The sequence below is a fragment of the Periophthalmus magnuspinnatus genome, chromosome 9 (genome assembly GCF_009829125.3).
Source record: "Periophthalmus magnuspinnatus isolate fPerMag1 chromosome 9, fPerMag1.2.pri, whole genome shotgun sequence".
NCBI lineage: Eukaryota > Metazoa > Chordata > Actinopteri > Gobiiformes > Gobiidae > Periophthalmus > Periophthalmus magnuspinnatus.
The window spans coordinates 2,458,767-2,530,259 of record NC_047134.1 but is presented as its reverse complement, the minus strand read 5'-3'; the positions used below and the strand labels follow the sequence as shown (position 1 = coordinate 2,530,259).

The window sequence follows — 71,493 nt, the reverse complement described above, 5'->3', positions numbered from 1 at the left end:
AATTATTTAGCAACACCTAAACAAACAGTTTTCCTGTCAGTCAAAGAAAAAGAACAAGACAATGGAGTTACACATAAACAAGTTCATTATTAAAGAGCTTCTCTCCTTAGCTACTCATTTAAACATTTCACTCCACCTGCTCTGCTAACATCAGTGATCAGGCTCAGGATCGCTCATATTTCAGACCATGAAGTTGACAAAGTGATTCCAGACTTAAAAAACTCAAAAGCACTTGATACAATTGGTCTAAATACACATTTTCTGAAATCATTTTAGGATCTTGTACAGCCAGTCACCCATCTCCTCAAAATGTCCCTCAAACATTGGGTTGCCCCAGCTGAGTGGAAAGAAGCTGCAGGTGCATTGGTTTTTAAATCAGATGCTAAAACAGACATGGCTAATTATCGGCCAGTGGGGATACTTCCTCTTATATTTAAAGTAGCTGAGAAGTGGGTGGTCAAACTCTTACTTACTGCTCATTTACAAAACACCCAACCTTCATTACACAAACAGTTTGACTTTCAGACCCATCGCTCCACAAACACTGCCCTGTGTGTGTTGACTGAAAACATAAAGAACTTTCTTGAATAGAGTCCCTGTGTTGGGGCTGTCTTCTCAGACTTGAACTAAACTTTTGACTCCATCTGGACCAGAACATCAGATTTTGCTCTGGGTTGACTCAGTTTAACATCTCCAGCTCTCCAATGGTTTACATGTATCTGTCCCACAGGAACAGTGTGTGGTAGATGATGGTGTAAAATCTTCATGTTTAGACTGTGATGGTGTCCCACAGGGGTCAATCCTTGGGCCGGATTTTTTCTCCTTCTTTATCAATACCTTGCAAGTGCAACTGTAGATGATTGTGAATCATGGAATCATCTACACTCGAGCCAAAAGCTTTCAGCTGCTGATGACCTCAGAGCTGACTTATCTTTTGTGCATAGCTGGCTTAAGGACTCGTGCCTCGTGACATGAGTGCTGCTGAAACTTAAACATAACTTAAACATAATTTCAACATGAGTGCTGCAGAAACTTAAACATGAATGCTGCTGAAACTTAAACATGAGTGCTGCAGAAACTTAAACATGAGTGCTGCTAAAACTTAAAAATGAGTGCTGCTAAAACTTAAACATGAGTGCTGCTGAAACTTAAACATGAATGCTGCTAAAACTTAAACATGAGCACTGCAGAAACTTAAACATGAATGCTGCTGAAACTTAAACATGAGTGCTGCCAGAACTTAAACACGAGTGCTGTTAAAACTTAAAAATAAGTGCTGCTGAAACTTAAACATGAGTGCTGCAGAAACTTAAACATGAGTGCTGCTAAAACTTAAAAATGAGTGCTGCTGAAACTTAAACATGAATGCTGTAGAAACTTAAACATGAGTGCTGCTGAAACTTAAACATCAGTGCTGCAGAAACGTAAACATGAATGCTGCTGAAACTTAAACATGAGTGCTGCTAAAACTTAAAAATAAGTGCTGCTGAAACTTAAACATGAGTGCTGCAGAAACTTAAACATGAGTGCTGCTAAAACTTTAACATGAGTGCTGCTGAAACTTAAACATGAGTGCTGCTAAAACTTAAACATGAGTGCTGCTAAAACTTAAACATGAGTGCTGCTGAAATTTAAACATGAGTGCTGCTGAAATTTAAACACGAGTGCTGCAGAAACTTAAAAATAACTGCTGCTGAAACTTAAACATGAGTGCTGTTAAAACTTAAAAATAAGTGCTGCTGAAACTTAAACATGAGTGCTGCAGAAACTTAAAAATAAGTGCTGCTCAAACTTAAACATGAGTGCTGCTAAAACTTAAACATGAGTGCTGCTAAAACTTAAACATGAGTGCTGCTGAAACTTAAACATGAATGCTACTGAAACTTAAATATGAAAGCTGCCAGAACTTAAAAATGAATGCTGCAGAAACTTAAACATGAGTGCTGCCAGAACTTAAACATGAGTGCTGTTAAAACTTAAAAATGAGTGCTGCTGAAACTTAAACATGAGTGCTGCTAAAACTTAAACATGAGTGCTGCAGAAACTTAAATGTGAAAGCTGCTGAAACTTAAACATGAGTGCTGCAGAAACTTAAACATGAGTGCTGTTAAAACTTAAAAATGAGTGCTTCTGAAACTTAAAAATAAGTCTTCAGAAACTTAAACATCAGTGCTGCAGAAACTTAAAAATAAGTGCTGCAGAAAGTTAGATGGGGCAGGGCTAAAATGTACATGCCTTGAATGTGTGACCAAAGTGACTGTTAAAAAAGTGGAGTGTGCAATTTTCTATTTTGCTTGGCCTTTTCTGACCCCAGCCCTTTGGGACAATGGATGGAAATGAGCCTTTGGCTATAATCCGGTGTGAACCAGGTGTAAACCCGGCCTAAAGCCAGGTCTGAACCACGCCAATCCACACATTTGTAACGAGGCATCTGGATTACTGTAACTCTTTGTTTGCTGGACCAGGGCTTCCTGCAGCACTTACAGAATGTCCAGAACACTGCAGTTCGAGACAAAATCTAAGAGATAATAATAATAATAATGGCTTACACTTGTAATGCACTTTTTCAAAGCCTCTCAAAGCGCTACACTATAGTCATTATTCATTCATTTCCACACTTGGGGATGGTAAGCTACTATTGTAGCCACAGCTGCCCTGGGGAGACTGACGGAAGCGAGGCTGCCAATCTGTGCCATCGGCCCCTCCAACCACCACCTATCATTCATGCACACACCACTTTCATACTAGGCAATGTGGGTGAAGTGTCTTGCATAAGGACACAATGACAGAACTTGGTCCAAGCGGGACTCGATCCTCCGACCTCCGAGATGAGACAAATATCAGGTCAACTGAAAATATTATTATTGTGTTTAAATGTGTGCACTCTATGGGTCCAGTCTGCACTCTGTGGGTCCTCTTTATCTTATCTGTGGCCCAGACTATGGAACAGCGCCCTCTACCTGTCAGATCCTCTCAGACTTTAACACAGTTTAAGACTAGACTGAAAACCTCTTCTCCCTGGCATTTATCACTGAACAGGATACAGGTGTTTTATAGTTCTTCTCCTGTGTATCGTGTTATCTGTCTCTTCTCACCTGGATTACTGCAATTCTCTTCTCTTTGGTCTCCCACTAAAAACACTCCATAAACTTCAGCTGGTTCAGAATTCAGCAGCTCACATCATCACACGCACCCCTTCCATCAACCACATCACACCCATCCTACAGCAACTTCACTGGCCCCATCTCACACCGCATCCAATATAAAATCCTGCTCCACACATTCAAAGCCATCCATAACCTTGCACCTCCATACCTCTCAGACCTCCTCCATATTGCCACACCCGCTCGCTCTCTCCACTCCTCTTCCTCTCTCCATCTCTCTGTTCCCTCAGCCCGGCTTGTCACCGTGGGGAGCAGGGCCTTCAGCCGCTCTGCTCCCCAGCTCTGGAACTCTCTCCCCCCTGACCTCCGCAATACTGACACACTCTCACACTTCAAATCCAAACTTAAAACCCACTTGTTCAGACTGACATATTCTTTATAATCCACACCTGCCCTGTCCTTTTTCAATGTTTTTTATCTGAATGTTTTTAACTGTATGTTCATAAATGTTGATTTTAACTGTCTGTATATGTATATATTGTATATATTGTATGTAAGGTGATCTTGAGTGCCCAGAAAGGCGCCCTATAAATAAAACGTATTATTATTATTATTGTTATATTTGTTTTGTTCAACTGAAGCTGTTTTAAATGTGCTATAGAAACTTGAATAGAATTGAATAACCCAATTATGAAGTAAGACCTGAACCAGGACTGAACCAGGCCCAAACCGGGTCTAAACCAGGACAAATGAGGTACCCGCTCACACAGCCTCATGTAGTTGAACAGTATAATCTGATTAACAGCAGCTGTCGCTCAGAGACATTTGAACTGAACTATTCCAAGAAGACGGAGGGCATCTGACTCACAGGGAGGGCATCTGACACACGCAGAATACCCATCAACCTAAAACATATACAAAAACTACAATCCTCCAGCTGAGGTAGTCCTGACCAAGACCAGCTCTCTCCAGAATCATGTGTCACTCTGAAGAGTTCTACAGAATTCTTCTCTGACAACAAGCGATTGGAAAACGTGGAACATCATGGCGAAGGCTTGAATCTGATTGGTCGAAGCGTTACAACAGCAGAACGACACGAGACCTCAAACTTGAACTAAACCCATTTCACAAGTAAACCCTGTGTTTCTGAGGAAATAGACTCAGGTCTGTCTGTGCCGCCATCTTGGTTTTCGGTTCCTCTGGGCACTTTGTCTTTGGCTCCGCCCAAACCTCAATGCTGCTCTATGATTGGTCCGTCTCTCAGGATGGATTCTTGTGAGTTTGTGAACTCACAAATATCAGACAATCCGTCTTGCTATGCAAGCTTAGTCCTGACCAAGACTAGCTCAGATTTACAAGGTTCTGGTTCAGTCCTGGTCTAGTCCTGGTCTAGTCCTGGTTTAGTCCTGGTTTAGTTCTGATTTAGGCCTGGTTCAGTCCTGGTGTAGTCCTGGTTTAGTCCAGGTTCAGTCCTGGTATAGTCCAGGTTCAGTCCTGGTTTAGTCCAGGTTCAATCCTGGTTTAGAGTCTGTACCAGGCTGCAGAACTTCTCAGGTGGGTCTCCACAGGTGACCCCTGGAGGTTCCACTCGGATCTTCATGAGTTCCTTCATGTCGCGGCTCTGAGGCTCACAGGGTCCAAACTGAGTCCAGGGTCCAGACTCGGAAGACCGAACAAAACTGCACCACGAGAAGGGACCTGAAGCAGATCAGAGGGTTAGACTTGGTTTTTAGCATGGTTTAAATCAGTCCTATTGTGCTTGTGTCTCTATGGTTCTCATCTCTGAGCCCGTGGATCATTTTGTTATAATGTACACATTTAAATCACAATATTCATCTAAAATGACTCCATAAAAGAAACAAGTCCACTGATTTCCATGTTAGAAAACTGTGTTGCCCAGTGGGAGCTGACGTCGCCGTTAACGTCATCACAACAAAGCGCCGCATGCTGTCGGCGCCCCCTATTGATATCTGCACATCACACTAGAGCAGCACATTTTTTTCATTTGTACCAAAATAATGACGAAACCCTGCCGAATGCTACGAATATCACCAATGAAGAAAATAAAACTGGTGAAGTAAGTGCATACGTCACAGTGGGCGTGTCACAGTGGGCGTGTCACAGTGGGCGTGTCACAGTGGGCGTGTCACAGTGGACGTGTGACGTACTGGTTCGTGAGAAGAAACAACTAGAACATGGATAAACATCTGAACAGAACAGTTTGAGGACTGATTTAAGGCCTGGTTTAATTTTGGTTTAGTCCTGGTTCAGTCCTGGTACAGGACTCACCTGGGTCTTGGGTGGAGACTGGAGGAAAGGGGAGGATCCAGAGTCGAAGGGGGAGGAGCCAGAGCATTATGACATCATAGGTTGGGGGCCAATAGGAGCGAGGCACAGAGGCACATGACCAGGGTCAGAGGTCAGTCCCGACTCCTTTCTGAAACACACAGAAACGCTCAGAGACACAACGGCTGTGCTTTTGGGCAAGACATCTGCTTCTGCAGCTACAAGGTCCCGGGTTCTACTCCCAGTGTGGTTCTGTGGTGAGTTGTGAAAAGTCTGGAAAATAAGATACTCATCGATACTAATATCAAAAATAGATCCTCATTTTTCACAGGTATCGATACTGAAAAAAGTCCCATTGACAGAAATGGACATTTTCCTGAATCTGTTTATACAGATGTGTCTCTGTATGTTCCACAGGTATAAGACACATAGACTAGTACACACATGGACCACTATGAACCAATGCACACTGAGGATTACACACATATAACACACATGGGGATGGAACACAAAGTACAACATTTAATGTGGAACATCACAGTATATTGTCTAAATAAAGAGTGTTTCTTATCATCATCGTGGTATAAAAGTGCACTCACCTTCAGTGTTCTCCTCGTCTCCTTGTCTCCTCGTCTCCTCTGTCCTTGATCTCTTCTGTCTGTCGTGTCTCGCTGCAGGTTTGTCGCTGTCCATTGGAGTTTAAACTTGTCTCCTCTTCCTCACTTCTCCCTCTCTCCTCTCCTTGTCTCCTCTCCTTATTTCTCCTTATATTGTTTTAAAATAAACAGTATAAAGTCCTCGTGTCCGTGTCTCTGTGACACTTTGGTCCACATTTAATCTTTATCCTCTCTCCTTCTGTCACACCTCCTAACCTCCCCCCTCCCTCCCTCCTTCTGTCACACCTCCTAACCCCTCCTTCCATCTCCTCCCCAAACTCTGAACTAAGTTTATTATTATTATTGAATTATTTGTTTATTATTATTATTATTTATTTATTTATTTATTTATTTATTTATTTATTTATTTATTTATTTATTTATTTATTTATTTATTTATTTATTTATTTATTTATTTATTATTAATTAATGTTAAATGTTTCATTTTGATCAATGTCATCCCTTTTCTAAGTTTATAATAATACAAAGAGTAACAAAGTCTACATTTGTTATGCTGATATCTAGTGCAGGTGATTTTAGACTCTGGGGGGCGCCATAGTCTCATGTATCAAAGGGAAACACTGACATGTAATTCTATTTAAATTGATCTAATCTTTAGGCAAATCTTGACCGTCTTTGGAGAAGCAGTGAAGGCTTTATTTTATTTCATTTTTAATATCCAGAGACAGAGTAATAAAATTTAGCATTTTAAACCTTTTTTTTTCTCCTTTTTTCCCCCCAACAATAATAAAGGCTTACAACATCTGTGGCAAAGTAGAAAAGTTCCACAGTGCACAGTCAGAACAGACAAAGTATTACATCAGAATGCAGATGAGGAAAAGATGAAATTAAATGAATAAGTACATAATAATACAAAAAGAAGTAAATGATAGAGATATTACAAAAGATATAATCGTTAATAAACGTCTAAAATTTTATAGCATCTTTCTTTTCTATAAAACTTACGGATGAGAAAAAAAAGTTCTTTATGAAATGTGAGGGAGGATGCTTTGTTTTTTTAAGAATCTGCACTTATGGATAAAGAATTTACCCATAACAAAGATGACATTTAAAATCATTTCACATTTCTGTCATGCATAGGAGTAACAAAAATTATGTCTTTGCTTGTGAAGTCTTTCAAATTTGGAATCCTGGGGAAGACCAGTACTGGGGCTTTAGAAAACATACATTCAAAAAAAAAAATGTTCTGTCAATTCAATATTTACATCACAGAAAGAACAAGTGTCATCCATCCCAAAGCGCTGTCTGAGTTCTTTAGAGGGTATATGCCTGAAGGACTTTTAAAATGGACTTCTTTAGCTTTAGGGGGAATGGGAAGTTTCAAATAGATTGTACGAATTTTCTTCTTTTCCTGAGATGAAAACAATAGTGAGATAGAATTTGGATTTGAAATATAGGAGAAAAGCGCATCATTAAAGAATTGAGAATTGAGTTTGACAGTTGATAAGTTGAACCCATTTCTTTTTTAACTCTTTTTTTATTTTATTTTTTCGAAAAGTCTTCGAGAAAAATATATGGAACATTTACTTCCGGATCCTGAGCAGAGCGTCACTGCTGTGGAGCTCGCGCATCTTACGTCACTTCCGCCGCGCACCGGAAGAGGAGCTCCAGGATAAGATGGCAGACACAGTGAACGTCGGCGTGAATCTGGACGCGTTTAATCACGCGATCAGCGGTGTGCACGCGCTCCGGTCCAGTGTCACGCGCGTGTTCGAGTGTCTCCGGGACGGACTCAAGCATCGGGACTCGATCGAGACTCGAGAGAAGCAGTTTGTACAGGAGTTTCAAGAGCATCTCCAGGCTGTGAACAGGGATCTAAAGTAAGACTACACTAACCCGTACCCCTAACCCTTCAAAACACAGAGCCTACATCACCCTACATCACCCTACTACCTAATATTAAACTAACAGCATCCTACAACTAACCCCTAACCCTTCAAAACACAGAGCCTACATCACCCTACATCACCCTACTACCTAATATTAAACTAACAGCAGCCTACAACTAACCCCTAACCCTTCAAAACACAGCCTACATCACCCTACTACCTAATATTGGCCTAACAGCAGCCTACAACTAACCCCTAACCCTTCAAAACACAGCCTACATCACCCTACTACCTAATATTAAACTAACAGCAGCCTACAACTAACCCCTAACCCTTCAAAACACAGAGCCTACATCACCCTACTACCTAATATTAAACTAACAGCAGCCTACAACTAACCCCTGACCCCTAACCCTTCAAAACACAGAGCCTACATCACCCTGCTACCTAATATTAAACTAACAGCAGCCTACGACTAAGCCCTGACCCCAAACCCTTCAAAACACGGTTTAAGGGTGAGGGTGATTACATGGTAGTAGGGTGATGTAGGCTCTAACAGCAGTCTAAGACTAACCCCTGACCCCTGAAGCCCCAGTATAACACAGAGCGTCACATTATCCTACAAACTGATATGAAATAGAGAGGAGCAGTTTGTACCGGAGGTTCAAGACATTTAAGGATTTCTTGTCCTTGTCACCAGTAACAATGGAATAACATGAGACATTAAAAGGTCATTTAAGGTCGCTGTAGTTCAATGGTCACAAAGAGACTCAGAATGAAACATACACCATGATATTGTAAAGATTATAAACACATAACTACACAAACTATAGTCAGGCACTCGAGCGTGTGACAAGACCTCGTTCCGAGCCTCTGGTCCGCCCTCGGGTCCGCCCTCGGGTCCGCCCCCGGGTCCGCCCTCGTGTTCGGCCTCGGGTGTATTAGTTGATTCATGATTTCATTTAAATGATATGGATTTCTATGGGAAATGGCAGAAGTGAGTGAGAGAGAGCGCTGAAGATTAGGTATTTTTTGGTATTTATCTGTAACGAGTCAGATTAAACTCAAGATTCAGAAGTTTAAAGGGGGGGTATTATGCAAAATTTAACTTTTTCCACTTTCTCCCATGTTTTAAAGCTGTTCCTTCATCATGAACATGAAGAGGTTTTAGATATCATCCATGCACATTTGAGTAATCTAGCGATCTCTCCCGGGCCCTATTCAAACCCTCCTTATGGTTAGCCGTACAAGGCTCAGCCCGCAAGCCCATGTCACCCACGCTCCTACATAACAATTCTCCATAAATATATAAAAATATGACACAAAACTGTACACAGCAGCTTGACAATCCTGATGAGATGTGCAGTAGTTTATATTATATTTGGAATTTTGGCCTCAAGTCGCATAGCAGCCAAAGAGCCAATCAGGAGCGAGGCTGTTTAAGGTTGAAGCCAGAGTCAGTGGAGCCAGAATTGCACCACCGATCACTTCCTGTTTGGAACACGGTGGCTCACACGTTAGCCATGTCCACTTATATATACAGTCTATGGTCTTATATAAATACATTGTGTCCTAGCACTTTCTTCTGCATGAATAGTTGCTTTGCATGAACTCCCCCTCCAGGTGTGGTCTGGTGGGTGCAGTTTGGATCAGCGTTTTGAGACTCCAGACCTCAGACTCCTCATGCTCTGAATGCTGTGTTCTGATTGGCTGTTTTCTGTCCTAACCCGAGTCCTCTTCTGTGATTGGACAGTGAGTTGGAGCGCCTCAGCGGATTGGTCGGTCGGCCATCAGAGTCCCATCCCCTCCACAACAGCGGTCTCCTAAGTCTAGACCCAGTCCAAGACAAGACCCCCCTGTACTCACAGCTCCTGCAGGCCTACAAGTGGTCCAACAAGGTACTACACCAGGACCGAACCCAGGACCGAACCCAGGACCGAACCCAGGACCGAACCCAGGACCGAACCCAGGACCGAACCCAGGACCGAACCCAGGACCGAACCCAGGACCGAACCCAGGACCGAACCCAGGACTTAAACCAGGACTAAAACCATAACGGAACCCAGGATGGAACCCGACCCAGGACTGAGCCCAGGACTGAGCCCAGGACTGAGCCCAGGACTGAGCCCAGGACTGAGCCCAGGACTGAGCCCAGGACTGAGCCCAGGACCAAAACCAGGACCAAAACCAGGACATAACCAAGACGGAACTCAGGATTGAACCAGGTCTAAATCAGGTCTAACCCGGGTTTCTTTCTCAGCTCCAGTTCCACGCAGGTCTGGCCTCCAGTTTGTTGAACCAGCAGTCACTCAAACGCTCGGCCAATCAGATGGGAGCATCAGCCAAGAGGCGACCCAAAGTCCAGCCCTCCACATTAGTGCTACCCCCACAGTGAGTACTGGGTCTAAACTGGGTCTACACTGTATCTAAACCGGGTGCAAACCAAGTCTAAACGCAGGACTGAACGCAGGACTGAACGCAGGACTGAACGCAGGACTGAACGCAGGACTGAACGCAGGACTGAACGCAGGACTAAACGCAGGACTAAACGCAGGACTAAACGCAGGACTAAACGCAGGACTAAACGCAGGACTAAACGCAGGACTAAACGCAGGACTAAACGCAGGACTAAACGCAGGACTAAACGCAGGACTAAACGCAGGACTAAACGCAGGACTAAACGCAGACTAAACCAAGGACTAAACTGGGTCTACACTGGGTCTACACTGGGTCTAAACCAGATCTTAACAAGGTCTGTTTTTTCAGATATGTGGACGATGTGATCTCCAGAATCGGGCGCATGTTTCCGGATTTGTCCATAGAACTGTTCCGACCCAACGGCACATCTGCAGTTCTGCTGGTAACGCCCCCCATTTCTTGTTATATTTAATCATCTCTCTGTGAATCAGAAAGGCTGAAGTTCTGTGAGGTTCTGTGAGGTTCTGTGTGATTCTGCGTGGTTTTTTGAGGTTCTTATGTCTCTAGTATTGTTTCCTCATCACAAACAGACCTGGAGTTGTGTTTGTTTCATTCACATGTTTAACACACAAACCCTGCATATTTAGGCTGAGTTCCTCTCTCAAACTGAAAACACTCTTCCACCTTGTGACGTCGCCATGTGGTAACACAGGAAGTGCTTCACTGTGTTTTTAAACTCCACACAGATGTGCTCAGGTGTGTTCAGGTGTGTACAGGTGTGCTTAGGTGTGCTCATTTGTGTTCTCGTGTGCTCAGGTGAGTCTGGGGAAGGTGCTGAAAGCCGTGGTGGTGATGAGGTCACTGTTCATTGACAGAACCATCGTCAGGGGCTTCAACGAAAACCACTACAGCGCTGACGGAAAGGTATTCTCCTTGTGTAGCACATAGACTGTATATATCCACGGTCAAAGCTAACCTGCTAGCCGCCACTTCCAAACAGGAAGTGAGCATGGGTGCGACTCCAGCTCCATCGACTCCAATTCACTTCTTTTGAAAAACTGTGGCCCCTCTCTTTCTGTAGCTGCTGCTGTCAGACTCGTTATTTTGGTCTTAAATGTTCATATTAGCCTGCCCTACATGATGCTGGGTTCCACTATTTTGTCCTGAAATCAAGATGTGAACATTAATAACAGACAAACGCCTTCTTTCCCCAAGGTTGCTCCTGCTAGTGTTAGCAACAGGTTTGATTCATTGTTAGGTTCAACCACCTCATTTTGGATTGACTCTTTGATTGCTATGATACTCCACATTAGCCGCTTTAACTGCTAGCCTCAATGAGCTTCATATGAAGCTGAACGTTGTGGGTCACATCACACTCACTTAGTCTTCTTCTGAAGCCAATGGAGGCTAGCAGTTATAGCGGCTAATCTGGCGTTTGATTGATCTGATATTCATGTTTATATCTTGATTTACACACACAATAGTGAAATAAAAACCTCAGGATCACGTACAGTGGGTTAATACGAACATTTTAAGGTCAGAATGATGAGCCTGATGCCAGTCAGTGGAGTCGGCAGTGCGCCCGTGCTCACTTCCTGTTGGGAATGCGCCAGCTAGCGTGTTAGCTCTGTCCAGAGTCTGAGTCTCACATAAACCTTCTGTTGCAGCTCGACCTTTGGACCAAATCCCAGTACCAGGTCTTCCAGAAGGTAAGACCTACCCCACTGCTCTGACTGGCTCCTCTTGGCTCTTTTCTCCTCCTCTCTTCTGATTGGCTCCTCTTCCCTCCCCTCTCATCTAATTAATTAATCCTCCCCCTCTGCTTTCATTGGCTCCTCTCTTCTGATTGGCTCCTCCCCCCTCCTCTCTTCTGATTGGCTCTCTGTGTGATTGACAGGTGACGGACCATGCAACCACAGCTCTGCTCCACTATCAGCTGCCTCAGATGCCCGACGTCGTGGTCCGCTCGTTTATGGTGAGAGTCCCGGTTTATTCCTGCTTTAGTCCTGGTTTATTCCCAGTTTAGACCAGGTTTAAACCCGGTTCAGACCCTGTTCAGACCCTGTTTAGACCCTGTTTAGACCCTGTTTAGACCCTGTTTAGACCCTGTTTAGACCCTGTTTAGACCCGGTTTAGACCCGGTTTAGACTCTGTTTAGACTCTGTTTAGACTCTGTTTAGACTCTGTTTAGACCCGGTATAGACCCGGTTTAGACCCGGTTTAGACCCGGTTTAGACCCGGTTTAGACTCTGTTTAGACTCTGTTTAGACCCGGTATAGACCTGGTTTATGTTATCATTTCAGACGTGGTTGCGCAGTTACATAAAGCTCTTCCAGTCACCGTGCCAACGTTGCGGACGCTTCCTTCAGGACGGTCTGCCCCCGACGTGGAGAGACTTCAGGACCCTCGAGGCCTTCCACGACACCTGCCGCATGTAGCCCCGCCCCCTTCACCTGCCGCATCCCCTTAGAAAGGGGTGTCCATGCTGTGGCCCTCAGATCATACAGTACTTTTTACTACAAATTAAGGATGGGTATCGATGGCGGAGTTCTGAGGCGGCGGAGTTCTGAGGCGGCGGAGTTCTGAGGCGGCGGAGTTCTGAGGCGGCGGAGTTCTGAGGCGGCGGAGTTCTGAGGCGGAGGGCTCAGCGGCGGAGTTCTGAGGTGGAGTTCTGAAGCAGAGGGCTCGGCAGGACAGTTCTCAGGCAGTTCTGCTCTCTGTGATTGAAAAGACTCTTATTTTCTGCTTCATGAGTTTGTAAATTAATGTGAATAAACGTTTTGTACTGCTTCTGTATCTCAGTCTGGCTTTTTTATCCATATAAACGTTACACAGATGTCTCGACTTGCAGCTTTAAAACGGCAGATTTCACTCAGCTCAGGCTCCTCCTGGTGGTGTGGATCAGTGTAATAATATCAGGCTGCAATTACAGGTTGTGCTTTCTAACTGAAAAAGGCCCCGTTAGTTTGGGATGTCTCTAGTGAGGCAGAGAGTCTTTGTTTTTCCTCACTATTCATATTTTTGGGTGCGAGTGTGTGGGGATGAATTAATGTGTAAGGGTGTCAGGATCTACAGAAAGATGGATCTTCCTTATCACATGGTCAAATTTACTGCACTGTAAACTGAATGGTGGGGCATAGTTTAAAATTATTAGCTGGAATATCACTAATCCAACTAATAATAATTTTAAAAAACTAAATGGAAAAAAAATAGGCATTGCTCTGCTTCTAGAAACATATCTGAACAAACTGGAACACTTAAAATTACAAAAAGAATGGGTAGGCCAAGTATATTCCTCATTCAAAAACTATTACAATTATTATTAAGGTATTTGAGCTCTTGCAGGTGAAGCGGGTTTGTGGCAGTGAGCAGGTAAGAAGATGGGCAGGCAGGATATGAGCTGGCATCTGGACGCAGAAAAAAGACCCATTTACAACAGTATTTAAAAAATTCCAAAAAGCTCAGAGCAAGCATTACTTGACAGGAGTAGCAACAACAAACTGGCGACTTCATCCCACTGGAACTTTTTCACATTTTGTACTTTGCATTTTATGTGAATAAGTAACCCAAAATGGTACTTAAGTGTGAACTAGAAAGAAAATTATACATAATTTACAGATAAGTCTCAAGTCTTTTGCAGACTCCAACAGGTTTTCTTCTAAGCTTGCCCTGTATTTAGCCTCATCCATCTTCCAGCTTCCCTGTTCCAGCTGAAGAAAAGTCCCTCCACAGCATGATGCTGCCACCACCGTGTTTGACTGTGGGGCTGGTGTGTTCAGAGTGATGTGCAGGGTTAGTTTTCTTCCAGCGTTTTGCTTTTAGGCCAAAAAGTTTGATTTTGGTCTCATCAGACCAGAGAACCTTCTGCCACATGTTTGCTGTGTCCAAATGACTTCTAGTGAACTGTAAACGAGACTCATGGATGGTTTTCAACAGTGACTTTCTTCTTGCCACTCTTCCATAAAGACCAGATTTGTGTAGTGTAGGACTAATAGTCGTCCTGTGAACAGATTCCTCCACATTAACATAAGGATCAGAGACATTTAGTTTCACAAAAAACGTGGTTCCACAAAAACACAGGTAATGCAATTCTAGTGGAATCAACTCCACCCAACTTCAAATTTGAATCTAAAACACGAGTAAACAAAAAGGTAGAGATGTGTGGGTGTGTTTTTAGAGATAATTTGGTCACTCACATGTGTCATTTGGGGTGTTTTCATCTTTTGAGTATGTTTCTTTTAAAATGCAGCTAAAACAATCCCCCTCCATACTCTACTTAGTCATATACAAACCTCCCCAGCACTGTCTGAGTTTTATTGATGATTTTACTGAGATGCTTTCAGTCGTATGCACAGACTTTGATGGTTTAGTCATTACAGGTGATTTTAATGTACATGTGGATAATGTGTTTGACAGAAACGCTAAAGAGCTCAGTTCTGTCCTTGAAACCTTTGGTCTGACTCAGCATGTCAGCGAGCCCACCCACAACAGAGGACACACTCTGGACCTGCTCATTACAAAAGTAAATGTGGTGGGCTGTGTATTTCACCCTTGGGCCTTTGGTCATGTCCCACTTAAGCAGTGACGTGCACTTGGCATATTCTGTTCTTTTTTCACTCCTGAAAAGTTCTGCAGTTACCATGGCGATAATCTGTCTAAACTTTATAATACCTTCATACCCCCTGCTGCTGGAGCAAAGTATGACACACGTGTCAAGTTAAAATGCAATATTTAAATGTTTTATTTGTGTGTTACAACTCATTTCGTACATTTAGTTTGAAAATCCACAGGTGTGTGTGATACAGACCTTTACTACACGTTTAATAAACATATTGGAGTTATTTTTATTCATGGAGTTATAAGGATAAGATGGACACATGTAATATCTCACACACGTACCAGACCAGTTTAACCAAAGTACCAGAGTAACTCCAGGACACAAGTTTAAACACCCAAAAGTGTCTCTAAAAACATGTGGATTCAAAAAGTTTATCAAACACCAGGAAAAGTACATTATACCATAATAAACACAGACAAAAGCAAGGTTATAGAAAGTAACTAACCATAAAATGCAACTAACCCTAGAGTGTAACTGACCCTACAGTGTAACTGACCCTAGAGGGTAACTGACACTAAAGCATACCTGACACTAGAGTGTAACTGACACTAGAGTGTAACTGACCCTACAGCAGGGGTGCTCAGACTTTTTCAGTATGTGAGCTACTTTTAAAATTATCGTGTCTGAAAGATCTACCACCTAATACAAAAATAATACTACAAATGTATAATAATACAAAAATGTTAAACATATATTTATTTGTAAATGTATTATGAATTCGTACATGTACAGTGCATTTTGATGTACCTTGCACAACGTCGTGAGATAATACTGCACAACACAATTGAACTTCCTACATGTTCATAATTACTTGAATGATGATTACTGCTCTGACACTGAATAGAATCAGTGAGGGATGCAGAGTTTGGGCAGAAGCTTCTGACAGCCAGGAGTAAAATTGCATTTTTCGTTTGAAATTGATAACAGAGCTAATCATGTTGATTACGGTTTTGTCATAAAAATCATGTTAAACGAAGTATCAGAATTTACTGCATTTTTTCACACAACTATTTCTATTTTACACATCCATCCATATTTTTTTCTTTTACGCATCGAATAAATGAGTGTGAAAATCCCCGCAGCCCCGCGCTCTCATTCGTCGCCTTCGAGGGACAACAGAGGCAGATTACTGTAATGATGGTAAAATATTTAGATAGCCCCATGTCTCCGCTTTGAGACGCCGTTTGAATTTACATGAGATCACGACTGGGCGGAGTTACGCTGCTGGAAAGTCCGCAACCCGCTCTATCAGCGACGATAGGATCCGACGCTATAGGGTTAAGCTAACTAGCACTTGTTTCTGCGTGTGCAGCGCCCATGATGTGACCTAGGGTCAGGTGTAATCTGACTGTTATCCTGTATATTAGTCATGTGACTGGATGGATGACGGGACGTGATCTACACAAAATGCCTTCACGATCGACTGGTAGATCGCGATCGACGTAATGAACACCCCTGCCCTACAGTGTAACTGACCCTAGAGTGTAACTGACCCTAGAGCAGGGGTCACCAACCTTTTTTAACCTGAGAGCTTCCTTATTTGCACTGAGTCATACGTAGGGCTACCAGTTTGAGACGCTCTTCTGAAATAACACATTTTCTCAGTTTGCCTTTAGTTATACATTATTAATAATGATAAATGATGATCATCTATGTGAACACACAGATCACGTTACAAGACACTGATCACAGTAATGATTTCTCAAAATAATTATCAACAATGAGCAAGGAGGGAAACAGATATCAGTATTTAGCACTTTAACTTTACTAATCTTAGTAATTGTTAAATTTCCAGATGACACTTACATCACTACATCTCACAGGAAAAGTGTCCCATTTTCACTATCCATTGACAAACCTTTTTAACAAAACATAAATAATATACATTGCACCATGTTTCATAAAGTTATCAATTATGTAATGTTAAAGAAAAATAAACTTACATATTTTTAAATAAATCTCGGTTGCGTTGTGTGACTTTTTCACCGGTGTCGTGAAAAAAGCCTGTTGTTTACCCAAAGCTGCGTTTAGCTCTGGGCTTGTTCTTCCCATAGTGCGTGTCCCCGTGGGGAGTTAGTGTGGAGCTTTGTGAGACGTAGTGACGTGTCCCTCCACATTGTGCCGCTTTAATAATAATAATAATAATAATAATAATAATAATAATAATAATACATTTTATTTGTTAGGCGCCTTTCAAGGCTCTCAAGGTCGCCTTTGCCGTCACCACAGTGGCTCCGCTCTGAGATACGTGCAGGTTTCTTTTACAGTCTTAAATTGTTGTGAAAGTGATCTCTTTATTTTCTTCCATGTTTTGGAGTAAGAAACTGCATTCAGCGCATCCTCACAGCGCTCGCGAGCGGAGCACTGATTTTGTCACGCGCACAATACTGACCTTTGAAGTGAGTAGGTCAAAGTTCACCTTAACTTATCTAAACTTCACGTATAATGAACATATGTTTAAGATATTGTCATTTTTAAATCTATATAAACGCAAGGGTGATAAAAAAAAAAAAAATAGCAAGAGAATAAAATTAAATTTTAGATGCAGCTCATTAGTGAGTTGTGCTATTTTTAGAACCGGTCTGCGGGCGACTCATCTGGGGCTTGGGGGCGACATGGCGCCCGCGGGCATAGGGTTGGTGACCCCTGCCCTAGAGTGTAACTGACCCTACAGTGTAACTGACCCTAGAGGGTAACTGACACTACAGTGTAACTGATCTTAGAGCGTTACTGACCCTACAGTGTAACTGACACTAGAGTGTAACTGACCCTAGAGCATTTTTTAAATTTAGTTACTCGAGAGTAGGCGAGTTAGCATACTAACAATAATAATAATGATAATAATAATAATAATACATTTTATTTGTTAGGCGCCTTTCAAGGCTCTCAAGGTCGCCGTACATACATACGTAAACAATACAAATTGAAACAATGTAAAATGATTAAAAATACATTTAAAAACAAATATAGATCAAAAGACAGTGCAGTTATGGTCAGAGTGGTCAGGGTGAGAAGGCCTTTCTAAACACATGAGTTTTGAGTTTAGATTTGAAGTGTGGGAGTGAGTGTGTGTTGCGGAGGTCATGGGGGAGGGAGTTCCAGCTCATTAGTGAGTTGTGCTATTTTTAGAACTGGTCTGCGGGCGACTCATCTGGGGCTTGACAAGACAGGCAGGAGGGACAGTGAGGTACAGGGAAGAGGAGGAGCGGAGGGAGCGGGCGGGTGTGGAGATGTGAATGAGGTCAGACAGGAGGGGCCAGGTTGTGGAGAGCTTTGTATGTGAGGAGTATGATTTTGTAGTGTATGCGGTGTGTGATGGGGAGCCAGTGGAGCTGGTGCAGGTGTGATGTGGTGATGGGAGGGTGTGTGTGTGATAATGCGGGCGGCTGAGTTTTGGACCAGTTGGAGTTTATTGAGTGATTTCTGTGGGAGTCCGAACAGAAGAGAATTGCAGTAGTCAATACGAGAAGTGACCAGGCTATGGATGAGGATGGCGGTGGTGTGTGGGGTGAGTGAGGGACGGAGGCTGTGGATGTTTCTGATGTGGAAATAGGTGGACTGGGTGATGTTGTTGATATGGGAGGTGAAGGAAAGTGTGCTGTCGAGGATGACACCCAGACTCTTTACCTGAGGGGAGGGGGAGATAGAGGAGCCGTCAATAGATATGGAAAAAGGATTTATTTTGCTTAGGGTGGATTTGGTGCCGATGATGAAAATTACTTCCTGATGAAAATGAGCTATAGACAGTACTCAAGAGTGGCTTATAAGTCATATTTTATTAAAATATGTTGAACAGATGCAGGACATTTAAAAAGTACAAGTAAATAAAGTGAATCTTAATAACACTATATTTTATACACATATTTGTTAAGTTTTAATTAAAATGCCAGACTCATTTAAAGATGAAAGCAGAGCTGTGATTGGCTCAGAAGCTGTGCTCGGTGGTGACCTCAGCGTCGATGTCATCATACTCCTCCTCCTGCTGGCCCGTCTCCATGGAAACGAGGTGTGGACTTCCTGTGGACGGAGTCAAGACAAACAATTAGCCCAAACTGGGGTTGTGTTCAGATGCCCTCCCACAGCCCCTCTCTGCTCCACACTGCCCCCCAGTGACCTGAAACCTGTGTCTGTGTAATACCTCTTTTATCCAGCAGGGGGAAAACATTTGAGCTTTTATTGTGTTAGACAGTGTATTAGCCTGTGTGATAGCCTGTGTGTTAGTGTAATGGAAATTTAAATATTGTGTCATTATTTTACCTTTTAGAAATCACATGGTCTCGTAACTAAAACTAATTTGGTTTGGTCGTCAAAGACAGTGTTAGAAAAACCTTTCATGTCAACCCTTTTGTTCCCTTTTGGTGGCTAGACTTGTTAAGATGTGTTGTAATGCAAGTGAAAGTAGATGCAACCAGGGTGCTGGGTGCTTTCCAGCATTCGGGGTCTGACATAAGGGGGAGATGCTGTCGGACCTATTTCTTGCAAGAAATAAACTCTTGTCTATGCTTCAACATTCATCAGAGCCTGCAAAAGGAGTCTTATTTCCACGACATTAGCAACGATTTCTACGTAGGAAGTGAATTGGAGCCAGAGTCAGTGGAGTCGAGGCTCATGCTCACGTCCTGTTCATTTGCTTAAACAGATCATAGGTGCTGGTTTCTGACGGCTGCTCTAGTGTAAAATGGAGGTTAGAGCATCATAACAGTAACGATGAGTGAAATGTAAAATAAAGATGTAAATATGTTGTAGTGTCATGTGTCTTTAAGATGAGGCGCTGGGCCCAGTGTGTCTGTCTAACAAAGTTTAACATCCAGGGAGGAGAATTACATATATAAGGCAAACGCCATGACTGTCAAACAATAATACACCTGTGATTTTCACCATGAACCAATCAGAGCGCAGCACCACACGGCTGTTCACAAACACAAACACACAGAGGCTGGAGATGATCTTCATGCAGAAAACAAAGCTATAAACTTTAGGCCAACGTAACAGCACCGTGTTTATAGATGATTTAAGATTTCCTAAACCGAAGCTTTTGGTTGGTTTCCTTCTTTCATGGTTATCGTGTTTTCCGTGGTAGAGATGCAAAATGAGTCCCAAAAGACGAAGTAATCGTGAAATGTGTAGATGCTACTGCTCACTTTTAGACCACGCCCCACAGAGCTCACCTTCGCTTTGGTTTGGAGCGCAGCAAAAGCTGAAGAACAGGTGGGCGGGGCTTGAGTCAGCATGAGCTATTGGCTGATAGTAGAGGATACATCACACATTGGGGGAGCTGTTTGTACCACAAAAGTTTCAGAAAAAGTTGCCAAAAACATGCAAGAATCCCAGTGGTGACAAATGTGTTTATATTCCCTGATAAATGTAGATAATGTGAGCAGAACACAGGCTCCTCCCCTCAGTGGAGATTCATTCTTTAGTTTAGGTCAGAACATCTCAGACTGTGGGGTTACCTGTGCGACGCTGCTCCCTGTGGATCAGCACCAGCAGCACAGTGCACACGGCGTACGGACTGGACACCAGCAGAGGGCGCACTAGCCACAGCATCCACAGAGAGGGAGGAGGAGGAGAGGGAAGAGGAGGAGCGGAGGAGGGAGGAGGGGAGAAGAAAGGAGGAGAGGAGGGAGGAGGAGGAGAGGAGTGAGGACCTGGAGTGAGAGAAAATGTACAGTGAGATTTCAGTATTTTTTATAAAACTGGCCCTAAGTTCCTCGTCTTCTCTTTCAGTTTAAATAAACAAAAATCAAATGATTTTTTCACAATATCTTCATAAAGTGGAGCCATTATTCAAGCTCAAAGACGTGAGTGTGGTCAGTTGAAACGACTTTAAACCATAAGATTAATGTGACAATCTGTGGAGTCGATCTCAAACTAATAATGAGAAGATTCAATATTTGTGGAGCAGAAGTTTGGACATTTATGAAACATCATGACATTTAAAAAATGCCTCATGTCACTTATAGTAACACTGTAAATCTAATTGTCATGAATATACACTTTTTTGTTCAAATGAACAGGAAACTTAAACAAAGAATTTAATTTATGTTCTAATGTAAGATACTGATGGGATTTAATAAGTTTTCTTCTTTTCTCCTTTTTGAGCTTAAATAACAAACAAATCTGTGAAATGTGCATTAAGTGAACTGGATAAATGTGTTCACTAATCTGCTCTAAATAAAAAGATGCAAATGTGAACATGACCCATTTGAATTTAAACTGTAGTAGGTCTAAAATCTGACATCATGAACCACTCAATGCTTTGGTTATAATAAGAAGGACCTGTCCAGCAGAGGGCGCAATGACACCTCTGACTCCACCCCTCTCCTCTGACTCCGTGTGTGTGTATGTGTTTGTGTGTGTATGTGTGTGTGTGTATGTGTCTGTACAGTGAGGCGAATAAGTATTTGAACACCCTGTGAATTTGTAAGTTCTCCCACAAATGTTCATCTTAGGTGCATGTCCACTGTGAGAGACATAATCTAAAAAATATCTGGAAATCACATTGTATGATTTTAAAAATAATTTATTTGTATGTTACTGCTGCAAATAAGTATTTGAACACATGTCTATCAGCTAGAATTCTGACCCTCAAAGACCTGTTAGTCCATCTTCTAAAAATCATCTAAAAAGTCCAACTCCACTCCACTTATTATCCTAAATTAGAAGCTCGTGTTTGAGATCGTTAGCTGCATAAAGACGCCTGTCCACCCCAGACAATCAGTAAGACTCCAACTACTAATATGTCCAAGACCAAAGAACTGTCAAAATGCACAAGAGACAAAACTATAGACCTCTACAAGGCTGGAAAGGACTACAGGGCAATGGCCAAGCAGCTTGGTGAAAAAGATCCACTGTTGGAGCAATTATTAGAAAATGGAAGAAGCTAAACATGACTGTCAATCTCCCTCGGACTGGGGCTCCATGCAAGATCTCACCTCGTGGGGTCTCAATGATCCTAAGAAAGGTGAGGATCAACCCAGAACTGCACGGGAGGAGCTGGTCAATGACCTGAAAAGAGCTGGGGCCGCCGTTTCCAAGGTTACTGTTAGTAATACACTAAGACGTCATGGTTTAAAATCATGCACGGCAGGGAAGGTTCCTCTGCTTAAACCAGCACATGTCCAGGCCCGACTTCAGTTTGACAATGACCATTTGGATGATCCAGAGGATCATGGAAGAAAGTCATGTGAAAGTCAGATGAGACCAAAATAGAACTTTTTGGTCTATTTAGAGAAAGAATAATAATGAGTAATGTGAGACAACTGTTGTTGTGATTTTGGGCGTTACAAAAATAAATGAATTGAATTGAAACATGGGGGTGGAAACATCATGCTTTGGGGGTGTTTTTCTGCACATGGGACAGGACGACTGCACTGTATTAAGGAGAGGATGACCGGGGCCATGTATTGCGAAATATTGTGGAACAACCTCCTTCCCTCAGTTTGGGCATTGAAGATGGGTCATGGCTGGGTCTTCCAACATGACAATGACCCGAAGCACACAGCCAGTCTCCAGACCTAAACCCAATAGAAAATCTTTGGAGGGAGCTCAAACTCCGTGTTTCTCAGCAACAGCCCAGGAACCTGTCTGATCTGTGAGAGAGAGAAGATCTCTGTGGAGGAGTGGGCCAAAATCCCTCCTGAAGTGTGTGCAAACCTGGTGAAAAACTACAGGAAACGTTTGACCTCTGTAATTGCAAACAAAGGCGACTGTACCAAATATTAACATTGATTTTCTCAGGTGTTCAATAGTCCATGATTTCTAAGTGGGAGAACTTGCACTGTTCAAATACTTATTTGCCTTACTGTATGTACATGTGTATGTGTGTGTGAGAGAAACATAAAAATGTGAGATCAGACTTTTACCTGAACACTTCACCTCCAGACCCCAGGGAGAGGAGAATGAATCATAGACACATTCTCTCACTGCAGACGTCTTCACACAGTCAGAATCGACCCTCCACACTGGACTCTGTGGAAAATCATGTCTCTGTTCTCTATAAACAGCAGAGCCACAGTCCAGGTCTCTGCACACAGCAGATGTGTCCTCCAGGAACCAGAGTCCAAAGGGCTCCACCCGTCTCCACTCTCCTCTGTGTCTCACCTCCACAGTCCCAGCACAGCGACTGGCCCCTCCCACCAGCCTGAGTGGCTCTGAACAGACAAGAGACAGAGTGAGCCCCGCCCCCTTTACCTGAGCAGGTGATGTTGACAGCGGCTCCAGAAGGGCAGGTCTCTGAGCCAGAGCGGGGACAGTCCATCAGAGCAGACTCTGCACTGATCCTGAGCACAGACTGGGCCCCGAGACCAGACGCACCGAGTCTGTGGACACACATGTGTGACATCATCACTCTGAGCCAATAGGACACACACAGGACTGTGACATCATCACTCTGAGCCAATAGGACACACACATGTGTGACATCATCACTCTGAGCCAATAGGACACACACATGTGTGACATCATCACTCTGAGCCAATAGGACACACACATGTGTGACATCATCACTCTGAGCCAATAGGACACACACAGGGCTGTGACATCACCGCTCTGACCTGGTGTCGTCCTCCTGTTTAGTCCTGGTTCAGTCCTGGTTTAGTCCTGTTTAGTCCTGTTTAGTCCTGTTTAGTCCTGGTTTAGTCCTGGTTTAGTCCTGGTTTAGTCCTGGTTCACTTGTTCTTAAACACGTGAGAATCTCTCTGTAGTTTTTCAGAGTAAACATGACAGACTTGAGTCTGGCTCTTTGTTGCTGACAGAGCTGATCCTCCTCAACAGATTGAATCATGTTTTTAGCGTCTCTCTGGGTTTAAGACAAAACTCACACACTTGGACTCGTCTGTGTCCAACAGGACTGTCCTCATGTCCAGAGACACACACAGAGGACACGCCCCCTCTGTGTGTATGTGTATGTTTGTCTTTATCACCTTGAGAGGACCACCACCCGACAGTTCACTCGTCTGGTGGGAACCAAAATGCTGTTCCCTACAAAAATAACCATATATTCAATGAGAAAAGGCTCTAAACAGTCTCCTTGCAAATTTTCAGTGTAATCCCCAAACGTGACAAAAACTGGACCGGAGTATGTAAAGTGTGTAGTAGAGTTTACTCAGTATCGGCCTCTAGTGGTACTGCTACTGGAGTGTAGTACTGCATTTATACACACTTTTTACACACTTGTCAAAGTGCGCATGTGCTTGGGCACTTGTCCCCACAAGGTAATAAAGACAATCTCTAGAACTCGTGAGTGTAAACTGCACTTCAGACATAAATCAGTTGAGAAAATATAAAAGGACAAAGTTATAAGGACAAGGACAACGGGAAATGATGACTCCACATGAAGAGGATGGACATCTCACAACATTTGGTATAGAGACCAGAATGTCTTAGACGTTTTAATGTCGTCAAGTTTAATGTGGTGCTATGCTAATCAACCAAATTTAACCTAGCCAGTTAGCTTTGCAGTTTTTCTAACTAGCTAGCTAGCTAGCAGCTGTAAGCACATGGTCAGGGTGAAGAGGAGAGCAGCAGTCAGTGATCATTGTATGGTAAATACATTTTTAGTTCTTCAAAGTATTTTCAAATAATTGTTTATCCACTTGTGGATGTTGTGGGACTGTCTTGGCTGACACGTCTCTGCAACATCGCGTGGCAGTTGGGGACAGTACCTGTGGAATGTCAGACCGGAGTGGTGGTCCCTCTGTATAAGAAGGGGGACCGGAGGGTGTGTTCCAATTACAGGGGAATCACACTCCTCAGCCTTCCCGGTAAGGTCCAGGGTACTGGAGAGGAGAATCCGACCGATAGTCGAACCTCAGATTCAGGAGGAGCAGTGTGGTTTTCGTCCTGGTCGTGGAACACTGGACCAGCTCTATACTCTCCATCGGGTCCTTGAGGGCTCATGGGAGTTTGCCCAACCAGTCCACATATGTTTTGTGGATCTGGAGAAGGCATTCGACCATGTCCCTTGTGGTGTCCTTTGGGGGCTGCTCTGGGCGTATGGGGTCCAGGACTCTTTGCTATGGGCTGTCCGGTCCCTGTATGACCAGAGCAGGAGCTGTGTTCGCATTGCTGGCAGTAAGTCAGACCTGTTCCCGGTGCATGTTGGACTCTGCCACGTCTGCCCTTTGTCACCGGTTCTGTTTTATATTTATGGACAGAATTTCTTGGCGCAGCCAGGGGCTGGAGGGGGTCTAGTTTGGGAACCACAGGATCTCATCTCTGCTGTTTGCAGATGATGTTATCCTGATGCTTCATCGAACCAGGACATGCAGTAGGCACTGGGGTGGGTTGCAGCCGAGTGTGAAGCGGCTGGGATGAGAATCAGCTCCTCCAAATCTGAGGCCATGGTTCTCGACCAGAAAAAGGTGACTTGTCCTCTCCGGGTGGGTGGAGAGTCTCTGCCTCAAGTTGAAGAGTTCAAGTATCTCGGTGTCTTGTTCATGAGTGAGGGAAGGATGGAGCGGGAGATTGGCATTTGGATCGGTGCAGCTTCTGCAGTGATGCGGTTGCTGTATCAGTCCATTGTGGTGAAGAAGGAGCTGAGTCTAAAGGCAAAGGTCTCGATTTACCGTCAATCAATGTTCCTACCCTCACCTATGGTCATGAGCTCTGGGTAATGACTGAAAGGAGGAGATCGTGGATACAAGCGGCCGAAGTGGGTTTCCTCCGCAGGGTGGCCGGGCGCACCCTTAGAGATAGGGTGAGGAGCTCGGTCATACGGGAGGAGCTCAGAGTAGAGTTGCTGCTCTTCCGTGTCGAGAGGAGCAGCTGAGGTCACTCTGGCATCTGTTCCGGACGCCTCTTGGATACCTCCTTGGGGAGGTGTTCTGGGCATGTCCCACTGGGAGGAGGAGGAAGATCCAGGACACATTGGAGGGACTATGTCTCTCAGCTGGCCTGGGAACGCCTTGGGGTCCCACTGGAGGAGCTGGAGGACGAGTGTGTGGAGAGGGAAGTCTAGGCCTCTCTGCTGAAACTGCTGCCTCCGCGACCCGGCCCTGGATAAAGCAAAAGAAAATTGATGGACCATTTTAATAAAACATGTCAAATGTTTTCCTTTATATGGTTGGTTTTGACAAATGTTTGTATTGTACTTTTTGAAGCATTGATGCATCTTGAGAAGACGGAAACTTAGGACGACTGGTCAGTGATGACCACCTCAATGCAAACTGCAAAATGAAAAAGATCATTTCTGAGGGGAGGCCACATCTCTGTTTTTTGCCACAAGGGACATAAATGGTGGAGAGGAAATAACATGGACAATGGAGGGAGCGACTGGCCCTGGAGGAAACAGGTACATGAATGTCAAGTCCATGTTTGTACAGAAGCTGTCTACTGTGGGGCATATAGAAGTCCATACTGATGTTAACTTGTGTCCGCAGGCTGGAGGAGAATCGCTGTCTGTGTCTGTGTTTGCTGAGGCTGATCTGCCAACAACAGAAGACCAAGGGACCACTATAGCTGAAGGTTTAACTGTATTCAAGTATTTGTGGTTTATTCAAGTATAAACCACATTCTGGTTTAGGTCAGTTTAGTGGGGTCCTGTAACACACTGTTGTGGGGACCACAGGAGGCAGAGTGACAGAGTATTACTCCATCTGAAGTCTTGTTTTTATATATTATTTTAAACTGGCCTATAGTTTGATATGTGCCATTGACTTTAGGCTGTGCAAAAGTTTCCTTCATGAGCATTTTTGTTTCTCAATATTTTTGAAGGATATGTTTTAATTAAAATGAATAACACAAAGGTGTTTCTGTGTCTATGCATTTTATCAGGCCATTTAAATTATTGACACATTTTAATTGTGAACATGCTGTGGCCGACAACTACCTAAAAACATTTGAGAAACATAAAAATGTGAGATCAGACTTTTACCTGAACACTTCACCTCCAGACCCGAGGAAGAGGAGGAGGAACCATCGACACATTCTCTCACTGCAGACTTCTTCACACAGTCAGAAAAGACCCACCACAATGGACTATCTGGAAAATCATGTCTTTTTTCTCGATAAACAGCAGAGCCACAGTCCAGGTCTCTGCACACAGCAGCTGTGGACTCCAGGTCCCAGAGTCCATAGAGTTCAAAGGGCCTCACCCGTCTCCACTCTCCTCTGTGTCTCACCTCCACAGTCCCAGCACAGCGACTGGCCCCTCCCACCAGCCTGAGCTCTGAACAGACAAGAGACAGAGTGAGCCCCGCCCCTTTACCTGAGCAGTGAAGCCCCGCCCCTTTACCTGAGCAGTGAAGCCCTGCCCCTTTACCTGAGCAGTCAGGCCACGCCCCTTTAACTGAGCAGTGAAGCCCAGCCCAGAGTAAAACAAAAGTTCTTTTTTGTCAACTGGACAAAGGTTTTAGAACAGGGGTGCCTAAACTGGGCCTAATTTTGCATCCCAGCAGGTTTAATTTAGCCCACAAGGGGGCTCTGAGATTTTAGGAATACAGTGGTCCCTCACTATATCGTGGTTCACCTTTCGCGGTCTTGCTGCTACGGGGATGTATTTTTTTGTGTGCAATTTGCATGCTTTTTTTTTATTTTTACAGTGTATGAACGTGTTTTGTGTTGTGGGTCCTGTCTGTTTGTAAGAATCTTCTCAGCAAAAAACCCCAAACAAAAACAGTACCAACAACTACCCAAAACTGTTCTTCACTCAGAAAAAGACACCTGCACCAAGGCCTTCAGTGGAAAAATACTCTAAAGCAAAGCGACGCCAGGACGAAGAGGCGCGGTCAGAGGAGGAGGTGTGGTCAGAGGAACTGTGAAATACGCCTGAGTCACTATTAGTAATTTCTTATGTGTCCAACCTCGTAGGTTGATCATTAAAATTTTATTTGTTACAGTATTTTTAAAAGCTGTCATTTTTATTTACAGTACAGTACAGTATTTGGTTTCATTCTATAAGACTGTGCTTATTTTTCAAATCTACAAAGGTTTGAACTTTCAGAGAGTTTAAACAAGAGAGAAATGTGAGAAAATGTTAACGCCTGTGTGAGAAAAGTGTATAAAGTGTGTGGTGAGGGTTTTTACAGACAAAAACATAAAGAATAATTGTAAAAAATAAAGATACTTCACAGATTTTGCCTATTGTGGGTTATTTTTTAGAATATAACCACCGCGACAAACAAAGGACCACTGTAATCTGTTTTGAGTCAGTTTGTAGTGAAAAGACTGCCAGGAGATGGAAGGAGGACAGTCCTGTCTATTTCCTCATTTTTAAAGTCAGAAAAAAACATAACTGAAGAAGTAATCTGACCAAAATGAAGAAGACGCTGGGATGAGACGCCAAATGTCACTCTAACACTGTGGCAGAGTGGTTATCCTGTGTCCTCCCGCTCACCAGGAGGTTGTGGGTTAGACTCCTGATCTGAGTGGAGTGTGCATGTTCTCCCTGTGTTACTGTGGCAGAGTGGTTATCCTGGTGTGTGAGTGTCTTTACCTGAGCTGTTGTCTTCTGCCATGAGCCCTGCACACACAAAAGTCATGTCACAAAATGGTGTTTGTTGGTCACATGACACAGAGCTTCACACAAAATGCTGTTAGGCTCATTAAAGCCTGCTTTAGTCCCGCTTTAGTCCTGTTTTAGTCCTGCTTTAGTCCCGCTTTAGTCCTGTTTTAGTCCTGCTTTAGTCCCGCTTTAGTCCTGTTTTAGTCCTGCTTTAGTCCTGTTTTAGTCTTGTTTTAGTCCTGCTTTAGTCCTGTTTTAGTCCCGTTTTAGTCCTGCTTTAGTCCTGTTTTAGTCCCGCTTTAGTCCTGTTTTAGTCCTGCTTTAGTCCCGCTTTAGTCCTGTTTTAGTCCTGCTTTAGTCCCGCTTTAAACCTGTTTTAGTCCTGCTTTAGTCCTGTTTTAGTCTTGTTTTAGTCCTGCTTTAGTCCTGTTTTAGTCCCGTTTTAGTCCTGCTTTAGTCCTGCTTTAGTCCTTTTTTAGTCCCGCTTTAGTCCTGTTTTAGTCCTGCTTTAGTCCCGCTTTAGTCCCGTTTTAGTCCTGCTTTAGTCCTGTTTTAGTCTTGTTTTAGTCCTGCTTTAGTCCTGTTTTAGTCCCGTTTTAGTCCTGCTTTAGTCCCGCTTTAGTCCTGTTTTAGTCCTGTTTTAGTCCTGTTTTAGTCTTGTTTTAGTCCTGCTTTAGTCCTGTTTTAGTCCCGTTTTAGTCCTGTTTTAGTCTTGTTTTATTCCTGTTTTAGTCCTGCTTTAGTCCCGCATTAGTCCAGCTTTAGTCCCGTTTTAGTCCTGCTTTAGTCCCGTTTTAGTCCCGCTTTAGTCCCGTTTTAGTCCCGCTTTAGTCCCGTTTTAGTCCCGCTTTAGTCCCGTTTTAGTCCCGCTTTAGTCCCGTTTTAGTCCCGCTTTAGTCCTGTTTTAGTCCTGTTTTAGTCATGCTTTAGTCCTGCTTTTTTCCTGTTTTAGTCCTGCTTTAGTCCCACTTTAGTCCTGTTTTAGTCCTGCTTTAGTCCCGCTTTAGTCCCGTTTTAGTCCTGTTTTAGTCCTGCTTTAGTCCTGCTTTAGTCCCGCTTTAGTCCTGTTTTAGTCCCGCTTTAGTCCCGTTTTAGTCCCGCTTTAGTCCTGTTTTAGTCCTGTTTTAGTTCTGTTTTAGTCCTGCTTTAGTCCTGTTTTAGTCCTGCTTTAGTCCTGCTTTTAGTCCTGCTTTAGTCCTGTTTTAGTCCTGCTTTAGTCCTGTTTTAGTCCTGTTTTAGTCCTGCTTTAGTCCTGCTTTAGTCCTGTTTTAGTCCTGCTTTAGTCCTGTTTTAGTCCTGTTTTAGTCCTGCTTTAGTCCTGCTTTTAGTCCTGCTTTAGTCCTGTTTTAGTCCTGCTTTTAGTCCTGATTTAGTCCTGCTTTAGTGCTGCTTTAGTCCTGCTTTAGTCCTGTTTTAGTCCTGCTTTTAGTCCTGCTTTAGTCCTGCTTTAGTCCTGTTTTAGTACTGTTTTAGTCCTGTTTTAGTCCTGTTTTAGTGCTGCTTTAGTCCTGCTTTAGTCCTGTTTTAGTCCTGTTTTAGTGCTGCTTTAGTCCTGTTTTAGTCCTGCTTTAGTCCTGTTTTAGTCCTGTTTTAGACCTGTTTTAGTCCTGCTTTAGTCCTGCTTTAGTCCTGTTTTAGTACTGTTTTAGTCCTGTTTTTGTCCTGTTTTAGTGCTGCTTTAGTCCTGCTTTAGTCCTGTTTTAGTCCTGTTTTAGTGCTGCTTTAGTCCTGCTTTAGTCCTGCTTTACTCCTGTTTTAGTCCTGCTTTTAGTCCTGTTTTAGTCCTGCTTTAGTCCTGTTTTAGTCCTGTTTTAGTCCTGCTTTAGTCCTGTTTTAGTCCTGCTTTAGTCCTGCTTTAGTCCTGTTTTAGTCCTGCTTTTAGTCCTGCTTTAGTCCTGTTTTAGTCCTGCTTTTAGTACTGCTTTAGTCCTGCTTTAGTCCTGTTTTAGTCCTGCTTTTAGTCCTGTTTTAGTCCTGTTTTAGTCCTGTTTTAGTCCTGCTTTAGTCCTGGTTTAGTCCTGCTTTTAGATCAGTGGTTCTTAACCTTGTTGTATTGATCCCCACCAGTTTCATATGCACATTCACCAAACCCTTCTTTATTGTCAAATATTTTTTTTGTTTTGTTTTTTTAATTCAAGATATAATTTTGTTTTGTTTTACTGTTGTACAAAATGAATCGTGCATTAACATCACTGTGTTCAAAGAATAAACCCAATACAATGCATGAACTCAACACATTACATATATACCTTTTCATAAAGACATGACTTTTTTTAATTCTACCACACTGAAATTATTAATTTTTTTTACCTTATGTATTTCAATAATGAACTTATTGTATTTATGCTATTTATTATTTTTAACATTTTAACACACACCGTAACTCCACAACCAACTGTGCTGCATGTAAATTCAAACGGCATGTCAAAGCAGAGGAATGATTCTCTTTAAATATGTCACTGTCATTACGGTAATGCCCTTCCGTGGTCCCTTGAAGACGTCCAATCAGAGCGCAGTTGTCGCCGGGATCCTCCCAGTCAGCACTGGGGCATCACTCTGGCCGTGTCTCAATTCACCAAAGAACGGCTCATTTAAGTCGCGCGGGTACTTCAATAGGCACATCAAAGGGTTCATTTGTCAAACTGGGACACGGCCAGAATCTGGACACGCTCGCAGTCCACGAATCATATGAGTCGGGTGTGTGTCTTGACCTCTGCCGAACCCCAGAGACTGACCCACCGAACCCCTAGGGTTCGATCGAACCGAGGTTAAGAGCCACTGATTTAGATGAAGATAATCGTTCTTATGTTCAAGGGGACATTTGTCTTGTGCCGCAGCTTAAACACAGTTTCACTCACACATCACAGTCGGGGACAGTCAGAGCTCTTCAAAAAGAAGAAGACAAATACGTGTCCATTTTGTGTCTGCACAGCCATAAAGTGTCACTGCACCAGCCCCATTTCACAAATATCATGAACAAAACCACACAGTCGACACATTCAACTCACAGATCCTGAAGCTCACTGGAGATTAAAGGGACTTAAGCCTCTGTTGAGCACATTTGTTCAAGAGGGAAACAGAAGTGACAAATGAGAGTTTATTTGTGTTACTCTTAAAGTGATGTGCTCCAAACACCTGAAGGAACAGTTTCATATTCACCACACAACAGGTGAGAGGGGTTCTGACAGTTCATCTGAGCTCAAAGTTTAGACAAATGTCCTGAACAGAAGGAAACTCTTTCCTGTCAGTCACCTTCATGGTTTTATTTACGTTTTTAAGTTTGGTTTTACATTAGACAAAGACCTGAGGCTGTGCCACACTGTGTGTATAAGACTCTCCAAAACAGCTTTAGAAAAACAGATCAGGATTTTGGGCTCAAACAGCCTCAGTCTCCTTAAAAAGTGGAGCCTCTGGGACAGTTTTGAACAAAGAAAATCAGCATGTACATTCCATCTGAACAACTGCAAACCCTTGACCTTCTCTCACTGAGCTTCATGATGAAGTCTCTGCTCCTCAGCGTCAGGGAAAGCCACAGCAGAGGTCAAAGGGTAAAGGCCATTTCAACATTTAAAACTAAAAGAAGTTTGGGACTTATCTTTTGTTGTTCACACGCTCGTCCTTCAAAGACCCAATTTTAAAAAATAACACAACAGCACCTGAAGCAGCATCTCACAGAAAACAGTGTTAGTTACTTAAAAAGTACAAAGACCAGACCAGGACCAGTGCTCCAAGGGCCATCATCAGGACTGAACCAGGACTAAACCAGGACTGAACCAGGACTGAACCAGGACTGAACCAGGACTAAACCAGGACTGAACCAGGACTGAACTAGGACTGAACCAGGACTAAACCAGGACTGAACCAGGACTGAACCAGGACTGAACCAGGACTGAAAATGGCAATAAAATGTGTAGTTTCCTCTTTTTTGTCTTCATACCCACACTTCCTGCCCTTTGAATGTGTGAAGTTTATTACATCATGTCATTCGGTCATCTAGTCTTTTTTCGTCCATTCACTTCCGTTAATGTGGTTAGAGGTTTTTCTGCTGCTGATGCTGCTGAGGCTAAAAGTCGTGCCAACATCAGTATCAGTCTATATCTCTCATACAAACACACTAAAGTGGATTGATCCTGAATTGTTCCTTGTTTTACATGTGACATTATTTCATGATAATTTTGCATCACATTTTAACATGAAACTATTGGTATCAGGTCATTACATGATAGTATCATGTTAAAATGTGATGCTGCAGATTTTTACTATGAACTGTCAGTTATACACTGGAGCGAGGCTGATGAAGGTAATGCCCCCAGAGACGTCTAGTTGTTAATAATAATAATAATAATAATAATAATAATAATAATAATAATAACCCCTCCCCGAACCGCCACCTTAACGTGGTGGAGGGGTTTGAGTGCCCGAATGATCCTGGGAGCTATGTTGTCAGGGGCTTCATGCCCCTGGTAGGGTCACCCATGGCAAACAGGTCCTGGGAGACGGGTCTGACTAAGAGCGGTTCAGAAGCCCAACATGAGGAGAGAGACAGCAAGGTCAGTTACATCGCCCGGACTGGCGTTACCGGGGCCCCACCCTGGAGCCAGGCCTGGGGTGGGTGCTCGACAGCGAGCGCCTGGTGGCCGGGCCTTTCCCCACGGGGCCTGGCCGGGCTCAGCCCGAAGGAACGACGTGGGGCCGTCCTCCCCGTGGACCCACCACCTGTGAGAGGAGCCATGAGGGGCGGGTGCAGAGAGTCGAAGGCGGGGACCTTGACGACCGGATCTCCGGACATGGTGACTGGCTCTGGGGACATGGAATGTCACCTCGCTGGGGGGGAAGGAGCCTGAGCTTGTGCGGGAGGTTGAGCGTTACCGACTAGATATAGTCGGCCTCACCTTCACGCACAGCCTGGGCTCTGGAACCCAACCTCTTGAGAGGGGTTGGACTCTCCATTTCTCTGGCGTTGCCCGCGGGGAGCGGCGGCGAGCTGGTGTGGGCTTGCTCATTGCCCCACAGCTCAGCCGCTTCGTGTTGGAGTTCACCGCGGTGAACGAGAGGGTCGCGTCCCTGCACCTTTGGGTCGGAGACAGGTCTCTCACTGTTGTGTCGGCCCACCTCTCCGGGTGGGTGGTGAGTCTCTGCCTCAAGTGGAGGAGTTCACGTATCTCAGGGTCTTGTTCACGAGTGAGGAAAGGATGGACCTTGAGATTGACAGGCGGAACGGTGCAGAGTCTGCAGTGATGCGGTCGCTGTATCGGTCCGTTGTGGTGAAGAAGGAGCTGAGTCCAAAGGCAAAGCTCTCGATTTACCGGTCAATCTACGTTCCTACCCTCACCTATGGTCATGAGCTCTGGGTAATGACCGAAAGGACAAGGTCGCGGATACAAGCGGCTGAAATGGGTTTCCTCCACAGAGTGGCCGGGCGCACCCTTAGGGATAGGGTGTGGCACTCAGTCACAGGGGAGGAGCTCGGAGTAGAGCCACTGCTCCTACACGTCGAGAGGAGCCAGCTGAGGTGGCTCGGGCATCTGCTCAGGATGCCTCCTGGACGCCTCCCTAGGGAGGTGTTCTGGGCATGTCCCACTGGGAGGAGGCCCCGGGGAAGACCCAGGACATGCTGGAGGGACTATGTCTCTCGGCTGGCCTGGGAACGCCTTGGGGTCCCACCGGAGGAGCTGGAGGAAGTGTCTGGGGTGAGGGAAGTCTGGGAGTCCCTGCTTAGACTGCTGCCCCCGCGACCCGGCCCCGGATAAGCGGAAGAAAAAGGATGGATGGATAATAATAATAATAATAATTAAAACTGCAAGCAGTGATAAAGGCCCTCGCCACCCCTTGCGACCGCGGGGTACACGCCACCGCGGAGATCCTGCCTTTCGTTCCTGCTTACATCGCCCCTCCCCCCAAAATCAGCGACTGAGTAATACTACTCCATTCATTCCAATGAGACCATTTATGACATTGTCACGCCTGAACGGTTGGAAATAGAGGTATGTCTTCATTGGCTTTTTTATTCAGTATTATGAGAGGAATATGTGTACCAAAATTTAATGGTCTATGACACAGTAAATATTTTTCATCCCAGTTAACCAAAACCAATGTATTTCAATGAGAAATGTCAGACATTGCCATGGCAACACCTTTGAAATTAGAGGTATGTTCTTATTGACTTTTTTGTTCAGGTTGCCAAGCCAAATGTCCATGCCCAATTTCAAATGTTTACGTCAAAGTAATTTTTTTGGTCCAATTCAAAAGTTCAAGGGGGCGCTGTGGAGTAAAAAAAATTCTGACATATGTAAATTGTATATTATTTCGTGTAGATCAAGATTTTAAACAAAATGTATATGCCGGGAAATAGGACACTGCATGTGTGAGTTATGCACACTTTAACACTTCAAAATATTGCTTTTTTTTTGCAGGCTGGCCACACCCACATTTTATGATGTAGAAAAATCCAAGAGAGTTCCCTATAATCCCACATGGATCTAGTTCATTTTGACCAATTTGCAAATTCTTTGAATGAAAATCTGAGGCGCAAAAAATCCAAATGTGAGAGGTAAAATTTTGAAAAAATGGGGTTCCGCCCACAATGGCCGACTTCCTGTAGGGTTTAGGGTGGGGTCATAATATAATTTTTTACTTGTCTTCACATCTTCTATGTTTGTAACAAATTTCATTTGTCTACGATGAAAAAGGTCTCTCATTGACGTAATGCATTTCAAATTGAAATTTGGGTCCAATAAAATTGACTTTTCGTTAATGTTCAGGGGGTCAAAAGTGGATTCAAAGTCGCGACCAAAATAAGAAGAAAAATAATGGAAACGCATTTTCCACCTATTATTTTTCTCCTAAACCATAACAGCTACAGTCATGTGACTTTCTCACATTGTGCCCCATCACAAATAAGGCCCCTGTGAATTTTTTCACACGTCCACGACAAATCGATTGTCTTCTACGAATTTTTGAAAATGAAATTTGAAGAGGGCGCTAGAGAGCCATTTTGTGAGAGAGTGCCTTGATTTGCATATCATTGCATTAAGCTCACAAATGTGCATAAACGCTGTATTAGCGTTTTCCCAACAAAAAATGTGTGAAAGAGAAATATTTTATTGAAATATTGCAAAAATTGCAATTTTGTTGAAAATTCACCCTGACCACACCCGAAGTCATAATCAAAATGTAATTGTTAATCTTTAATCACACATGGGTTTAGAGGGATTTGGCCAAATTTGACGTGTTTGTGATGAAAACTGGGCGAGAAAATGTCCTGAATGTGAGGGTGTGCACTTTTGTCGTTCTCGGGTTTGATCCAATATGGCCGACGTCCTGTACATTTTAGGGCGGGGCCATAATATCATTTTTGTCATGTCCCGACATGTACTATTTTTTGATGTGAGTTTCGGATTTTTACGTCGACTTTTTTCCGAGTCGGGCTCCCATTGGCCCCATAAAATGAAAGTTTGAGGTGGCGCTGTGGAGCAATATAAAATCTGACCTGTGTAAATTGTATATCTATGTGTTCAGATCAACATTTTGAATAAAAAAGTATATTCATGCCGGGACGTAGGACACTAACTGTGTGAGTTACATGCAATTAAAAACTTTAAAAAATGGCTTTTTTCTTTGCAGGCTGGCCACACCCACATTTTATTACTTAGAAAATTCCAAAAGAGTTGCTGATAATCCCACATGGGTCTAGTTCATTTTGACAAATTTGCAAGTTTGTTTAATGAAAATCCATGGCGCAAAAAATCCAAATGTGAGAGGTAAAATTTTGAAAAACTGGGGTTCCGCCCACAATGGCCGACTTCCTGTAGGGTTTAGGGTGGGGTCATAATGTAATTTTTTACTTGTCTTGACATGTTCTATGTTTGTACCAAATTTCATTTGTCTACGATGAAAAAGGTCTCTCATTGCCGCAATGTATTTCAAATTTTGAGGTGGCGCTATTGAGTCATTTTGATACATTAATTTTTTTGAACATCAAAATAATTAATTTTTCACCAATCTTGAATTTTGGGTCCAATAAAATTGACTTTTCGTTAACGTTCAGGGGGTCAAAAGTGGATTCAAAGTCGCGACCAAAATAATAAGAAGAAGAAGAGTAATGGAAACGCATTTTCCACCCATTATTTTTCTCCTAAACCATAACAGCTACAGTCATGTGACTTTTTCACATTGTGCCCCATCACAAATAAGGCCCCTGTGAATTTTTTCACACGTCCACGACAAATCGCTTGTCTTCTACGAATTTTTGAAAATTAAATTTGAAGAGGGCGCTAGAGAGCCATTTTGTGAGAGAGTGCCTTGATTTGCATATCATTGCGTTCAGCTCACAAATGTGCATAAACGCTGTATTAGCGTTTTCCCAACAAAAAATGTGTAAAAGAGAAATATTTTATTGAAATATTGCAAAAATTGCGATTTTGTTGAAAATTCACCCTGACCACACCCAAAGTCATAATCAAAATGTAATTGATAATCTTTAATCACACATTGGTTTAGTGGGATTTGGCCAAATTTGAAGTGTTTGTGATGAAAACTGGGCGAGAAAATGTCCTGAATGTGAGGGTGTGCACTTTTGTCGTTCCCGGGTTTGATCCAATATGGCCGACTTCCTGTACATTTTAGGGCGGGGCCATAATATCATTTTTGTCATGTCCCGACATGTTCTATTTTTTGATGTGAGTTTCGGATTTTTACGTTGACTTTTTTCCGAGTCGGGCTCCCATTGGCCCCATGAAAATCAAAGTTTGAGGTGGCGCTACCGAGTCATCTTTCGTTATTTTTTCTCGTGGTCTTTTGTGACAATTAGAGCTCGTCGAGTTCTAATTTTTGACACCACTCACTGCCATGTCGGGGCGTGTTTACTACTTGATTTTTGCCATTTTCCGGGTTTCGGACGCGGTTTTAATGAGTCCCTCGCCGGGACGGAGTCCCAGGCTCGGGCCTAATAATAAAAACTGCAAGCAGTGATAAAGGCCCTCGCCACCCCTTGCGACCGCGGAGTACACGCCACAGTGAAGATCCTGCCTTTCATTCCCGCTTACATCGCCCCTCCTCCCAAAATCAGCGACTGAGTAATACTACTCAATTCATTCCAATTACACCATTTATCACATTGTCACGCCTGCACGGTTGGAAATAGAGGTATGTCTTCATTGGCTTTTTTGTTCAGTATGATGAGAGGAATATGTGTACCAACTTTCAATGGTCTATGACAAAGTAATTATTTTTCATCCCAGTTAAACAAAACCCATGTATTTCAATGAGAAATGTCAGACGTTGCCATGGCAACACCTTTGAAAATAGAGGTATGTTCTCATTGGCTTTTTTGTTCAGTATGGCAATTGGGATGTCTATGCCAAATTTCAAATGTTTGTGACAAAGTAATTTTTTGCATACAATTAAAAGGTTCAAGGGGGCGCTGTGGAGCAATATAATGTCTGACCTGTGTAAATTGTATATCTATGCGTTCAGATCAACATTTTGAAAAAAAAAGTATATTCATGCCGGGACGTAGGACACTAACTGTGTGAGTTAAGCGCAATTAAAAACTTAAAAAAATTGCTTTTTTCTTTGCAGGCTGGCCCCACCCACATTTTATAACTTAGAAAATTCCAAAAGAGTTCGCTATAATCCCACATGGGTCTAGTTCATTTTGACCAATTTGCAAGTTTCTTGAAAGAAGAAGAGAGAAGAGAGAAGAAGAAAGAAAAATTCGAGGGGTAAAAAATTCAAATGTGAGATCTAAAATTTTGAAAAAATGGTTCCGCCCACAATGGCCGACTTCCTGTAGGGTTTAGGGTGGGGTCATAATATAATTTTTTACTTGTTTTGACATGTTCTATGTTTGTACCAAAGTTCATTTGTCTACGATGAAAAAGGTCTCTCATTGCCGTAATGTATTTCAAATTTTGAGGTGGCGCTATTGAGTCATTTTGAAACATTAATTTTTTTGAACATCAAAATAATACATTTTTCACCAACCTTGAATTTTGGGTCCAGTAAAATTGACTTTTCGTTAACGTTCAGGGGGTCAAAAATGGCTTCAAAGTGCCTACCAAAATAATAATAATGGAAATTTTTTTTCCACCCATTATTTTTCTCCTAAACCATAACAGCTACAGTCATGTGACTTTCTCACATTGTGCCCCATCACAAATAAGGCCCATGTGAATTTTTTCTGAAGTCGATGACAAATCGATTGTCTTCTACAAATTTTTGAAAATGAAATTTGAAGAGGGCGCTAGAGAGCCATTTTGTGAGAGAGTGCCTTGATTTGCATATCATTGCGTTCAGCTCACAAATGTGCATAAACGCTGTATTAGCGTTTTCCCAACAAAAAATGTGTGAAAGAGAAATATTTTATTGAAATATTGCAAAAATTGCGATTTTGTTGAAAATTCACCCTGACCACACCCGAAGTCATAATCAAAATGTAATTGTTAATCTTTAATCACACATGGGTTTAGTGGGATTTGGCCAAATTTGACGTGTTTGTGATAAAAACTGTGTGAGGAAATGTCCTGAATGCGAGGGTGTGCACTTTTGTCATTCCTGTGTTTGATCCAATATGGCCGACTTCCTGTACATTTTAGGGCGGGGCCATAATATCATTTTTGTCATGTCCCGACATGTACTATTTTTTTATGTGAGTTTTAGATTTTTCCGTTGACTTTTTTCCGAGTCGGGCTCCCATTGGCCCCATGAAAATCAAAGTTTGAGGTGGCACTACTGAGTCGTCTTTCGTTATTTTTTCTCGGGGTCTTTTGTGACAATTAGAGCTCGTCGAGTTCTAATTTTTGACACCACTCACTGCCATGTCGGGGCGTGTTTACTACTACTTTACTACTTGCCATTTTCCACGCTCCAGACGCGGTTTTAATGAGTCCCTCGCTGGGATGTTGTCCCAGGCTCAGGCCTAATGCATTTTACTCATGAGTGCCTTTCAAAACACCCAAGGACACTGCACAGAACAAGTAAAAACACAAAAACAGGAGAAAAACACACAGTACAAACCTGGATGAGGATGTGACTGGTCATGTGGTGTAGGATTGTCTGAGGATCATCCCCCAAAACCTCCTGTAAATGTGCAATAATGTTCAAAAACACAAACTGTGACAAAGATGCAACACTTTAGTAATTAGTTTGTATCTATAACGAGTTGTAGAAGTTCTTAATTCAAATCTGATCAAACTGCAGAATAACTACAAAAGTCCCACTGGTGCAAAGAGATGGAGCTCAGTGTGTCCTGTTTTAGTCCAAGTTTAGTCTTGGTGTAGTCCAGGTTTCATCCTAGTTTACTTCCCCTTTAGTCCTGGTTCAGTCCTGGTTCAGTCCCAGACTCATCTGCTGTGTTCACAGCAGACTCAGGGCTGTGAAGTCACTGAAATGTTTTTAATGGAACAAACATTTAATTATGTAACTATGTAAACATGTAAAAATGTAAACATTACCATTTACACACAGAAATGTGACAGCTCCATCTCAAACTAAACCTCAAACACTTGGACCAGCTGCTCTTTATTCTTGGATAAAGACTTTAAGGACGTGTCAAATACAGAAGTGTCTAGTGTGAGAACATATATCAACTTCCTTTTTCTGAGAAGTCCAACCTGTCCACGTCCTTCCTGCCGCAGACTCATGGCCGTCCGACACGAGCCCGATGAGAGCGGTGTCTTCTCAAACTTGATGAGCTTTACACAGTGGTGTGTGGAGGTGCAGCAGGTGGTGCACAGGTAGAAGAGCAGGGGGGACAGTACACAGCCCTGTGGTGCTCCTGACCTCATAGTCCCAGACTGTGTCCGAATGTCCACACTCTTCCTACAGGGGGCACTATTTAGGGGTCATGCCATTTTCAGTGGTGTCCGAATGTCCTGTCCACTCAAAATTTCCCACAATGCACCTTGAAAAAAAATGAGTAGGAGTAGTCAATATAGACCACAATGCATTGTGAGAGTCAGAAAAACAACATTGTAGCGACAGATCTGGACACAACACGACTGAAGCAGATAGAAGTGCTGGTTTATGGCACTGTTGATCCTGAGTATGAATAAAACACTTTTAAATAAACGATGCTGTGTAAAGGGAGGAGGGGTCGAGAAGGAGGTGATGGACTTGAGGTGGGACAGAGACAAAAGTTCCACTGTCGTCATGACAACAGACATCAGGGCTATGGGTCTGTCGTCATTAAAGTGTGTGTGACAGGTTTGGATGATTCTCTCATTTCCACTTCATCTGGAGGATAAACTGATGACATCACACTGATGACATCACACTGATGACATCACACTGATGTCCCTTAAAACAGAGGACGTCCTCACTCAAACTAAAGGTCAGAGCATAGGAGGGGTCATGGTGTCAATCCCGCACTGAGCAATCTCTAAAGACATGGAAAATCTGCCTATGGACTTATAAGAAGGCTCTGTGGACGGCCCAAATCAGATATTATTCAAATTTAATAGAAGTAAACAAAAAACAGCAGGTTTCCGTTCAGTGCTGGAGACAAACTGCTGTAAAACTAGTTTCCCACATAAGTCCAGTGATACTAAACAGGTTCACTGCTGTTGACCAGAGAAAACTTCAGCCTTTATGTCCTCAAAAACATCAACTTGTATGTTAGACCCTATACCAACCAGACTCCTCAAAGAAATCCTCCCTCTAATTATAGATCCTGTCCTTAGTATAAAAAGTACCTCATTAGAAAATGGCTATGTCTCCCAATCCTTCAAAGATGCAGTGATTAAACCACTTCTGAAAAAAACTCATCTTGAACCTGATCTTTTAGCCAAGTATGGACCCACCTCTAATCTTCCCTTTGTCTCAAAAATACATGAAAAATCTGAAGTTAAGCAGTTTTGTCACCACCTACAGGTTAATAATTGATTTGAAGTTTTTCAATCAGGATTCAGAGTCACAAATGACTTTTTATTAACTGCTGACAATGGACCGCTCTCAGTCCAGGTTCTGTTGGACCTCAGAGCAGCGTTTGACACCATCAATCACAACATTCTACTACAGAGGTTAGACTGTGACGCAGGTCAGAGGTTAGACTGTGACACAGGGGTCAGAGGTTAGACTGTGACACAGGGGTCAGAGGTTAGACTGTGACACAGGGGTCAGAGGTTAGACTGTGACACAGGGGTCAGAGGGGCAGCCCTCAGCTTTTTAAAATCCTACTTATCTGATAGGTACTAGTTTGTTCCTGTAAATCAGAGCTCCTCTCCGCTATGAGGTAATATAATCAGAAAATACAGCAGTAACTTGCACTGCTGATGACACACAGCTGCACTTATCAATGAAACCAGATCAGACTGATCAGAGCTCTTATTCACATATAAACCAAATCTGTAGAACAGTCTTCTTCCACCTGCATAATATCGCCAAAATCAGAAATCTTGTCTAAAAGTGACACTGAAAAACGTATCCATGTATTTGTCATATCGAGGCTACATTACTGTAACTCGTTACTACCCACATGACCTAAAATGTCTATCAAAAACTTTCAACTAGTTCAAAATGCAGCAGCCAGGCTCTTACCAGGAACCAGGAGTGATCACCTCAGTGCTGGAGTCTCTTCACTGGTTTCTGTTAAGTTTAGAGTTAAATTCAAAGTTCTCCTCCTGATACATAAAGCCATAAAGGGCATGGCCCCAGGTATCTGCAGATTCTATAGTACCATATCATCCAAACAGAGCACTCCGCTCTCAAAATGCTGGACTGGTGGTTCTAGAGAGTCTAAAAGTACAGTAGGAGGAAGAACTTTCACTGACCAACCTCCTGTGTCATGGAATCAGCTCCTGCCCATGTTAAAGAGGCTCCACTGTCTCTACATTTAAGACCAGGCTTAAACCGTTCCTCTTTTGTGTTTATGCCGAGGCCCGTTAGGAGCAGAAGTAAAACCTGCAGTTTTATTTATTAACCTGCCTAGGAGTAGCTGCGCTGGGGGAGGTATGGTAACCTGAGCAGAACCAAGTGGTACCTGCACAAAGATAAACATGTGTTTCTGCTCGGGATGAGTTGATGAGATGTAAAAAAAACCAAAAACTGACACATAAATGATGAATATTGTTGTGTCTGGTCTGCTGCAAACCAGAGCGGGACAAATAAAGGTTGTGTGTGATGCTAAAACAAGTTTAATCTGGGATAAATGCTTTAAAAAAAAAAAAAAAATTTATATTATTAATAAAATCACCAAGCTCATAACAACAAAAGCAAAAATTCCCACTCAAACTCTGATTTATAAATTACCATTGTAATAAAAATGTGGATATCGCCAGATCAAAAATGCAGGAAAATCAGGCGGCATAAGTTTTTTTTTTTATTGTTGAACGGCAAAGTTTTAAGCACAGGTGGTAGAGTAGCCAAAGATTGTACTCAAGTAAGACTAACGTCACTTTAAAATAATATTAGGCTACTCGAGAAGAAGTACAAAGTAGTGGTCCAAGAAACGATGGCATTTTCAAAGAACAGACCCGAAAAATCAGCCAAACTAAATCTCACATAAAGCTCATGCCACTTTAGACTTACTCACAGAGGGAAGAGGAGCCTTTTACTCGAGTAGGAGTAGTAATATGCTGCTAGAAAAGTACCTACAGTTACTCAAGTAAATGTGAGTCCTCCCCACCTCTGGTTTCAAGTCAAAAACTCTACTTTACTGAATCAATACATAAAAAAGAATAAAGTCATGTAATAAAGCTAATGTAGGTGAAGGGCAGAAGAAGAGCTACCACCTGGAGGCGCTCTGTACGAAACGCCACATTTTCAGCAGAGGTTAAACTTTCACCCTCACCAGAAGAAAACTCTATGGTTTGGAGATCAACTTAGTTCTACAAAAACATTCATACTGTGGGTCAAACATGTGTAGGGCTAAGAAATGGAAAAGCAGCACAGCCATTTTTCCAAATAAATGAAATGTCGCAGATGAAAAGAGGAGTCAGCAGCAGATGTATCGATTCTTTGGAGTTTTCTGCCATGTTAAAAAGTTTCCTCATCATAAACATGCCTGAAGAGCTTATAGATGTCATCCATGCATGTTTGACTAATCTAGAGATCTCTCAAACCCTATTCAAACCCTCCTTAAGGTTAGCAGTAAGATTCTGTACGAGGCTCCGCCCACAAGCCTACGTCACCCACACGACAACTCTCCATAAATATATAAAGATTTAAACCAGGAATAACTGCGCATTGTGTTTTCTGATTGGATAATCGTCTCGAACCAAAACATCAAATTATGACAAACAACTGTGTCCAATGTTTTTGTAATTAAATAAATCAGCATTATAATTGTTATGACAGACTGTATGTGACCATGTGACTATGGTGACCACCTTAAACTGTGGGAAAAGTGGGACAAGGTCTGTGATGTGGCGAGCAGAGATGGGTAAAGTAGCCAAAAATGTAAGAGTAACGTTACTTCAAAATATCACTCACATAGAAGTACAGAGGAGTGGTCCAAGAAATTACTCAAGAGTAAAAAAGTACCGTAAATTTCGGACTATAAGCCTCGACTTTTCCCACGCTTTGAACCCTGCGGCCTATACAACAGTGCGGCTTATTTATAGAATTTTACTGGAGCCACCGGGGGGGCGCTCTCTAGATGTAAACGTAAAAGTGAGACAAACACGGGGAAAGATTATGCTCTGAAGAATTCACTAGTTTTGATTTTGAATGGGCAGTTTGCGCATCATAGAAAACACACGAAGAAATGGACACAATGCAGTTTTTAAGATAAAGAAGGAAATAGAGCCACTGCACGTAAGTTTGACCATAAAAGAAGGAAATAGAGCCACTGCATGGGAGCTCGAGATCAATGAATCCAACTCGGTCGATGTAAAAAGACGACAAAAGGAAATAAAAGCAGACGGCCCGTGTTGGTACAGCTTTATTTTCTAAACCTGCAGGTGTGTTCATCCTGTGTTGATGTCGCGTTGGTGCCAGTTTTCAGGCAGGTGTCCGTGTACCGTCTTTCTGTGTAAATATCTCATGTTACAATATGAAAACCTGCGGCTTATATTCAGGTGCGCTCTATAGTCCCAAATTTACGGTATTTGGGAAAAGTATGACTCAAGTAAAAGTAACTTAAAGAGTAACTGTCAGGACAAAACATTTGATTTGTTATGTGAAGTTAATGGAACTGGATGGACAAAACATGAAAAAAATGCACAAAATCTGGTGTTTTCAAAGGAAAGATATAAAAATGAGACAAACTAAATCATATCTGAAGGAGCAAGAAGCACAAAGGTTCAAATCATTTCATATTGTTACATAAAGCTCGTGTCACTCACAGCGAGAAGAGGAAGCACAACTTTTACTCGAGTAAGAGTACTGTTACACTGAAGAAAATATTACTTTATTAAGAGTACTGTTACTTCAATAACGATATGAATCAAGCAGCAGTACAAGTATGGTGCTAGAAAGTGACTCTGAAAAGTACAATTTCTTTAAAGTGACTTAAATGTGAGTGCCATCCCGATGGTGTGAGACTGGATGTTCCACCTTGTGATGTCATGAAGTGGTAGTTTAAGTTAAGAGCTCCTTTTACCTTTAGCTCAGTAGAGATTGGCAGTTCCAGAGCTGAAATTATCCAGATGATTCTAGTGAAGGTGTATGGAGTTTAAAAACACAGTGGAGCACTTCCTGTATCACCACACGATGACATCACAAGGTGGAACAGAGTGTGTTCAGTTTGAGGGAAGAACTCAGCCTAAATCTGCAGGTTTGTGTGTTAAACATGTGAATGAAACAAAACACAACTCCAGGTCTGTGTGTGACGAGGAAACATTAAAACATAGATCAGGAAACAGATTTGCCTAGAATGTTCCACAGTGGTGTAATTTATTCAACTACAGATGGTTTTATTGCAAATTACTTGGTTTCCTGCTTGTCTCCATGAAGATCAGTTTCTAACCTTCCATCTAAAAACTAACATAGTGCCCCTTTAAATATTTGCACCAAACTCCAAAAAATAAAAATACAAAAAGAAATCTTTAAATTAAATATATGAATCTGATTCCTCTTGAGCCACATGAGACCTACTACTGACAAAGGGCTGTGCTGCCCTCTAGTGGTCCAAAGAAAAACAGCAACGTATTATTTACAATCAACAATTTTTATTATACATTTCTAAGACAAAACAAATACACTTTAAAGAGGTGGTATTTTACTTCTATGGGGTATTAACTGCTAACACATAACATTTAAATCACATGTTTCCTTTAGTTTTGAAAATGCTATATTCGCCAAAAAACAAACAAACAAAAAACGCTCTACAGGCAGGTGGCTTTGGCTCTAAAGTTCTTCAAAGTGTCTCGTAGCTGGAGAACAGCAGCGTCGTCTTCCTCCACGGCCTTCGCACAGACGCGCTTCACTCTGCTGTGCACGTCCTCCAGACATTTCTGTGCAACATACAATGAAGAGTTGAGAGTAAATATGCCTTTGACACACAATCTGTACAGCCAAAAACACTTTAACAATACTTTAAAGGAAAATCAAATACTAATCCATACTAAAACTATTTTGAGCAGGTATCAATACTAAGGAACACATTCACAGGACAGAAATGAACCTGAATCTGTTTGTACTGATGTGTCTGTTTCACAAGTATAAGACACAGAGCAGTACACACCATGGACCACTTTGAACCTACTGCACACTGAGGGATTACACAGATATAAGACACATGGAACTAGAACTCTAAGTACAACATTTATTGTGGAAAATCACAGTCTATCGTCTAAATAACTAAGTCCATTCCTTAGTATCAAAATTGAGTTTGAAATTTTAGTATCGTGACTCTATTTTACAAAGATGCACGGGTCTTCTGCTGTTTTGTGTTTGATTGTTAAAAGAGTGATCTACTGCAAAATGTCAGGTGTGTTAAATGATATAAACAGAAACCTGAGGCAGAGGTTTGTGAGTGACTGACCTCTGTGATGCTCAGGTGATTCGCTGCAGTGGCCAACACAGAGGCCAAGTTATTATTTACAGTTCTCCTCTCCTCATTTGTCTCCTGCAGAACCAAGTGGTACCTGCACAAAGATAAACACGTGTATTTCATCAAACATTAGTACAGACCTGCCTCTGTTTGCTGTTGTTTTTCAACTCTCACAATGCACTGAAAATGTGAGACCCCTAGTGGCCAATGAAGGGATCAGAGTGAACACAGCCCACTTCTGCTGAAAGAGTTTTGTCCTCCATCTGTGTTCACACATGTTAAAGTGGCTCGTCTCTTACTGTTGCTGCGCGGCTTTGAGCTGCTGCACTGCGTCGTCGTAGCCGTGGTTCACCTTCTTCTCCAGCAGAGAGCGATGTTTGTCCATGGACTCTATCTCCGCAGCCCACTCCTGCTCCTCACGCTCCAGGTCCTACAGTTTACACACATTTTAGTCGAGTCTTCAGTGGTGAATGATAATTTAGTCACATGGATCTAAAACAGTTTGTGTCGTCTAAGTCTAAGTACAGACATTTTAAAAACTCTAACCATGGAACTTATTCATAACATGAAAATCATGAAACTATGATATAAATGGACTTTAATAGAAGTGATAATATTAATAATAATAATAAAGGTGATGATCACTATTATACAGTCTAACACTTTATATTGAGATATTGGTTCGCACACACTCGCACACTCTCACACACACTCGCACACACCCCCACACACCCTCACACACACTCACACACACCCCCACACACACTCACACACACCCCCACACACTCACACACCCTCACGTACCCGTTTCTGTGAGTCCAGGCGATCGTCCAGTTTTCTGATCTGTTCTCTCAGCTGCTTCAGGTCGTTCACTTTGTCTGAGATGTTTGAGTTCACCTCGAGCACACACACATTTTTAAATTATATTGTTTTAGTTGCATACACAGGGACTTCAGGAAGATTTCAGACACTTTTTAACTGTTTACATGAAATCAAGTGTACAAAATTTTTTTCACACTACAAATTGTATTTTTAAACACCCAAAGACACTTTACAGTGTGTAATTCATTCAGTCCAAACACCATCAGCCCCTCTGACCACCACCTTCATTCATAGGCAATGTGGGCTAAGTGTCTTGCCTAAGGACACGACAGAATGCAGTCGACTACCTCCAGTCCACTATAACTTTATTTCTGACACTGTACACAGCAGGTGTGAGCTGAGACCCACCTGCTCCACAGACTCCTCCAGGCTCAGCTTCACGTTGGCCAAACGACTGTTCTCCTCCTCCACGTCACTGATCAGCTTCCTCAGTGGCATCTGAATAACACACAACATTACACACCAAAACATTTAAAGGCTTTAAAAGAGGGTTCAAAGAGCTTTAGACATGACCTGTGTCCCCAGATACAAGCTCCAAGTGTTCAAAGCAAATCCAGCTTTGACCCATAACTGGATATACTCATTTATTCTGAATTACAACATAGGACAGGATGGACAAGTTTATGTTTTAAGCTTTGAGTCTCTCATTTGGGCTGCCAGTTTCAGTGTTTAAATCCAGTTGTTTTAAACCTGAAATGCCTCTCTCTGATCTGAACGGCCACTACCTAAACCCCAGCACCTGCAGACAATCACGACTCAGTGCTAGTGCAGCCTCTGCAGCTCAGACAGTGAATTCTGGAGGTTGTGAACATGAGGCCTGGTCTGTGAATACAGAGAAAAACGACTGCATTTTCCAGACTACAACTGACACTTTTTTCATAGTTTGTCCAGGGATGTGACTTATATGTGAAATGATTCAAATATATAATTTCACATCTTGGTTATTGTCGCGCTGACACTCTAGGCTTGTACCAGTATGACAGCCACGTGGGAGCGGCACTTTATCTACGTCCAGAGGTGATTAACTGTTAATATCTTACATTAACAAACCAGACACGTGTTCAGTTCTGTCTGTGCTTCATGGAGCTGAATAAATATAAATGTGTTACATTAGCGTGATGTACTGATATTCAGCCTGTTGGTCCACGTTTTATTATTATTATAACTTGCCTTTAAAAGGTAAAATGTCTGTTCTTTCCAAAAAAAAATGTGACTTATAGTCCAGAGCGACTTATGTTTTTGTCTTTTCACAGGTGCGACTTATAGTCTGTAAAATACAGTATCTGCAGGTTGAGACAGTTGTGATTGTAACAGCAGCTTTGTTAAACTACTAAGATGCTACATACAGTTCCTTTAAAATTCTTTGACTCATAATCATCATTCCCAGAGATTATTGGAGATGCATTTAAGCTTTTCAGGAGTTTCAAAGTCAGTAGTGTTTGCACCTGTATCTGCGTCTTGTGCTGGACCATGTTGGAGTCTCCAGGTCTGATCTCAAAGTCGTGTCCACAGGCGTTCTCCGCAGACACAGGGATGAGCTTCAGTTTACGGGCCAGTTTGTGGTACTCTGCCAGCTTCAGCTCCATCTAAGACAAAAACACATTTAAGTAAATGCAGTGGATTAAGTCTGCGCCACATCTTTGAGTCAGGTTTAAAATTCAAAGTATGTTTATGGAAAAAGGTCAAGAGGTGCTGCTTTAACTGCTACACGCTGCTGATACTTTGACGCATGTCATTAACATTCTGAGGGTGTGATGCTACCTGGAGGCACTGCTCTGTCTGAGGCCTTGTTAGACTTTAACTTTGAATTTAGGCTTTATTTTATTTAACACAGTATGTGCACAAAGAGCTGACAGTTGAACTACAACACGTGAGCTGATTTGTGCTTTTAAAACAAGTCCCTCTCCAGTCACATTATAGTCAGAAGCTAGCTAGCATTAGCAATCACTTTTTCAGTTTGTCACTTTCACCGTTTTAGCTAAAAAAAAAAAAAAATCAAACTTCTAAACAGAATGATGAACACTTGATCACAGGCTCCTGAAAATGTGCTGTTTAAATCCATTTTGGATTTTTTCTTGAGTTTTCAGACAATCTTCAAACTTTTTTTAACAGTGTTTGATAAAGTGTACATTGTGTCTCCACGGTAACTGCTGAACATTCCACCATACACGTACAAGCAGAACACCCCCGGTGCGATGTCACTGCAAAGTATCAGTTCTACAGACAGATATGTATTCTGGGAGATCAGTTTTATCTCCCCTCGATGGACGAGATTGACAGATGGATTAACCAAAGAAACATAAGATTCAACTGTATCAAAACAAAGCAGATTTCTGTCAAATCAATGGGCAAAGTACAGATTTGTTCTGAATTAACAGTGAAATTATTTGCTGTGAGCCTATTTCCAGACTAAAGGGAAAGTAACAGGGCTAAACTCCAGTGTGGTTGGCAGGTTTGATACATATTAGACCTGAGGAAACGTTCACACAGAAAAATGCTGTTTCACTTCACAGGTCTGTCGCAGCTGTTTGATTGTCTAAAGTTGATTGAGTTTCCATGTCCATTTGGTAAAAATATGTAATTGTGATTTTTCTGAGAAACAGTGATTGAACAGAATCCCATTAAAACATGAATCTCAAATCTAATCACAAAGTTCACATTTTAAACACGTTCAGAAGAATTTATTCAAGACTGAACCATGAAGTGACAAACTAATACGATAATAAGAGTCACACTTCAAAACATGTTTGTACAGAACTAAGACCGGAGGTTTTGTTGTTTGTGTAGAAAATGATGGTATTTTTGCGATTTGCCAATTGTGATTTCGTTTTGAATATGATTAATGTTACAGTCCTATTTCAAAAATGCTGTTAGATTCTCCTGTGTTAAACCCTGCCCCCTGGCCCCTGCCCCCTCGCTCCTGCCCCCTCGCTCCTGCCCCCTCGCTCCTGCCCCCTGCCCCCTGCCCCCTGCCCCCTGCACCTTCTCCTTGACTTTGGCCAGAGCCATCTCCTCGTTCCACTTGTGCTGCTCGGCCTCCTCCAGAGATCGGCTCAGGCTGGAGATGGTCTGCTGCAGCTCGTTCTTCTCGCGGTTGATCCTCTCCACGTCGGCTGGAGTGAACTTCTGATTCTGCAGAAGCACCTGGAGTTGGTCACGCTCACGCTTCAGGGAGTCCAGGTGACTCACTACAAACAGGTACAGTGCCATAAGGATGTGAGACGATGCTAACTGAGCAATCCTCCAGGGAACCACAGACGCAGTTAGATTAATACAATTTTATCACCAGCACAAATAACAGAAATCTGTCAGGGCTGCACTTTAAAAAGACACATTTTTTGTAACATTTGTATTGTTAATGGGCTTTGAACACCTCTGCATTGGCATCTCATGTTTTAGAACTAAATCTCACTGTATTACAACAAAATTAAGCATTTTTAACAATACAGATTTTAGCCGCCCCACGGGCTGGGACATTTTGCCTGAAAACAAAATGGTCATTTTCCCTCCCCATTGGGAAGATCTTTTTTTTTTTTTTTTCATAAAATCTTTTATGAATGAGGTCAAACAATCTATTGAATTAAACATGAAGGTACATTTCATTTGACGTCACTGGCGTCAAAGCAGTCAGTGCTGTGTGGTCTTGAGCTAAACTTTGCTTTGTGGCCAAAAATTCTTCCAAACAAATCAGTTTGAACATCAACTATTTTTATACTGTACTTATTGCCCCCATCCAGCGTAGAGAAAACACTTCTTTCCATCAGTCCCTGATCTGGAGTTGGTGTTAGCCTGACATCTAGTGGCAGCAGTGGGAACTGACCATGGAAAATACAAAACTGAAGCTCACCATTTCGACATGGCCAGCATGCTAATATTAGTCCACAGTTGTAATAAATGCAATGATGATTTATGAACTTTAAGACAGAACGACGACCTCTGGATTTCTACCTGTGATGCAACAATCCTGGAAAACTGAAACAGTGATTTATGAGGCTCAAAGCAAGGTGACCTCATAGACGGGATTAATGAAACAAGCTTGAATGAGAAAAAAACATACAACAACAGGTTTGTGTTTGTGAGGGGTTATAACATGGTTAAAGTGTAAATCTGCCTCACACCTGTGTTGTCGAGCTCTTCTGTCAGCTCGGTGTCTTTGCTCTCCAGGTTGGATTTAAACGTGTCCAAACTGCTCCTGTAGCTCTGCAGCTTCTTCAGGTCCGACTGCAGTTTCACTTTCTCCATCCTTTTGGGCATCAGACGGTCCTGTTCAATGAAACATCAACAGTGAGCGCTGAAATGTGACTGAGGTGAGGTCTTTTTCGTGCAGTTGATGGAGCTCCACTGATGAAGGACCCTGTTTTCTGCAGATATGATCTACATTTATCAGGGAATCTAAATACATTTGTTGCCACTCGTATTTCTCACAGGTTTTTTGGTAATCACCAACTTTTCTGAGGCAGAAACAGCTGATAGCAGAGGACACATCACACACTGCCGACTCAAACTTTTGCCGTGCTCCAACCATGATGTGCTCCGTGGGGTCTGGAATAAACCCGGGGAGTTGTCACGAGTTTTACACTTTTTTTGAGACTCATATTGTGCATCTATAGATCTTTCAAGAGAACAGCTGGTGTGTGGATCACATGGAGCGGATGTTTTATTAAGACCATTTGCACAATAGCATAATTTCAGGAAATCTTAAACTATAAACATAGGTTAACCCAAAAGATTATGGCTTTGTTGTCTGCAAATGTTCAGCATCTTCTAACACTGGCGTTATTCTCATATGAGGCCGATCTCCAACCAAGATCAGCCCTATACATCACCAGAGCTCATCAGCCACCGCTCTGTATTCAAAACAACTGGTATGAAAAACACATGGGTCGATCTCTAGAACTTGTACAAGTGCAACAACAATAAGGTTGAATCTGAGCAGAACGTGTCTTGCTCCTGCACAAATACGTGAGGAAAAAACATTGTACAGGACCTTTCAAACCTTTAAAATGTTAATCACTAATAAACTGACCGTGTGGCTCTCCTTCTCCAGCCGCTCCACCTCTTCGCTCAGGAACTGGTGTTTTTCCTCCATCGAGGCCAGATACGCCTCGTCCACGTTATACAGTTTTTCTGCAGACACAAAACGTCTCAAAACACACGAGGAAGAACAGTGACATTTTGAACAGACTTTGGCTGAAATATGGCGACTGGTGCTTCAAGATAAATATATTTCACAGATAATTTGCATTATTGATGTTAATGCTAAATCACTCATTTTTGGACCAAGAATTGAAAAAAAATGCAAACAAGCCACACCCCCAGGTCAGAGGTCAAGGATGGATGTTAAAACTGTTATTTAGGAAATGTGAGACACTTAATGCCATATTGAGGAAAGTTTTGGAATAGTAATAGCATCTCCATGGAGACAAGCAGGTAGCAAACCCTCAACAAGAAAAAAAACAAAACAGTTCACCTTTAATATTGTATAAATATTGAGGAGAAAACTAAGACTTACGTAATTTCTGAATAAAAACCTCGTCTTCGTCCTCAAACGTGTCCTGTCCCTGGATGAACTTGGAGTAGGTCTCTGCAGTGTAGTCAAAGAACAGCTGAAACAAAAGAAGAACACGTTTAAAGCTGCACTATGTCACTTTTCCGGTGGCGGGTCAGTCACCAGCTCGTCTCCATGGAGTGCTTCCTTTTCCAGGAATTTTCCACAGTATGGCATTAAACCCATCTCCATGAAAACAAGTCAAGTTCCACATACTGTGGAACATCTCGCTGTGGGTGTTCTACATGTATCTCTGTGGTGGAATGTTCAGTAGGTACCATGGAGACACAATGCACACATTAGCAAATACTGTCCAAAAGTTTTAAAATAATCTGAAAACAAGAAAACATCCAAAATGCATTTAAGCAAGACGTTTTCAGAAGCTTGTGATCAAGACGAGTTTGATGTTCAAAAAGGTGAGAGTGACACAGACGTTCGGCTAAAGCTTCATGTGAGAGACGTGTTTAACAGCACGGGTCAGCTCGCCTGTCGTACTTCAGCTAAATCACTTCTTTATGGTCAGACTGTGCTGCTCTGACTGAAGCTGTTAGACTTTAATCTGAGCTTTATTTGACCAGTTAGAATCACATGGGGAATATTTATGACATCAGCTGCAAAGTATCTATAACATCTCCAAGGAGACGAGGCGGCGCCCCCTACACCAGAATAGTGACAGTGCAGTATTTTAGTATCAAACACATTTACCTTGTTGTACTCCACTCCCTCCTCGATGTTTCGCTCGTCTTCACAGAAGTCACTGAAAAGAAGCTCCTGTTTACTCAGACTCTGGGTGATCTAAAAACACATTCACAATGTTTATGTGCACGCCAGGACTGTGTCGCCACGACGACACTCAATTTCAATACAGCAAATACAAAAAACATATATTTTAGACAATAGATTATAATTTTCAACTCAAATAGTTTCTTTCATCTTTCCATGTCGTGTCTTGTACTAGTTCCATTTGGATTAAGACATTTCACAATCTATTCAGGCTTGGTCCAGTTTTGTGATTTGCTGCAGTATCGTAACAAACTCTGAAGCAGAAACATAACGATAAACAATAATATTGAAACTAGTTAATGCCTCTGACACAATAAAGCAGTTTAAGACCAGTCAACCGTTTTAAAAATAAACTGTCATTAAAAGGCCTGAGTTGCAACAAGTTTATTTCTGGGTTTCAGATGATCACAACATATTTAACACAGATGGAGCCAAAATAAATACTGTTAAAATGCCAATTTGTGTTGTAAAGAGGTTTATGGGTCCAGTCACTCGGGTAAAACATTTGTGCATTTACCGTTTAGGTATTTCATGACAAAGTTCAATGTTATCTATCGGGAAATGTGGCTCTTGCGCCCCCATCTGGACAAATGGCATCATCACATTAGACTCTGAAATCCACCAATAGCAGAATTCAGCAATATTTAGCCACAGAAGTGAGTTAAAGCTTTTACAGCTCAGACCTTATATCACAACAAAAATAACTAAAATCTCCATTATTGCAAAGAAAATGTGCACACGATAAATACTGAGCCCAGGAATATACTGTCCCAGCTTTCATAAACTGAGCGATAAGTCGATGTAGTGATGGACGTGACAAGCCGGGCTGCTTGTTCAAATGAGTCTCTAGTTTCGATTCTAGTTTCAGTATCAATTAGTATCTGGAGATCAGTGATTTTGACAAATAGAGAATTTCTCAATCACGATGATGAGCTCCCAGTTGTTTTTAATTGTCACATCTCCAAGCCCCATCTTCTGGTACTTAAAAGGACAAAGATTTGTTGGGTGGTACTGGGTGTGAAGTTTGAGAAGCACATGATCTATGGTCCACTTCTTTCTATTCGCCCTTAAAGTCCAGTCAAGTTAAAATGAAGTGTTTTTATCTTCTGACCTTGACAGTATCAATGAGCCACATGAGGGCCCCGAGCACCTGGGGCCACGTGTGAGGGGCGCCCACAGAATACATGGAGCTCTTGGACAGCACAAACGGATACCTGCAACAACAAGACAAACTCTGGTGTTTTTATTGTTCATTATTTTACATTCAGTCCACACTTTGTAAACCGCAATATTGAGATTTTGCAGTGACATTGTGCTGGGGGTGTTCTGCCTGTATGTCCATGACAGATTGTTCAGCAGTCAGTATGGTGAGACAATGCACACATCAGCAATATGTGTCTGAAAACTCAAGAAAAACAAACACAACATGGATTTAAACCGCCTTTTTAGGTGTTTGCTTTTCAACAAAAGGTGAGAGTCTCTCCACAGAGGCATTTCACCGCATTGTTGAAAAATGATTCATTTTTTAACCCTAAATGTATAAACTGAAAGTGTTTTTGAAAACTCAAGCCTCAAACGCAAGACACTACAGGAGAACTGAAACATGCAGGAACTGAAATAAAGTTTGAGTAAAGAAATGATGGGTTTATAGCTCGTAAAATAACTCTGTGACCCTGGCTTGTTGATTACCGCAGGGCTTTGAGCAGTGCAGGGACCTCCTCCTCCACCTTCTGGTTGGGCATCTCAAAGGTGGGGTCGAGCTGGCGGTAGATGAACTCAAACATCTTCACAAACTCTTTGGTGGAAGGAGACTGAAGCATTTTGGGTGATAAGGGGCCTGGGAAGCCTTGGTCAGTCAGGAACTACACACAAAAACAGATATTTATATAGATTTATTTATATTTACAATTTATTTTGAAGTCTTTTATCTGATTAAAAATGTATTTTAATGTACAATAAAATAATTCTGTTCATCTTTTAAATGCAGGGTTCTATTTCATCCACACTGACCACAGAACATTCAGTCATTTCAGCATCGCCCTCTAGTGGTCATCTAGGATTCAAAGAACATTTTACCCTAGAAATAACACACTCAACACCGAACTGTGTTTCATTGGTGAACAATTGGTGTAAATGTTTTATTTGCATGTAATGTAACAGAATGTGAACCTGTGTTTTGTGATGATCTTCTCATTAATTATAAAAAGCATTAAAGTTATACATTTCTGTCTTTCAAACCGTGTAGATGAGTATTTATGAGTATTGACCTCATGTAGCTGTTTGATGCACTGTTGAACGTAGGACTTGTCGTGCAGAGGGCGGACATCTTTGATTTTCTCTGTTCCTCCGAAACCCGACATGGCCCCGACTCCACTCGTCCTGAGCAATGACAAGTGAATATGAAACAGATCTGACAAGACGTGGGAGATGCAACTAAAATCTGAAAATACCGCCTTGTTGTTTTGGAGATAATGAAATATACCAAGTTATAAATTTAAAACTATCCAAAATAGCAGAAAAATAACACAATAAAAATAAAAAGTAATAAAAACATACAGTGTAATCTCCAAAAACCAAGGTGTAACATGCATTTTTATGGTTCATTTTATGGTCCATTCACATTTTGTGTGATACTTCAGCCTCAAACAAGACATTTACTGATGAATTGAGAAAAATATGCTCTAAATACCGTTATTGAAAAAGAAAAAAAGACAACAAGGTATTCATTTTTGTCAACATCACCCATGTTTTGATCTGATCTGATTAAATGCAAGATAAAAGTTTAATGCCATACTGTGAAACATTTACAAATGAGTGGTATCATACCTGGCCCCAAAGAAACTGGTCCTTCTCTCCGACGTTACAGACTGAGGCTTTGACATACTCAGCTTCCCAAATGAGGGTTTGCTGCAAAAAACAACAACAAAAAACATTGTTAATTTTTGTACATTATTCAAGTTTTTACATTGAACTGAAATATAGAAAGAGTAGTTCCACGACACCATTTGCTTCTACTTCATTCAATATTTGAGCATTGTGCACATTACCTTCACATATAATTATATCGCCTGTCTGAATAATGACTTTATTGACTTATTGTTCAATAGAAGACAGATGGAACAATATGCAAACATGGTGCAAACATAAAGGCACAAAATGGCTCTTACACCAAATGTCACTATGGTCCCATGCCTAATCATCAGTCACGTGTCAGTTTTCAGATGTTTTTGAGCTCACAGCTGGTGCAGTCTCACCTCTGGGGGGTGGTGTAGATCATACTCATGCGGTTGCTGTCCTGGACCCTCATTGGCAGCTCGGACATTCTGCCTCCTGCTCGGCTCATTCTGCCGCTGAAGTAAAAACACAAGATAGAGTCAGAGATGGACTGAGGGATTAAACAGATGAGACAGAGCCAGGTTTGAAAAAATAAGAAACATGAATGTGACAAAACTCTACTCTCATATTTTCTGTATTTGTTTCCCACAGGTGTCTACAGTCATGTTTCTACAGGCACACTAAAAATATAATCATAATCTGATTTTGGGATTTGTGAGAAAACGGAAAAGTCATGTTAATAACAATCTGGACGAACATTAGAAGGAAAATGTTTCATTTTTTTTTCTAAAATAATGAAACCATCAACCAATGTCACGATAATATGTGATATATATTAGTATATTATTTGCTGTTACAAGCCTGTTCCACATGTTGTTTTTGTTAGTTACAAACATAGACTGTATCCAGCTACTAAATAAAATAAAGAATACAAAAATACTTATACACACAGTCTGTGGTTACCAGTAGTTATTTAGTTAATGATAATAAAGCTTAAAATGTTTAATTTGTTACAAGATCAGATATATCTAAAAATCTCTGTAACTACAAAACTATTATCATCATATCATATATATTTATTCAATAGCAGGGTTTACACTTTTAAGCTAACCATAAAAACAGAGCTGTACCGGCGACTGAACAACAAAACACCGGATTTTCTTTCAATTCCCAGATTTTAAAGCTGACAGACGACAAACCCAAGCGCCGCGCAGGATAATGATGTGATTAAAAGTATTAGATCACGTACCGATCCATAGTTTAATCCGTAAAAACTGCAGGAAATAAATAAACAAAATTCAACCGCGACAAAAAGACGAACTTCCCGCTTAAAACAAACCAGACCGGAAACTACGGCAAGCAGCGAGCCCGGGGGAAACGGCAGCTTCGCGTTTTTTAGTTCCGCTTGTCAAATTTTGTAAACAGACGACGCAAGTGGAAGCTGTAATTACAGTTTTAATGATGATTAATGATTAAGAAATGCGTTTGCCATAAGCACAAGTAAAACAAAGAGGCTCAGTGTCAAAATAATTATTAAACGACCCATTTTATGTTATTTTTTGTAATCATGTTGTTCCCTCATCACAAACAGACCAGGAGTTGTGTTTTGTTTCATTCACACATGTTTAACACACGAACAAACCTGTATATTTAGGCTGAGTTTTTCTCTCAGACTGAAAACACTCTGTTCCACCTTGTGATGTCATCATGTGGTAATACAGGAAGTGCTCCTCTGTGTTTTTAAACTCAACACACCTTCGCTAGAATCATTTGGGTCATTTCAGCCCTGGAATTGCCTATTTCTACTGAACTAAAGGTAAAAGTAGATGTTAACTTGAAAACTACCAGTTGATGACATCACAAGGTGGAACAGAGCATTTTGAGCTTTGGAGATGTTACAGACTAATAATAAAATGTTACTCAAACTGTGAATGTGTGAATGAAACAAAACACAACTCCAGGTCTGTTTTTGAGATTTGGCAGCATTATAACACACATTAAAGCTCACAGTAGTCAATTGCATTATATAGGATAACATAAAAAATGTACTTTCTAGTAACTGTACCCTTTAAAATGTACTTTCTATAGAGTGATATTTCACACAGATTCTATACATGGGGATTTTTATATGAATTTACTTAAGTTTCAAGATAATTTGTATTGATATATATTTTGTTTTGTCGACGCCACGGCCTGAACTCAAAACCTTTAGTAGGATGTGACTGAACCTCAGTCAATTCAAACTATGCAAAAAAAAATTAAATAAATAAATACATTAAAAATAAATAAATTAATAAAATAATAATAAAATAAAATAATAATAATAATAATAATAATAATAATAATAATAATAATAATAATAATAATAATAATAATATAAAATAGATACTTCTACTTCTCAAAAATATAGTGGAGCAGGGAGCAGCCAGCAGTGAGAAAAGGGGCAAAGTAATAACTAAAGTAAAAGTATCACATAATGTAGTGATTTTGATAAAGAATCGTGCTGATTTCATCATGTTTTAATTTTCCTGATCATTTTTATTTATATACTTTTGTTTGCTCAAATAAAACAGACAAAATGCAAACATGAACGTGTTAGAAAAAAATCACCTCAGTCACTTCAAACTATGAGACGACTCAAAAATGTAGTGGAGTAGAAAGTACAGACAGTGAAGTAAAAAGTACCCACTGTAAAATGGAGTAGATTTATTATTATAGTACAAATACCTCAAAACTATGCCTAAGCGCTTTAAATTTTCTACTTCTGTCCAACATTGGCATTTTTCAGAAAAATACTACATGCTACATCATTTGCATTTTTAAAATGTAGTTAGTCAAAATATAATTATTATTTACATAATCAACACAGCACAAAACCTCTTTATAATATTAAATAAAATACAAAATGGATTTAAAGAGCACATTTTCCGAAGCCTGTGATCAACGAGAGTGTCGTCCTGTTCAACTAAAGGTGAGAGTGACTCACTGAAAAACTGTAACTGTGGCAAGGCAAAGTTTATTTGTGTAGCACAATTCATACACAAAGTAATTCAAAGTGCTTTACAGAATAAGAAAGACATTAAAATCACACAAATCAAAACATAAATAATCACAAATAATCATCATAAAATCAACATTTAAACAGAAGAGGCAGAATAAAAACCTTTCAGTCATATTCACAGATAAACAGAACTGTTTTGAGCCTGGATTTAAACATTGTCAAAGTAGAGGCCTGTCTCACATCTTCAGGAAGAATGTTCAAAGTTTTAGCTGCATAAAACTGAAACACTGATTCTCCATGTTTAGTCCTGACTCTGGACCAGCAGGAGGCCGGTCCCTGAAGTCCTCAGAGTGTGAGATGGTTCATGTGGCACTAACATGTGGGAGATGTTCTTTGGTGCTGGTCCATGTAGAGACTTGTTCACAATCTGAGCTGCTTTAAAGTCTCTGAGCCACAGGAGCCAGAGACCTGAGCACAGGACAGATGTGCTCGTACTTCCTGGTTCTAGTCAGGACCCGAGCAGCAGTGTTCTGGATGTTCTGTTCTGTCTTAAGGCTCGTTTGGAGAGGCCAGTGAGCAGGACGTTACAGTCGTCTAACCTACTGGAGACAAATGCATGGATAAGTCTCTCTAAGTCTGGCTTTGACAGTATTCCTTTGATTTTTGCAATGTTTTTTAGGTGGTAAAAAGCTGCAGATGTTATTGATTTGATGTGGCTGTTAAAGTTCAAGTCTGAGTCCATGATTACCCCTAGATTTCTAGCCTGATTTGAAGGTTTTAGAGAGAGAGACTGGAGGTGACACTTTCTCTATGTTTCTGTGGCCAAAGACGATGACTTCAGTCTTGTCTGAGTTTAGCAGAAGAAAGTTGTTTTTCCTCCACACACTGATCTGTTGATGCAGTGAATCCACTGGTCCATATTCACCTGCTGCAGTGAGACATAGATCTGAGTGTCATCTGCAGAGTTGTGACACATTATTGCTGCGTATTAACTGGCCTAACGGCAGCATGTAGAGATTGAACAGCAGGGGTCCCAGGATTGACCCCTGGGGTACCCCACAGGTCAGGGACATTTTATCTGAGACACATTTTCCATTTTCAAAGTACTCTCTGTTTTCTAGATAGGACTAGATTGAACCAGTTTAGTGCTGTACCACAGATGCCCTCCCAGTCCCCTAGTCTCTGTAAGAGGATCCCATGATCCACAGTGTCAAAGACAGAACTCAGATCTAACAGGATCAAGACTGAGACTTTGCATCAGTGTTCAGGCGGATGCCATTTGTCACCTTGATAAGAGCAGTCTCAGTGCTGTGGTGGGTCTAAAACCTGATTGGAAAACATCAAAGGAGATGTTCATGTAGATGAACTTAGACTGGTGACGATCTCTTGGACAGTTTTGTCAGTTACAGGTGCAAAGTGAGTCAGCTTTAAGTGTCTAAGTGGCTGCTGAGTTGTTATTTGCATTTTTAATGCCCTGAACCTTGTCATTAAAGAACACTGCAAACTCATTGCACTTAGATGTAGAAATTAGTTCTAACGTCAGTGGAGCTGGAGGGTTTGTTAATCTGTTTACTGTTGCAAACACGCCACGACACGAGAGTTGTTACTACAACTTCCAATAATGTCAGAAAAATACCTCTCCCTTGTTCTGCATAAACTGTGGTTGTACATATACATCTTTTCTCTGTAAATCTCATAATGAACCTGGAGCTTTGACTTGCGCCATTCCCTTTCGGCCCTCCAGCACTCCCTTTTCTGTGCCCTGTTTATCTGTTTATCTTTAACCATTTTAACCTTCATCAGGGCAATGGTGTCCAGAACATTCAAAACTCTTGAAGTCACAGAGTTCAACAAATCATCAAGATTAGAACATGAGGCATTTTCAAAGTGTAACATTTCCATGAACAGTGCACCTGTGTTATCATTTATGTGTCTCCTTCAAACAACTGCAGGACCAGCCGCTGGTTTGGGAATAACAGACAGGTCCAAGAAGACACAGAAATGATCAGACAGAGCAACATCCACCACATTGACATTTGAAATATTTACTCCTTTTGTGATGAGCAGGTCCAGAGTGTGTCCTCTGTTGTGGCTCGCTGACATGCTGAGTCAGACCAAAGGTTTCAAGGACAAAGGTTTCATCTTTGCCAAGGTGACCAAGGTTAATTGTTATTATGGGCAAAAGCTCATTCCACACACTGTCAGTAGATGGCACCAACTGTCTGCTGACAGTAGGCGTGTTTATACATTGTTATTTGTCAGTGCTATGATTTTTGGTATGTTTTTATTCGTCTTTGTCATAACTTTTGTCTCTGTCAGGACTCTACCTGTCTTTATCGGGACATTTGGACATTTGTCTCTTTCAAGACTCTACCTGTCTTTATCAGGACATTTGGACATTTGTCTCTTTCAAGACTCTACCTGTCTTTATCAAGACTTCTGTCTCTGTCAGGACTCTACCTGTTTTTGTCAGGATTTTTGTGAATCGTCCTTTTACAGAAATACCATTGAGATTCAAACAGGAGGGATTTTAATTTAGTGACTTGAGAGCAGGTGAGTTAGCATGCTAACAATGCATTTCCTAAAATAAAAGGGTTTATAATTAGATATAGACAGAACTCAAGAGCGGCTTATAAGTCACATTTTATTAAAATATGTGTAAACAAGCAGGTGCAGGACATTTAAAAAGTGAATCTTAACAAAGCTACATTTTACAGTGGTCCCTCGTTTATCGTGGGGTCACGTTCTAAAAATAACCCGCAATAGGCAAAATCCATGAAGTAGTCACCCTTATTTTTAACAATTATTCTATATGTTTTTGGCTGTAAAACCCCTCACCACACACATCACACAGGCATTAACATTTTCTCACATTTTTCTCTACAGTTCAACAGCCAATCAGGATGCACAACACAATGCACGCTCATACACTGTTATGTCTTTCTTTACCTTAAATCTGTATTTGTTATGGATGTTTTTGACCTAAGCTTCGTAATAGCGTCTGTTGTCATGTCTGTGTGTATTTCTTGTGCGTCTAGTGACCTCCAGCCCCTTTGATGAGACTAAACTGGTATGATTGTTTTGATGGTATAAACACACTGTATGTATTTACATTTGAGCTGAGGGCGAGACGACTCTATTAGGGACAATTGATTCAGTAAACCAGACTTTTTGATTCAAGACAACTTGTTGATTTTATATTTTTAAGGATTTTACTATTTTGAAATTCCACAATACTGTAAAAAAGCATGCAAAACTACACCAAGAAAATCTGTGAAACAGCGAGACCGTGAAAGGTGAACCGCAATATAGCGAGAGAACATCGTATACACATACTCCTTAAGTTCTAACTGAAATGTCAGACTCATTTGGAAGATGAAAGCAGAGCTGTGATTGGCTCAGAAGCTGTGCTCGGTGGTGACCTCAGGGGTGATGTCATGCATGGAAACGAGGTGTGGACTTCCTGTGGACGGAGTCAAGACAAGCAATTAGCCCAAACTGGGGTTGTGTTCAGATGCCCTCCCACAGCCCCTCTCTGCTCCACACTGCCCCCCAGTGACCTGAAACCTGTGTTTGTGTAATACCTCTTTTACCCAGCAGGGGGAAAACATTTGAGCTTTTATTTAGAATGATTTATGTTTGAATTTGTCCTGCAACTGAGGCTTGAGTGCTCAGTAGAGTCTGTTTTCACCTACCCCCTATCCCCGCCCCCTGCTCTGTACTTACAAATTCAAAAATGTAGCCTGTGTGTTAGCCTGTGTGTTAGCCTATGTATTAGCCTGTGTGTCAGTCTGTGTGTTAGCCTGTGTATTAGCCTGTATCTTAGCCTGTGTATTAGCCTGCGTGTTAGCCTGTGTGTTAGCCTGTCTGTTAGCCTGTGTGTTAGCCCGTGTGTTAGCCCGTGTATTAGCCTGTGTGCTGTGAGTGAAACAAAAAACGAGCCTGATAACAGCAGTTACAGAGAGAGGGGCCATGATTTTTACGTAGAAAGTGAATTGGAGTCAGAGTTAGTGGAGCCGAGGCTCATGCTCACATCCTGTTCATTTGCTTATAACAATGAGTGAAACGTAAAATACAGATATAAATATGTTCTAGTGTCATGTGTCTTTAGGATGAGGCGCTGGGCCCAGTGTGTCTGTCTAACGCGCAATAATCCCGTGGTGACAAATGTGTTTCTATTCCCTGATAAATGTAGATGATGTGAGCAGAACACAGGCTCCTCCCCTCAGTGGAGATCCAAAAACTGCACCAAAAAGGCTGTTGTCCCAGCGCTTGGAGGACCTGGAGGACCTGGTGTGGGTTCATTCTTTAGTTTAGGTCAGAACATCTCAGACTGTGGGGTTACCTGTGCGACGCTGCTCCCTGTAGATCAGCACCAGCAGCACAGTGCACACGGCGTACGGACTGGACACCAGCAGAGGGCGCACTAGCCACAGCATCCACAGAGAGGGAGAGGAGGGAGGAGGAGAGGAGGGAGGAGGAGGAGAGGAGGGAGGAGGAGAGGAGGGAGGAGGAGGAGAGGAGGGAGGACCTGAAGTGAGAGAAAATGTAAAGTAAGATTACAGTATTTTTTCTAAAACTGTCCCAAAGAGAAGGTTCAACATTTGTGGAGCAGAAGTTTGGACTAAGCTTGGCCTTTGAGAGTATCTGGGTGGGCTTAGTGTTTATTTATTTGGGTTCGGGGGATTTGAGGGTTTGTGTGCTTTTTTTGTTTTTTTGGGTTGGGAGGTCCAGGTTTGTTCTTCTTTCTTTTGCACAAAGGTTGCGGCCCTAAAGACGAGACTTTAGATGGAGAGAATTAATGTTCTCTCTGGCTTGAATTCCCCTCAAAAGCACCAAAGCATTATACTGTCACTTTCCCGGTCCTTGTCTTGCCTTCTACCCTGTTCTTTCCCTCCCCCTCCTGACTGAGCCAGAGCTGGGCTGAGCCTTGGCTCCTCCCGCGCGCACCTACAGCTCATCAGCGCAATCAACGCCACCTGCCGTGGATAGGAGGAGCCAGGACCAGACACTCGGTGCCAGATCGTCCGCGTGTCAACGTGACTACCTAGCTTGTTCTAGTTATTTTTGTATTTACTTGCTGTTACCTTGCTCATTGGATTTTTGTATGCTGCTCTTCAGATCCCATTTCCTGGTTCCCCCCGGCTCCTGTGCTCCCAGCTTCGTTCCAGTCCTGGTATTGTCTTGTCTCCTCTTGTTCCCGGCATCCTACGTCTCTGGACCCTGCTACGCACCCTGCTCTCCGTCTTGGCTCTGTTTGCCCTATCTCAGCACTCCCCGTTCCCGGACCCCAGCTCACACTCTGCTCCCCGCCCCGGCGCTGTCTGCCCTGTCAGCCCCGTTTTGCCGCCCGCACCCAGCCTCCTGCTCCCTGCCAGATCAACCCGCACTATTGTACTTTTATTCACTAATTGTAAATAAACACTGTAAACCTTTCCAGAGTACTGCACTATTTGGTCCCATTTACCTGGCTTTACTACATATACATTTTTTACACAGGAAAAATATTCACTTCGAATTTATGTAAGAAACTCATTAACAACAATGAACAACTGGCAAATATTTCTGCCATAGCCACCAGTGGAGGAACCATCACCTCAGATCCTGAAAAAAGTAACAGATTTCTACAGTAAATTATATACATCTGAAGTAACACACAATACAAAAGCATGTAGTGATTTCTTAAGCTCTGTTAATTTACCTAAAATGCCACCTGAATCTGCCAGTGCTTTAGAAACACCTGCAACTTTGGAGGGATTAAGTAAAGCCATTCATTCTATGAATAAAGTTAAATCACTGGGGATGGATGGAATGTCACCAGAGCTGTATGTTTCCTTCTGGACTCAGCTTGGCCTGTTACTTCTAGACATGATTAACTATTCTATAATCAAAGGGTCTTTCAATGACAGCACCAATGTGGTGATTATTTCTCTTTTACTCAAAAAAGGGCAAGCCACCGACTGACTGCTCCTCCTACCGGCCGCTCAGCCTCTGAACACAGAGCTCAAAGCTTTTGCAAAAATTCAACAGACTAGAACAGACTTCTCTAGCTTAGCTTCCCCCTTTTCCCTTCAAACGTAACAATCAGCTCATGTCGGTACAGTCCTCGTTTCACTGTGGATAATGACACACTCTTACAGCTTCAGCAGCATCTTCACAAAGTTCTGGGCTTTTGTTCTTGTGTTGATCTTTTGGTTCATCTCTGGGACAGAACCCGTCTCCTTCCTGAGGCTCTGATGGTTGGACATCCCCATGGTCTTTATACTTGTGTATAATTGTTTGAACAGATGAACGTGGCACCTTCAGGCATCTGGAAATTGCACCAAGGATGAACCAGACTTGTGCAAGTCCATAATTCTCTTCCTGATATCTTGGCTGATTTCTTTTGACTTTTCCATGATGTTACACAAAGAGGCAGAGTGTTTCAGGTGTGCGTCAAATACATCCACAGGTGTGTCTCTAATGAACTCAGATGGTGTCAATAAACCAATGAGAAGCTTCCAAAGACATGACATCATCATCTGGTTTTCACAAATTGTTTAAAGTCATAGTAATGTTACTGTATGTAAACTTCTGACTTTGAAGAAAGTGATGAAAAAGTGTCTAAAAAGTCCTCTCATTATTCTGGCATTTAGCAAATAGAAATGTCCTAAAACAGGAAAAGTTTAGTCTGATGTCATGTCTGACAGTGAGAAGAAAAGTATATGTGTCTTTTTATACAGTGTATGCACTTCTTTTTTCAAGTGTGCGTTTAATTTATGTTCTAATGGAAGACAGGGAGTTTTCTTCTAATCTGCTCGAAATAAATGAATGAATGAATGAAATTACATCATCAAATCCTAAACGTTGAAGGCTATGCTAAGTAATAAAGTTTCTTAGTTGCATCACATATACATATATCAAAATATTGAATGCATATTAGTTTGAAAAAAGCTTAGATGCATTATATAATTCATATATCATATCAAAACATAATTCATAAATCCATATTATCATGTAACCACCATTTTTATACTGAATGCATATATTCTTTGAATGCTGTATCCTTTTGAAGGTTGTTTAACACTCACTAACTATTCACTCATTATAACAGTCTCTCTTTAAAGGCAACATTGTGTGATATGAATTATGGGAAACTGTTGGGTTTGTGTAGACACTCCTTTACAGAGATAAGGCTGCCGGAGTAGACTCAAGGCCGAAAAACAGACCGGTGCAGCCCGGAGAGGTGAACGAGGCCGGAAGGAGGGATCAAGGCGTCTACCTTCTCAACAATATTTGCATATTCATGTTGCATGTTACATTTTTGTCTTTGGGGCCAGGGAAAGACAGACAGAGCCTGCTGCACATTTGAGGGATAGATCATTTGGCCCCGGGTGCTGTATTAGATTGTAACTGTCAGGGGAATAAACTTTTGAGATTTGAACTGATCGAATCCAGTCGTCATTTGATAGAACACGCCTAACAACGTGAACATGACCCATTTGAATTTAAACTGTAGTAGGTCTAAAGTCTGACATTATGAACCACTCAATGCTTTGGTTATAATAAGAAGGTCCCGTCCAGTAGAGGGCGCCGTGACACCTCTGACTCCACCCCCCTCCTCACCGATGACTGAGTGTGCTCAGATAATTATGTGTGTGTGTTTGTGTGTGTGTGTGGCCCCTCCCACCAGCCTGAGCGGCTCTGAACAGACAAGAGTAAAAGTGAGGCCCCGCACCATTACCTGTGTAGTGAGGCCCCGCCCCTTTACCTGAGCAGAGGCCCCACCCCTTTACCTCAGCAGTGAAGCCCCGCCCCTTTACCTGAGCAGTCAGTCCCCGCCCCTTTACCTGAGCAGTGAGGCCCCGCCCCTTTACCTGAGCAGGTGAGGTTGACAGCGGCTCCAGAGGAGCAGGTCTCTGAGCCGGAGCGGGGACAGTCCATCAGAGCAGACTCATGGCCCTCACACTGGAACTTCTGCTTCAGAGGAGAGAGCGCCCCCTGGAGGAGAGAAGGAGCCCCACAGCCCAGCTCCCTGCACAGCACCTCTGCCCCCTGCTGGTCCAAGGCCCCTTCACAGACCCAGGTCCAGGACTGGTCCCAGATCTGCACTGATCCTGAGCACAGACTGGGCCCCGAGACCAGACGCACCGAGTCTGTGGACACACATGTGTGACATCATCACTCTGAGCCAATAGGACACACACAGGGCTGTGACATCATCACTCTGACCTGGTGTAGTCGTCCTGTGTGTGTGTGATTAGAGAGACGAGAAAAAAACATCTGAGAAACATAAAAATGTGAGATCAGACTTTTACCTGAACACTTCACCTCCATACCCGAGGAAGAGGAGGATGACTCATCGACACATTCTCTCACTGCAGACTTCTTCACACAGTCAGAATAGACCCGCCACACTGGACTATGTGGAAAATCACGTCTCTCTTCTCGATAAACAGCAGAGCCACAGTCCAGGTCTCTGCACACAGCAGCTGCGTGCTCCAGGTCCCAGGGTCGTAAGGGCTCCACCCGTCTCCACTCTCCTCTGTGTCTCAGCTCCACAGTCCCAGCACAGCGACTGGCCCCTCCTTCCAGCCTGAGCGGCTCTGAACAGACAAGAGACAGAGTGAGCCCCGCCCCTTTACTGGAGCAGTTAGGCCACACCCCTTTACCTGAGCAATAAAGCCCCACTCAGCCCAGAGATGTCATGATGCCTGCACTTTCTGTATCCCTGTGTGCTCTCCCCCTCCCCTACCTGTCTGATTCCGGAGCTAGGCGGAGTTCCCAACTCCTCCCGCGCGCACCTGGAGCGGATCAGCGCAATCACCTCCACCTGCTGCCACTCGGTGCCAGATCATCCGCGTGTTTAACGTGAATGTTCCAGCTCAGTTTTGTATTTTGTTGCCTGCCTGCTTGTCTCTTACCGGATTTTGCTACCTCCCCAGATTCCTGCTCTCCTGCTCGTTCCTGCTCCTGACTCTGCGCTCCAGCTCCGGTACAGTCCACCCTTTGCCTTCGCCTCCTGTCCTGTCTTGGTCTCCGACTTGCTTCCCGTCTCCTGCCCTGGCTCCCACTCTCTGGATTACTCCTGCTCGGTCCTTCCTGGTCCCGTTCCTGGTCCTGTCGTACTCCGGCCCTGGCTGTCTCTGTGCCCGCTCTGGACTACCCCTGCTCAGCTTGCCCTGGTCTCGTCCCGATCCTGTCCTCGTTCCGGTCCAGGCTCTCCTGTTCCTGCTCTGCACTACGCCCGTCTGGTCCTGCCTCCCGCTCCCTGCTCCCCGTGTGTGATTAATGAACTATTGACTATTATTTCTGCACAAACTGTAAATAAACACTGTAAATCTGCTCCGAGTCTGCACTCCTTGGTCCGCACCCGCACCTGCCATTATGACAAGAGTAAAACAAAAATGGACAAACCGGGCAAAACTTTTAGAGCAGAGATGTCCAAAGTGGGGTCCGCGGGCTGAACTTGGCCCTCATGCAGCTCTAATTTGGCCCACAAGCAGACTCTGAGACTTTATGAATAATATGTTTTGATTCAGTTTGGACTGAAAAGACTGTGAGGAGATGAATGAGAACAGTCCTGTCTATTTCCTCAAGTCAATGTCATTTCTTTATAGAAGAACATTTTTCTGTTCAAACTGTCATCAGGTTTGACCCTCCACCCACTAATGTGTATTCACTTTGACCCACTGTGGAAAATACTTTGGACACCCCTGGAGGGAGGAGCTAACTACACCAAAACAGTTAGGTCCTCCCTTCAGACACATATAAGGAAGTGTCCACCAGTGACCTGTCCAGAACTGAAGACACACTCTGACCAGACTGAGGGATTACACAGACACTATGTCAGAGCGGTTATCCTGTGTGCTCCCTCTCACCAGGAGGTTGTGGGTTAGACTCCTGATCTGAGTGGAGTGTACATGTTCTCCCTGTGTTACTGTGGCAGAGTGGTTATCCTGGTGTGTGTCTTTACCTGAGCTGTTGTCTTCTGCCATGAGCCCTGCACACACAAAAGTCATGTCACAAAATGGTGTTTGTTGGTCACATGACACAGAGCTTCACACAAAATGGCGGCTGTTGTGCTCCTTAAAGCCACAGGCTGGTTTCATGAGTGTGATGGAAACAGGAAGCTCACTATGGCCTGTCTGATCAAGCTGTGTTTGAGTTTAGAAACACTTTAATATTAATCAAATGTACATTTATTTTGACAAGTGCTGAGACAGAGTTTCAGACACACATGAGCCACTTCCTGTCAGACTGAAGTAGTTGCAGTGTGGGGCCAAAAGAACACTTTGACAAATAAACAATGGTGGAAGAAGTACTCCATCTTGTTACTTAAGTAAAAGTTCAGTCACCAGAGCAAACAAATACTCATGTAAAAGTAGAAGTATCACATGAAGAAAAGAGAGCCAGCTAATGCAGCACTTGTCAGAGTGACACTACTGAAAGGTCATGCTATTGTTGATTTGAGTTTCCTAAAGTCATGTGTAAAGTTAAGTGCCATGTATCACCCGTAAACATTCAAAGATTCTTTAAGAGAAGTCACTACAGCCTAAAAGGAGCACACTCATTCAGACAGATTCAGAACCAAACTTATGGAACAAAGCCTGACCCCTGACCCCAAACACCAGGATCCACAACAATAATGAGATTTAAACATTGATGAAACCAGCTCATTAAGTTTGAAAAGCAGAAAAGGCCAGATATCTGCTTGCAAAGAATGAGTGTGATGGAAATGAAATGCTTTGAAATGTTATTGTGTCAGTCCGTGCTAAAGTTTAGTGTAGAAAAGGGGCAGATCACATCAGACGGCTCTTTCTGCTCCGTTTCTTTTGTGCCTCGTACGTTTCACTTTATGACACTGTCCATGTCTTTTTATATTTTAGGAAATAAGTAAATCAAAGACAAACAAGTCTCACTTACCCAAAGTGTAGAAGAACCAGACCAGGACCAGTGCTCCGAGGGCCATAACGGGACCAAACCAGGACTGAACTAGGTCTAAACAGGTCTAAACCAGGACTAAACCAGGACTAAACAAGGACTAAACCAGGTCTAAACAGCACTGAACAGAACTAAACCAGGACTAAACAGGTCTAAACCAGGACTAAACCAGGACTAAACCAGGACTAAACCAGGATTAAACCAGGACTAAACCAGGACTGAACCGGACTAGACCAGCTCTGAGACGTGTTTGAGAGTTTCCTGTTTTTAACATTTACTTATCAGTTCATTTGTGGTTTTCTTGCTCAAACTAAACTCGCCATAATCAGATTTTTTTTTTTTACTCAAATATGTGTTTGAATGTTCATATTTTAAAACAGACACTAAACTAAACGAGTGAGGAGCGATGTCCAGTGTGTCTATGGACAGATGACCCCTACGGTCAATCTCTCCGTTTGGACCATTTCATTTTCTCATTGACTTATTATTATTGTCACTGCTCTATGTTTCTCTTCTCTATTCAAGGCAAGTTCTTTGTTCTGTCACTGGGTAACTCACAATAGCAGTAAAACAAATTCTGAAGTTGATGTGATGAAAGGTCCTTTATTACACAAAATGGATCTATGATGTAAGTCATAATGTTCCCTCCTCAAAAACACACCTGGAGTTGTGTTTTGTTTCATTCACACATGTTTGAGTAACTCTGTATTATTAGTCTGTAACATCTCCAAAGCTCAAAATGCTCTGTTCCACCTTGTGATGTCATCAAGTGGTAGTTTTCAAGTGAACAGCTCCTTTTACCTTTAGTAGAGATTTGCAGTTCCAAAGCTGAAGTTATCCAAATGACTCTAGTGAAGGTGTGTTTTTTAAAAACACAGTGGAGCACTTCCTGGATTACTACATGACATCACAAGGTGGAATAGAGTGTTTTCTTTTTGAGAAAACAACATTATAACATAGATCAGATGATAGAGTAATATGAGCCCTTTAATCTACTCGATCTAGAGCATCCGAGCTGAAAGCAAAGTGCTGATCTGTGCAGAAGTCGTCCTCACAACAAACGTGTAGAAGAAAAGACCAGAGAAAACAAGACATGACCAAGGAGCGATAAACCAACAAGAGGAAAAGTGTAAAGGTCCAAATCATAATCAGATGTAGGAGAGTGAGGAGAGTAGGACAGGTGATAGGATGGAGCCAGCGAGGAAGAGGAGGT

At 42.3% G+C, this 71,493-nt stretch overlaps 4 protein-coding genes across 5 annotated transcripts in view; 1 reads left to right on the top strand and 3 right to left on the bottom strand.

Annotated features, from left to right (window-relative positions):
* Positions 1-4,789, bottom strand: part of LOC117375711 (netrin-G2-like) — a 21,916-nt gene extending 17,127 nt beyond the window's left edge. Inside the window, exon 1 of the mRNA XM_033972021.2 lies at positions 4,639-4,789. Within this exon, the coding sequence (XP_033827912.2) occupies positions 4,639-4,716 (78 nt within the window). The 5' untranslated portion in view covers positions 4,717-4,789. The remainder of the gene's footprint in view (positions 1-4,638) is intronic.
* A 2,869-nt stretch (positions 4,790-7,658) lies between these two features.
* Positions 7,659-13,109, top strand: med27 (mediator complex subunit 27). 2 transcript variants are annotated; one of them, XR_008648812.1, is made up of 9 exons: positions 7,659-7,887; positions 9,650-9,794; positions 10,157-10,287; positions 10,663-10,756; positions 11,131-11,238; positions 11,982-12,023; positions 12,212-12,289; positions 12,618-12,877; positions 12,934-13,109. XR_008648812.1 is itself a non-coding variant. In XM_033973286.2 (8 exons), the coding sequence occupies exons 1-8, from the start codon at positions 7,685-7,687 to the stop codon at positions 12,750-12,752; spliced, it is 936 nt and encodes a 311-aa protein (XP_033829177.1). In that variant the 5' UTR covers positions 7,659-7,684; the 3' UTR covers positions 12,753-13,109. The 2 variants fall into 2 exon arrangements, 1 of the variants encoding a protein (XP_033829177.1); XM_033973286.2 differs by having other exon boundaries at positions 12,618-13,109.
* Positions 13,110-18,857: 5,748 nt separating this feature from the next.
* LOC129456504 (CD5 antigen-like) lies at positions 18,858-67,732 on the bottom strand. The gene is made up of 5 exons (XM_055224003.1): positions 67,655-67,732; positions 67,214-67,492; positions 22,819-23,085; positions 20,386-20,466; positions 18,858-18,949 (listed from the first exon to the last, which is right to left on the bottom strand). The coding sequence occupies exons 1-5, from the start codon at positions 67,671-67,673 to the stop codon at positions 18,858-18,860; spliced, it is 738 nt and encodes a 245-aa protein (XP_055079978.1). The 5' UTR covers positions 67,674-67,732.
* ndc80 (NDC80 kinetochore complex component) lies at positions 45,527-57,697 on the bottom strand. Its single transcript, XM_033973352.2, has 17 exons — positions 57,606-57,697; positions 56,776-56,871; positions 56,348-56,428; positions 55,789-55,900; positions 55,211-55,383; positions 54,633-54,735; positions 53,444-53,533; positions 52,703-52,796; positions 52,217-52,317; positions 51,309-51,453; positions 50,173-50,378; positions 48,636-48,776; positions 47,539-47,628; positions 47,113-47,205; positions 46,608-46,738; positions 46,300-46,402; positions 45,527-45,769 (listed from the first exon to the last, which is right to left on the bottom strand). Exons 1-17 carry the CDS (start codon positions 57,611-57,613, stop codon positions 45,641-45,643), a joined length of 1,896 nt encoding a protein of 631 aa, XP_033829243.2. The 5' UTR covers positions 57,614-57,697; the 3' UTR covers positions 45,527-45,640.
* Positions 67,733-71,493: the final 3,761 nt, after the last annotated feature.

Bases quoted from the DNA above. Each gene is read 5' to 3' on its own strand.
- med27 (XM_033973286.2), top strand. From the start codon at position 7,685: ATGGCAGACACAGTGAACGTCGGCGTGAATCTGGACGCGTTTAATCAC. The intron at 9,795-10,156 runs GTACTACACCAG...TTTCTTTCTCAG, and splicing joins CCTACAAGTGGTCCAACAAG to CTCCAGTTCCACGCAGGTCT. The intron at 10,757-11,130 runs GTAACGCCCCCC...TCGTGTGCTCAG, and splicing joins GCACATCTGCAGTTCTGCTG to GTGAGTCTGGGGAAGGTGCT.
- ndc80 (XM_033973352.2), bottom strand. The intron at 56,429-56,775 runs GTGAGACTGCAC...TGTTTTTTGCAG, and splicing joins ATCTACACCACCCCCCAGAG to CAAACCCTCATTTGGGAAGC. The intron at 45,770-46,299 runs GTCAGTCACTCA...TATGTTGCACAG, and splicing joins ATCACCTGAGCATCACAGAG to AAATGTCTGGAGGACGTGCA.
- LOC129456504 (XM_055224003.1), bottom strand. The intron at 23,086-67,213 runs GTAAAGGGGCGG...TTGTCTGTTCAG, and splicing joins TGTCAACCTCACCTGCTCAG to AGCCACTCAGGCTGGTGGGA. The intron at 18,950-20,385 runs GTAACCCCACAG...CTCCGTCCACAG, and splicing joins CAGGGAGCAGCGTCGCACAG to GAAGTCCACACCTCGTTTCC.